The following is a 72,089-nucleotide window of genomic DNA, read 5'->3' as shown; positions in this document are numbered from 1 at the left end:
CTTGTTTTCCAACTCAATTAGATGATGAATAAACCATTAAAAAATGAAATCAATCACTATGAATAACCATAAGGCAATCTGAAATAAGACTTTGAAAAACTAAAGCTACCATCAACCAAATTTGCAATGAAATAAAACTAGTTTAACTTGGAAGTGTACTTAGCTTGGAGTGGGGGCCCTCCACCCTTGCCTTGCACACTTTTGAAGATGATATCAGAAGCTTTATATCAGTCACACATCCATGTATTGAGCAGCAAAAATGAGATTAACACAAGTCTTCAAATTAAGTCTTCAAACCAAAAATATTACAGCATAAAAGTATCATAAGTCAATGTGTTGAGCCATCAAAGTGTGGCTCTTAAATAAGGAGTTCATGAAACCAACTGATCTACATTTACTCTAACAATATTATCTACTCTAAGCCACCTATCCAAGTCGAATTCACTCCTCTCATCCCAAGAAATATGACTAATATCATGGGATCTCAAAACTGCCCTACTTAGATGGGATTTCTGGATGACTAGTCATGATTGACTAGCTCCAAATAGGCATAATAAAGCTCGTTCTGTTGGAACCAAGCATAGGTGGCTTGGTCCTAGTTCCCAAGATTTTCATTCATGTATCCCATTCGTGCTGAAGTGGCCTGCATCCATATCAACCATGAAGTGATTACGGGAATTTCTAAAATTGCCAAAATTGCACTTAAAATCAAACTTTTATAAAAACTTTAGAAATTGACAAATTAAAGCTAAATACCTGATTAGACATCAAATATTCATTAAAATGGAATGGATGAAGTGAAAATGAAGGAAAAATGGGTGGTTAGGTAAGTTTCTCAAAGCAAAATAAGATCAAAACTGAGACCCAACATCTCTCCCATGCTTATGATCAAGCATGTCCCCATGCTTGCTTGCTTCTCTTGGACCTTCTGCCCTCTGAAGTGGATGTTGTACCTGTAGCTGTTTCCCTGTTCAAACAATCAAATTCTGATTCCTGTTGTGCCTTTAACATTGTTGCTTTAACCTTTTGTTTTTCATATTTAGCTTGCTACATATTTTTGTCCTTTAACCATTGGAATGCCTGTTTGGAAAGCAATTCATTTCTCCTTTTCAACCTGCTTATTTCTTCTTGTAACTTTTCATTTGTTTTCATTAGCTTTGCATTGTCCTTTTTCTGTGCCTTATTCTCTGATTTTAATTGCTTTTCCACAATTTTGCTTATTTCTATCTGATCTGTTAAGTCTTGGATTTTGGCCAAATTAATTTCCTTTTCAAAATCCTGGGTGGTTTTCATTAATGATTCTCCCGCATCATTATCATATATGGAATCCCTTTCAAGGGTTTCTTGTGCTATATCTTGTTCTTCTGGTTTTCTAGGAGAATAAGCTTCTACTTCTTTTTCAAGATCAATAGAATTTCTATTCCTAGGAATAGACATAACAGATGTTTCAGTCTCATGCATGGCCATATTTCTAGCTCTTGTTCTTGGATATAGGGGAGAATTCATCATGCTTCTGTTTTCCTGCTCTACTTTGTCCTGTATATCAATAAGTTGTTCAGTAAAATGATTTTTATTCAAGAATTCTTTCCATTCTAGGCCCTTTGATTTCACCTGGTATTCCACTAAGATTTTAATTAACCCCTGATGATAGATCTGTGCTGACCTTGGCCTATGCTCTTGTTTCACTGTTTCAATCATTTTGACAAGACTTTTGTACAGGAAATATGGTAAGTTAATTCTATCATCCCCTTTGATATGTTGTAGTAATCTAACATGATATAAATGAGCAATGTTGTATCCACGATCACATGTCAAGAATTTTTGAATAACCAAGACCAGTTCCCCCCATGGTTCATTAAACCACTCCCTGGGTATCCCTTTAGTTCTATCAAATGTCCCCTTTCGGTTCTTTTCAAGGAAGAAAGTCCACGCTTTCTCCTTGAAATGTAAACCTTTGTGATACTTCTCCCCTATCATCGGCAACTCTAAGGCTTTGGACAAGTACTCTTGAGTTACAGGGACAATGATTTCTCCTACTTGAGTTTGGTCTTGGCTGAAATTATTGATGAAATATTTGGTTATCTGCTCAGAATGGCCATTAAACTTCTGTAGAAATCCTATCATCCCTGACTGATACAGTTTTTCTACAGTTTCCTTTCCCCAGCTTTCTATTTGAAATTTTGGTTCTACCCGGTTTGTCATGATTTCTGTGAACCAATCAATATAATCCTCTACTGTTACTAACTTCATTTTAACAAAAATTATGACTATTGTTTTTAAATGAAATTGTAGAAGCAACGAGGCTTACCTTCCTCCTCTGACTCAACTTTAATCTGTTTGACTCTGTCCTCTTTAACCTCTGTTGTCTTTCCTCTGCACAAACTCTGTTTCAATTCCCTGTTTAAGGCAAACAACACCTGAATATCTTCTATCAATACACTGTTCTCTATTTGTTTTTTGAAAATTAAATACACATGCAGCAATAACCATGTTTTCTTAGCTCAAAATAACATGCGTTACTGTGTATTTAAACAAAAAAAACTTGCAAAATTTTTGCTCTCGGCCTCTCAACAGATCTTCAAAAACATTCTCTGCCTATTCACAAAAAAATGACTGTGTAATGCACAAATTGCTCTCGGCCTCTCAAGAAATTCTCAACAAAATTGACTGTATAATGTGCAAATTACTCTCGGCCTCTCAAGAAATATTCCAAAACATTCTCGGCCTAATTTTTCTCATCATTTTTTTATAAAAATATGACTGTATAATGCACAGAGAGTTATAAGCCTAGAGGACTAATCACATGCGCTCGGCCTCATCATATTCATTGCTTATAACAAATGTCAATTTTTTTTTTTTTTTTTAACGCAGACTATAAAACTCTCGACCTCAAGGCACAAACAATGCAAATTTTGGCATTCAACTAAATTTGACAGTCAACATAGCATGTATGCAGGCAATCCTATGCGTTTCAATCCTCTGTAAATGGCACAAATATATTAAAATCTCAATACATAGGTGCGCAGTGAAGGCATAAATGCATGTCGCAATCTACAGCATTCCTCTGTTTACATTTGACAATCCCACCTCTCTCGGCATATACTAATGCGTTTCTTGGTTTGGCAGCCCATAATACATGCAACAATACGCAACAATCTAACTTAATGCGTTCAACAACACATATGACAAACACTCTGTGATTTTAATGCGTCCTCTGTTCTGGTCGAACCACATATTCACATGCATATGACAGAGACTAGCGCGCAGCAAAAATGAGGGTTAAATGCAACAATGGTTTATCAATCAGCGCTCATATATAAACAACCCTTGGCATTTCGGCATTCAAACTAACTCTCCGCGTTTGATGCATTAGATTCCTTATTTAACTCAAAATGACTATCGTGTTATGCATGCAATGTTTTAAACTTAAATGCTGGGCGATCGACCACTGTTTCCACACCATTATTTACGCATAAAAATCTGTTTAGTCTATCCATACGTGCTGCAAACTTGGAGTTATCCCGGTTTTAGTGTTACCTGACTGTCACTGGCCGCGTGGGATGCAAACAAACACTTCAAATCCCTCCTTCTTCGGTCAGTCGAAATGGTGGCAAAGCAACAAAATCTATGAGTTAATGGCGAAGACTCATTCCTATCTACAGTCGCCGAGCGAAATAAACTCGAGTCTTACCTTGTTTGCTTGCAAAACTCGGCTTCCTCCACTCATACGACTCAGATTTTGTCTTTAAAACCACCTCAATACACTCCTTTCTCCTTTTTACTATGCTGCGGCTCAAACACAATTTTCTGAGCTATGGCAATGAGGATTTGTTGTTTGAACTGCGCAGGGGAGGTTGGTTTATGACCGTTTCTTCACTGTACCCTGCGTTTCATTCGTTGGTATGCGTGGTTACATGGCCGTCCTCATTGACTCAGTCGCCCGACTGAGTCATGAGGATGGCCGTATGGTTGTTTCATATGCATATCTTCCGCCGCTCCATCATCCAATACCCATAAACTGCCATAACACCGTGTCACCACCGTACCTGTGTGTTGGCCTGCGTGGCGCTTATGGTCTATCGTTTTATTCATTGCTGCAACGTTTGTTGATTATGGCCACCGTCGTGCGCCTTCATTGCAACGACCTTTGCATATGGCATTTCATTACTTGGCCGCAGCACTGCTGTGTGATTATTATCATATGGCTGGTGCAACAATGTGCCAAATATATACCTTATGCTCCATATGATATGCGCCCAAAGCTTATGGTTTAACTTCATAACCTTTGCATTTTAAATGTTATACCATAGTTTGGTGCTTTTAAAATATATATGCCATAGCTTGTTTAAATATCATCCTCTCTCACCATCGTATTTGAATGCTTACGGCCTCCACTATGTATCATTCCATTACCCATGAACTTCATTATCATAACCCGCGGCCTTTCATCACTATGTTATATGCTTTTTGGATATGCGCGTTTGGTTATATCTATTCCTTATACCCCTATGTTATATGCGCAATACTTTATACCTTAATACATTTGATATATGCGCATACTATATTCTCTTTGCAACATATATATCTTATACCATTAGCTTATGCGCATTTGAAAAATAACTTTAGCGCTCATATAACTTATGATATATATGTTCAATGCCTTTATAATTTATAACTTTAGCGCATACCTTTTATAACATAGCTTTATAATTTTAAAATGACCATTGGGGTCATGTTTAAAATTATAATCATTCTAATGCTCTGAGTTCATGTGCAGGTGAAAAGAGTTGTCCTAGCTTGATCTTTTTGCGTTTAAGGAAAATACCTAGGGTTATAAAGAGATGTATAGGAAATGTATATGAATGAAATGGAATATGAATAGGGAATGTGGGGTATATATTAGGAATGAATATTAATGAATATTTGCAGATACTAACTTCAATTAGATCAAAACTAGAAGTTTCTAAAAAAAATTTGAATTTCAAGCACAAAATGGCTATGAATATACTCCCTTGAATGTTGTTTGTACAGGTGGAATGTTGAATGCTGTTTGTACAGGTGGAATGTTGAATGGTATTTGTACAGGTGGAATGGAATCCAAAATGTTGTGGATAGATGAAAAGTAGACTTTTATTACTGCTCCTTGTTCACTATGCTCCATTTCTTGAATTGTTCAGGTCCCTTTGAATAATGTTTTCCTTTCAGGTCCCTCTGCAATGCTTCTAGTATATTGTGTTGGTTCTGATCTGGTTCTGCTGCAACTAAGTTTGCTTCAGGTCCCACTGCAATACTATTTCATCTCAGGTCCCTCTGTAATGCTTCTGGAATGATTTGATCTGCTGCAACTAATGTTTGCTTCAGGTCCCTTCTGTAATGATATTTCAACTCAGGTCCCTTCAGGTTCTGCTGCAACAAATTTGCTTCAGGTCCAAAGTGGTCAACATAATACCTTAGTTGTGGCAGCTAAAAGCTTGCTACAAGACTCTCCCTTGTTGAATGTTTGACTTGTCCTCAAGTCAATTGTGGAAAGGTCCTGCATTGAAATTATGTGAGAATAGTAAAACAAGAATATTGAATTCATAGAGTCCAGGTTTCCCTGGTTTTCCCCTATGAATTCAAGTTTGCATGGTGCTAGTTGCCTGGTTTTCACCTGCAAACCAATTATTTTTTATGTTTTGTTTTTTTTTTTTTCATATATCTTTTTCTCTTTTTTTTTATGTTTTTTTATTTTTCATATATTTTTTTATTATTATTTTTTCGAACTGGAAGATGGCAGAGCCATAATTTCCAGTCCTAATTCTTCGACCAGTTGTTTCATGAATGTCTCTTTACTAATAGGTTGATGATAAACTTTCAGCCTATGTCCATTTACAACAAATGAGGTGGGGTCCTGGTCAATGGTCTTTATCTTCACTGCTTCATTATCAAAGATCTCCTCGATTTCATATGGCCCTAGCTAGTGTGTTGTAAACTTTGCTTTGAAATCCTTGAACTTGGAGTCAAATAATAAGGCCCAGTCTCCCTTATGAAATGTCTTTGTTTTAATGTATCTATCATGCCATTTCATTCTCTGTTGCTGTATTAATGTTGTCTGTTCAATTGCTTGTTGACGATGTTCATCCAATTGGTTAAGTTCCATGATCCTTTGTTGTTGTGCTTCAGTCAGGTCCATGCCCAATTCTGCTGCTAGTCTATAGGTTTGTATCTGAAATTTGATAGGCAGTAAGGCTTCTTTCCCATAGACCAACTGGTATGGACTAAAACCAGTTGTGTTTTTCCATGTGATTCTGTAAGCCCATAATGCATCTTTTAACTTCTCAGACCAATCTTTCCTGATGGGTCTCCCTATTCTTTGGCAACTGTCACACTGCTTGACATATGCCTTAGAATCCTTGAAGACAGATGGCCAGTAATAGCCCAATTGCAGCACTTTATATGTTGTTCGTTTGTCTGCAAAATGACCACCACATGGTTCGTCATGACATGCCCTGAGAATATCTAGTATTTCATCTTCTCGCACACACTTTCTAATCATTAGATCTGAACCAGTATAAAACAAATCACCACTCACCCAGCTATATCTATAACTTTCTCTAACAATTTTCTTTCTTTGCTTCCTAGTGAATTGAGTTGGAAATTTTCTTGATGACAAATAATTGGCAATATCTGCAAACCAAGGTGTTTTAACTGCTATGGCAAACAAATGTTCATCAGGGAAGTTGTCTATAACTGGATTTGGGTCTTCAGGTGATTGTATGCGGGACAGAAAGTCAGCCACCTGGTTTTCTTTACCTGGCCGGTCTTGGATTGTAATGTTAAATTCTTGCAATAACAGGAGCCATCTAGTAATTCGTCCATTAGTGATGGGTTTGTTCATCAAGTATTTTATTGCTGAGTGATCTGTGTGAATAAAAACTTGATATCCTGTGATGTAATGCCTGAATTTGTTTACTGCATGTATGACGGCTAACATTTCCTTTTCAGTGACTGTATAGTTTGTTTCTGCAGGTGTCAAATTCTTACTAATAAAGTATATTGCATAGTTGAACAAATTTTCTTTCTGCCCCAAAGAGGCACCTATTGCAGTATCTGATGCGTCAGTGGAAATATGAAATGGCAAAGACCAATTTGGTCCTCGAAGTATGGGTGCTACTGACAGCTTATCTTTTAAAATTTGAAAAGCATTCTGACAGCTATTCGTCCATTAGAATTCAACATCTTTTGCTAATAATTTAAACAGGGGTTGAGCTATTTTGCTGAAGTTTTCTATGAATCGTCTGTAATAGCCCGCATAGCCCAAGAAACTTCTAACCTCCTTTTGAGTTGTAGGTGGCATTAAGTTAACTAGGACTTGAATTTTGGCTGGATCCACCTTAATTCCGGAGCCGGAAATATGGTGTCCCAGAACTATTCCCTTTGTTAACATCATATAGAATTTTTCATTACTTAATGACAGATTTGTTTCGATACATTGCTTCAAGACTTTCTCAAGATTGTTCAGACAATCATCATATGTGTTTCCATACACTGTGAAGTCATCCATATAAACTTCTACACATTCATGGACTAGATCAGCAAATATCGCAAGCACTGCTCTTTGAAAAGTTGCAGGTGCATTGCATAAACCAAATGGAAAAACATTATATGCATAGGTTCTCCATGGGCAAGTAAATGTAGTTTTGTCTTGGTATTCTGTTGCTATTCTAATCTGGTTGTACCCACTAAACCCATCCAAGAAAGAGAAGTATTTATTTCCAGCCAAAGAATCTAGCACCTGGTCAATGAATGGTAAAGGAAAATGATCTTTTAAGGTAGCTTTGTTTAATTCTCGATAATCTATACATACCCTCCATTTTCCATTTTTCTTTGGTACAAAAACTAGTGGTGAAACCCATTGACTATCTGAAATAGGATAGATGAATCCAACATTTAACAGTTTTTGCAGTTCTTCTTGCACTATTTCTTTCATCATAGGATTCATTCTTCTTTGAGGTTGTCTAACAGGTTTAAGCTTATCATCTGTATAGATGTGGTGGATACATGTGGTAGGATGGATTCCTTGCATGTTAGTATAATCCCAGACAAATGCTTTTGAGTATTTCTGTAGTAATGCAATGACCTCTTGTTCTTGTTTTGATTGCAGCTGGTTTCCAATATTTAAATGTTTTCCAGGATGTACCTCGATTGTTTTGATTATTGGGTTGCTAATTGTGTTTACAGGAAAGATGTCTCCCAAAGAATTCTGCAAAGTTCGAATAGTACATGTTTCCTGAAAACATTGATTCAAAAGTTCATTTGCAGCTTCATATTGAACTTTCCTAAGCTGCTCTGAAATACTTGGTTCTGAGATAAAAAGGTCCATCAGATCTTCATTCTCCTCTTCTTCTCTAAAATCAAAGAATTGATTGATACTTAAAACTGCTTTTGTTTGTTGTTGTTCCTGGGTTTCAAGTATTGATTCTAAAGAAGTGGTTTGTGCAGGTGAATAAAGAGTGACATGCTTCCTCTCATCTCCATGTGAAATTATCATACTTCCAGATCTGCATCCTATGAAGGCATCTGCAGTGGCTAACCATGATCTGCCTAATATCAGAGGATGTCCTCCCAAGTTTGTCTTTGGTTGCAAGATCAAGAAGTCAACAGGATATTCCCATGAATCCAAGGAAACTATGATATCTTCTAACATTCCTTCAGGAACAACCTTAGATCTATCTACTAATTCCAAAACTGTTGAGGTTGATCTAATGTTGTTTAATTGCAAAGTTTTCATTGTTTCCATTGTCATTACATTTATAGCTGCTCCCAAGTCTATTAATGTGTTAGGTACAGAGAAATTATTTATTGATATGGTAACCATTGGGATTCCAGGATCAATATATTTTTCTATTACAGTTTGAGTAGACATGAGACTTGCTAGTTTACCAATGACTTGGATTGTTGCAGGATCCTTTTTCTTTCTTTCTTTCCTAATGCACAATTCCTTTATTGTCTTTGCATATATCGGTATTTCTTTAATGGCTTTTAATAAAGGAATATTAACATATGCATTTTTTAACTCATCTAAGATATCAAATTCAGGAAGGGTTATTTGATTTTGAATTTGTTGTTCTACCAACCTTTCAGGATAAGGTGGTGTTTGTGTAATATTTGCTCCTTTCTGATTTTGTACCTTAGTTTGTGCTGTTTCAGATGATTCTCCTTGTTCAGATCGTTCTTCTATAATTGGAGGAGAATCCTTCTTAAGTACTTTTCCAGACCTTAAATGGACATCATCAAGAGGAAGAATTGAATATGCAGGATAATATGCTGCTTCCTCTACTGTATATACAGATTTGTCCGCTTTATTATTCGGATTAGCCACCGGTTGGGATGGTAATTGTGTTGGTCTGGGTTGATTTGAAGGTAACTGTAATTGTTGTGGTTGTGTTAACAATGGTGGTGGATTCTGCTGTTGGAATGGATATGCAGAATTTTGTTGCGGAAATGGCATGGATGAAGGATATGGTGGGTATGAAAATGGCTGTTGGTACTGTTGCTGGTAATGTTGTTTATATTGTTGAGACTGTTGTGGTTGTTGGTTTCCATAACCATATCCTCTCCAACCTTGTGCAGGTTTTTGTGGATATTGTTGTGGAGGCCAAGCTTGCCATGGCATTGGAGGGGTCCAAGGATTATAAGATGGATAAGCATAATTTTGCTGAGGAATTTGTTGCTGATTTGGTTGAGGCATTCTAGGTGGCCATGGTCTTCTTGGTGCAACGTAATAGAAACCTTCTGCTCCTTGCATTTCTTCCATTGAATTTGTTTGCAAGTCTTTCAATGTTACACAATTTTCTGTGGAGTGATTGCCTGTACAAAGACCACACACTTGAATGCTATCTAAAGGACAGTCTCTCAAAGGATGTTTCTTTTTACATTTTGAACAAAATATTGCTAAGGCTTGCTCTTGTTCTTCCTTTTTCTTATTTGCCTTTAGCACATCTACTTGTGTCCCTAATGTACTCAAAAGATCTGTTTTGAAATTTTCCAATAGACTTCCTATTTCAGCTCTTGTTATCCCTCCTGCAGCTGACTTTGCTGCTTTAGAACTTACTTCCCTTCTTCCAGTTTTTGATCTTCCTCTAGAATATTTCTGACATAACTCGACAATTTCATCAAATGGAAGATTTGAAATATCTCCTTTGCCCATTACATTTAAAATGTCAAGGTATTCATCTCTTATACCTTTGAGGAAGATTGTGCGAACAGTTTCTTGATTTAGGGAATGTTATTTAGACTTCTGAAGATTATATGCAAACCGTTCTAAATATTCTTCTAGATTTTCATCTTCTTGCTGTGTCATCCTAAACACATCTTCCTTTGAATCTCTAGATCTACAATAAGGCTGATATTTCTTAAGGAAGACAGTTCGCATATCATCCCAGGAGGCTATTGTTTGTTCTCCTAAACCCATAAACCATTTTAAAGCTGCCGCCTTTAATGTTGCAGGAAAAAGACGGAGCTTATGGACATCATCAATATAGCCGTATGTTCTACATAAGATATCGAATTCAAACATGAATGAATCCGGATCTTCTGTAGACATCCCATAGAAGTTTGGCAACACAGAAGGTGGAATGTTTTTCATTTTTACTTCTTCTCCTAGTATTGCACTTGTATCTATTATTGGGAAACCAAAAGTTGATTCTTGGTCAAGTCCATCTTCTTGTCTTTTCCTGTCATTTTCTACCTTCCTATCATTTTCGTGTTTCCTTTCTTCCTCTCTCTTCCTCCTCCATTCTCTTTCTTGTCTTTCATTTTCAGCTCTTTGTTCTTCATCATTAAGATGAACGGATCCATGTCCTTCTGCCATTGTTTGAGTTGTTTCAATTTCAGGTGGAGGTTCAAGTTGTGGGAAGATAGGAGGATCGATGGATGGAAAAACAATTTGTTTCCCTTTCTCCTTTGGTTTTCCGGAAGTGGAGAATTTTTGTTTTGCCTCCCAAGCTGACAAAGTTTGCCTTTCAATCAAGGTTAATCTTTGGCCACTTCTTTGTTTTTCAATCAGTTCTTCAATGATTGGATTACCAGTAACAGGTGTATGTGATGATCCTATCTCTACTTGTGGGGGGTTTTTGATAAATCTACCTTGAGGATCTCTAACTCTAGGCATAAAGAAACATAATTAAAGAAATGAAATGTAACTAATGTTTTTGTGTGTTTTGGATTTTATCTCTCTATTGACTATGCCGATATTTGCCTCCCCAGCAACGGCGCCAAAATGTTGAGCTAATTTATGTTCCTAAACTAACACAATTATTTACTATCAATCCGGGTTGTTTATTCTTTGAGGAAAATTCACTATTTGTGAAGATCTAATATAACCAACCTTGAAAGATAAATGATTAAAAGCTAAAGAAAATATATCTAATAACTCTAATTCAATCAGCTCAAAAGAGAAAACATTGAAAGGGTTCTTGAACTCAAGAAGTCCACTTTCACCTTAGTTATTACTTAATGAATTAGAGATTGTAACCAAAAAATCAAGATGCATAAATCATACATGAAAGAGGCTCTTAACTTAAGAGACACTTAAAGTTTTCCATCATAACTCATTCATCTTAAGATATAAATCTAAATGGAAACAAACTATTTGCATGTAAACAAAAGAGACTAGTTCTGATTCACCATTTCATAGAGGGAATGCCCAACTTGAACACTTGTTTTCCAACTCAATTAGATGATGAATAAACCATTAAAAAATGAAATCAATCACTATGAATAACCATAAGGCAATCTGAAATAAGACTTTGAAAAACTAAAGCTACCATCAACCAGATTTGCAATGAAATAAAACTAGTTTAACTTGGAAGTGTAGTTAGCTTGGAGTGGGGGCCCTCCACCCTTGCCTTGCACACTTTTGAAGATGATATCAGAAGCTTTATATCAGTCACACATCCATGTATTGAGCAGAAAAAATGAGAGTAACACAAGTCTTCAAATTAAGTCTTCAAACCAAAAATATTACAGCATAAAAGTATCATAAGTCAATGTGTTGAGCCATCAAAGTGTGGCTCTTAAATAAGGAGTTCATGAAACCAACTGATCTACATTTACTCTAACAATATTATCTACTCTAAGCCACCTATCCAAGTCGAATCCACTCCTCTCATCCCAAGAAATATGACTAATATCATGGGATCTCAAAACTGCCCTACTTAGATGGGATTTCTGGATGACTAGTCATGATTGACTAGCTCCAAATAGGCATAATAAAGCTCGTTCTGTTGGAACCAAGCATAGGTGGCTTGGTCCTAGTTCCCAAGCTTTTCATTCATGTATCCCATTCGTGCTGAAGTGGCCTGCATCCATATCAACCATGAAGTGATTACGGGAATTTCTGAAATTGCCAAAATTGCACTTAAAATCAAACTTTTATAAAAACTTTAGAAATTGACAAATTAAAGCTAAATACCTGATTAGATATCAAATATTCATTAAAATGGAATGGATGAAGTGAAAATGAAGGAAAAATGGGTGGTTAGGTAATTTTATCAAAGCAAAATAAGATCAAAACTGAGACCCAACAATATCCTATAAAGGTTCCTGAAAGATTCATTCTTCTTGGTGTTCATCACTTTCCACTTGTTGTCCTTCCTGCTCTTGAATTTGCTATCCATTTTCTTGCATTGGTGGGATGTTTTGCTACTCCTCTTCAAAATTGTCACTAAATTTCTTCACCTCCACCTCACCTACAAATCTCTTAAACATTTCTGACTCATTAAATATAACATCCCTGCTTCTAATAATTTTATGTTTGACTGGATCCCATAGACGATAACCAAATTATTCATCCACATATCCCAAAAAAATGCATTTCATAGATTTATCATCTAGCTTAGTTTTATTTTATTTCGAAATATGTACGAAAGCTTCACATCTAAATATTTTCAAATAAAAATAATTCAACTTCTTACCAGCCCAAACTTCTTCAAGGATGTCGCCATCCAAGGGTCTACTTGGGGATCGATTTATAAGATAGTAAGTTGTCCTTACATCTTCTGCCCAAAACTTCTTATCCAAACCAGAATTGGACAACATACTTCTCACCTTTTCCATAATGGCGTGATTCATCCTTTCTGCGACACCATTATGTTGAGGAGTACCACACACAGTCTTCTCATGCTTTATGCCAAACTTGTTACAATATTTCTTGAATTCATTTGAGAAATATTATCCACCATTATCTGTTCTCAAGCACTTGAGAAATTTGTCAGTCCCTCTTTCACCAACAACATGGAATTTTTGAAATATTTCAAAAACTTCATTTTTACTTTTCATAGGGTAGGCCCAAACCTTCCTGCATGCATCATCTATAAATGTTACAACATGAGATGATCCTCCTAATGACTTGATGTTAACAGGCCCAAACACATATGAGTGTATCAATTGTAACACATTTTTCTTTTCTGCCATGGCTGGCTACCTATAGGGAATGAAACCCTTCTTTGTCTACCATATATACAATTCTCACAAAGATCAAGATTATAGGATTTCAAATCTACAAATAATTTTTTACCAACAAGGATTTTTATGCCCTTCTCGCACATGTGACGCAAGCGGTTTTGCCACAGATTTTTTGAATTTCCTTGTTTATGACAAAAACCAAATTTGATTTTCCTATCATTGCCTTAAATGTATATAATGTTCCCGCCTTAGGTCCTTTGACCATGACCAATGCTCCTTTGTTAATTTTCCAGCCTCCTTTTCCAAAGCTTGTGGAATAGCCCTTATCATTCAGTTGTCCTATAGAGATCAAACTCATGCGCATTTCTGGTACATGCCTGACCTGTTTCAACAATATATCTTGTCCATCCTTCATATTTGATCTAGACATCTCCCACTCCAAGAATATTGTAAAGATGATTATTTCCCAAACGCATTCTACCATAATCACTAGGATTATATGCAACAAAACTATCTTTGCATGGGGTTACATGGTGAGATGCCCTAGAGTCAAGGATCCAATCAAAACTACTACTAGATGTATATAAACATGCATACTCTACTGAAATAGTAAACAACACATCACCATCTATGACTACAAAAGTAGTCTCACCTTCATTTGTGCTAGATGACTTGTGATTTGTACTAGCTAGCTTATGATCCTTTAGTCATTTCTTCTAGATTCGACATTCTTTATTCATGTGCCCAATTTTGCCACAATGAAAGCAGATGATCCTGCCCCTCCTTGACTTTGATTGGTCTCTTGATCTTGATCACCCTTGTCGGCCTCAATCAATTATTCTACCATGATGAGCTAGAGATAGAGCTTCTCCTCCTTGGTTTTCCACAATTGACTTGCATTGTAGCTCCTCATCCATTAAATGGTTACTGACATCATCAAACTTCAGTGAAGTGCTCATAGCTACAATTAAATTTTCCCAACTGTCTGGCATAGAACACATTAACAAAATGGCTCTAATTCCATCATTTAGAATGATTTTAACAGAGGCAAACTGACTAGTAATAATATTAAATTCATTCAAGTGCTCAACGACTGAAGCACCCTCCTTCATCTTGAGATAATAAATATTCTTCATCAAGAAAACTTTGTTTGATGTCGTGTTCTTCTGATGTAGATCATGGAGCTTCTTCAGTAATCTTTCTACGTCTTTTCTCCAGACACATTGAAATATACATTATTGGCTAGATATTGGCGAATTTTTGTAATCGTCTTTCTATTTAGCTTATTCCACTCTTCATCTGTCATCGATGGGGGTTTACTTTTTGTTCCATAAATCGACAAACATTGATCCTTAAAATCAATATATCCTCCATCTGTGATTTCCATAGAGAAAAATTAGCCCCACTCAACTTCTCCATATTTGTAACTATTGTCTCCATTGTCAATAAAATTCACGCCCCTAAAGATCAAAGCTCCACTTATAATATACAAATTTAGTTATCACACTTTACCAACTTTTAAATTGAAAAGCCAAGATCAATCTCCTTAAAAATAAATATCATCAATGATGACCTTTCCCTTTTTCCTTTTAAAGTGTCCAAACTTCACAAAAAATTAACTCCCTTTTTCCTTTTTAAAATATCCAAACTTCACAAAATTAATCATAATTATAAAACATATATGATTATATATGTTTCAAAATGAATATAAAACATACATAATATAGGATTATAAAACATATAATCTGCTTCACGCTTCACTTCTTAATAAAAGGTTTAAAATACAAAACCTAAGGCAAAAATATGAGAGGCATTAAGGCTCATTGCCTGCCAAAATAAATACCGTAACATTGCAACAGATAAATTGATCAGCGCTCGATTTTTCTGCAAAGGCTACGGGTCTGTTTAGAAGATGAAGGAATCACTACCTCCAATGGACTCTTGGCATCCACGGCTTCCAAACAGCGTCAAAGTCACACAAAACAATTTCTCAGCGTCCTCAACATTCACACCAGTAGTCTACGCCTTCGAGCAAGAAACAATATCACTCACAACTCAGTCATTGTCTCCTCTGACCAGCAACTCCATGTTTACCGCAAGCAAAAAAAAAATCCACGACAGTCTCCACACTCACAACCCTTAACTCTGATACTAGTTGATAAAAGAAAAACATAGCATAGAGACAAATTATAGCAGAAATGGAGAACACAAGAAACAAGAAGCCTTCATTTCAGCTTAACGTTTCACATTCTCCTAGTTGAAGCTGAATGAATAATCTTGAATCAAGTCACACCAAGTCTTACCATGCCTCTACATAACTCATGTTTATTTTTGGTAGCATCTCAGTGAGCATATCAACATGGTTTTTATCTGTATGGATCTTTTCCAAGGATAATTATCCTTCCTCCAATACATGCCGGATCCACAATGTGCTTGGTTTTTGAGTGAAATGTTGGGTTTTTTGCCAAGTGAATGGCACTCTGACTATCACAATATAACACATAATTTTCATGCTTTATTCCTATCTCTCCTAAGAATCACTGCATCCACAACATATCTTTACAAGCTTATGTTGTAGCTATGTACTCTGCCTTAGTTATGGAGAGAGCTAATATTCTTTGTAGCCTTGACACCCAAGATACAATTGCACCTGCAAATGTAAACAAATAACCTGTATTGGACTTTCTAGTGTCCATATCTCCAACCATATATGCATCTGTAAATCCTTCAAGCACAGTCTCATTATGACCAAAACATAAACAATAATTACAAGTACCCTTGAGATACCTCAAAATCCATTTTATTGCTTGCAAATGTTTTTTGCCTAGATTGGCAAGGAACCTGCTCACTACTCCCACTGAATATGCAATGTATGTTCGTGTAGATACGATGGCATACATCAAGATGCCAACTACTAAAGCATAAGGAATCCTATTCATCTCTTCCTTCTCCTTGTCATCACTAGGACATAATTCAATACTTAGCTTGAAGTGGGATGCAAGGGGTGTACAATTGGATTCGCATGCTTCATATTAAACTTGTCAAGCACCTTCTTCATATATTTTTCTTGTGACAACTACGACCTTTTGTTTTTCCTGTCATGCATGATCCTCGTGCCCAATATCTGTTGTGTTGGACCCAAATCCTTCATTGCAAATTTTTTGGACAAATACTTCTTCAACCTATTGATCATATTCTTATCATGCCCAACAATCAACATGCCGTCCACATATAACAATAATATGAGATACTTTCCTTGATCATATCTCTTGATATAGACACAATGGCCATCTTCCAACCTGTGAAAACCATGTTCTAACATGAATGAATCAAATTTCTTGTACCATTGTCAAGGTGCTTGTTTCAACCCATAAAGACTCTTCTTCAACCTACAAACAAGGTCTTCTTTTCCTTTTTCTATGAAGCTTTCTAGCTGCTTCATATAAATTTCATCCTCCAATTCACCATAAAGGAAAGTTGTTTTTACATCTAACTGTTCACATTCTAAGTCTAAAGCAGCAACAAGCCCAAGAATAACTCTAATGGGTGAAATTTTGACAACAGGTGAGAAATTTTCAGTGAATTCAATACCTTTCTTTCGGGAAAATCTCTTCACCACCACCCTTGCTTTATATCTCTCCTTCTTTTCGTCAACTTCATGCTTAATCCCATAAACCCATTTTTTTTGTAGAGACTTTCTACCTTTTGGGAGATTTACCAACCCCCAAGTTTTATTTTCCAGCAAAGAGTTCATTTCTTCCTCTATCCCTTTCTTCCATTATTTACAATGCTCAACTTTACAAGACTCTTGAAAACAATTAGGGTCACATTCATGAGTCAATCAAATCTAGTTTGAAGGAGGATACTTTTGTGAAGGCTTATGAGTCCTAGAAGGCCTGAAAACCAACTATGGTGGTGCATTATCAGGTTGAATCTCCTGTAAAGGTTCCTATATGATTCCTTCCTCTTAGTGTTCATCATTTTCCACTTGATGTCCTTCCTGCTCCTAAATTTGTTGTCTATTTTCTTGCATTGGTGGGATGTCTTCATGTTTCTCTTCAAACCTGTCAATAACTTTCTCGACTTCCATCTCACCTACAGTCCTATTAAACATTTATGACTCATTAAATATAACATCCCTTCTTCCAATAATTTTATGTTTGATTGGATCCCATAGACGATAACCAAATTCTTCATCCACATATCCCAGAAAAATGCATTCCATAGATTTATAATCTAGCTTAGTTCTATTTTCTTTGGTAATATGTACAAATGATTCACATCCAAATATTTTCAAATGAGAATAATTCAACTTCTTACCAGTCCAAAATTCTTCAGGGATACCGTGATCCAACGTCATACTTGGGGATCAATTTATAAGATAGCAAGCTATCCTTACAGCTTCTGCCCAAAAATGCTTCTCCAAACTAGAATTGGACAACATACTCCTCACTTTCTCCATAATGGTGTGATTCATCCTTTCTGCGACACCATTCTGTTGAGGAGTACCAGGCACAATGTTCTCATGCTTTATGTCAAATCAGTTACAATATTCCTTGAATGATTTTGAGCAATATTAAATTCATTCAAGTGTTCAACAACTGAAGTACCCTCCTTCATCTTGAATAATAGAGATCTGTGGTTTTTTATGGTCTCCAACGGTTATTGTTGTTTTACCTATTCTATTGTCTCTGTCTATAATTGATCATGTTCTTTGAACCTATCAACTAGTATCAGAGCTCCAAGTTGAACTACTTGGAGTTTAATAACTGGTGTGAAATTTGATTTGCTTGGAAAGCTTTGTGTAGTTGCTAAGCGTTGGTAGTGGAGTATGAAGCTGTTGGACGAAAATTGCGTATAGCGTGGACCAGAATCATGTCTGTAGAATGTGGAGCATCTTTCCACAAGGAGTCGTGATACGCGTGTTGGCTTTTGTGTGAGTATGAGGAGCCAGAGCGTTGTAGAGTCTGTGGAGGAATGATGTTGTGTGGGATATCTCTGTGAGTAGCAGAGCGTGTATCAGAGTCATGGAGAGAAGCACTGCGCCAAGCCATTGATTAATCCACGTTGACCAACTTTGTGAGTGCTTGTTTTCCATGTTGATTAATCCATTGTTTTGGCATAACTTGTGGTATAAATTTTATTTTAAGAAAGTTTTTTCTTTCGGCGTGAAGTTCATTATTACGAGATTTAAGGTTGGAAAGTAAATTTCACATGGAGAGATAAGCAGAGAGATAAAGATAAAGGAGGTGTTACTAAAAAAATTATGGTGCGGTGAAATATTAAGATTTTTTACTTTACAATTGTTAGCAAAAAAAAAAAAAAGATTATTATTTGTGGTGAAATTTTTAGAAGGATATTAATTTTTGGCCAGGGTAAAATTAATTTTTTTATTTTGTAAGTAGCAACTTGATTTTTGTGGGTAAGAATTTTATTGAGAATGGAGACAGTAGTAACTAACATGGATAAGTTGAGTATGGCTAATTTTGCCCTATGGAAATCACAGATGGAGGATATACTGATTTTGAAGGATGAGTATTTGTTGATTGAGGGTGTAAAAAAGAAACCCTCATCAATGATAGATGAAGAATTGAATAAGCTACATAGAAAGGTGATTGCAATAATCCGCCAATATCTAACAAAGAATGTGTATTTTAATTTGTTTGGAGAAAAGCCGACAACAATATTATGGAAGAAGCTCCATGATTTATATGAGAAGAACACGACATCAAACAAAGTGTTCTCGATGAAGAAGCTTTACAATCTCAAGATGGAGGGTGCTTCAGTTGTAGAGCACTTGAATGAATTCAATATTATTACTAGTCAGCTTGTGTCCGTTAAAATAAAACTAGATGATGAAATTAGAGCCATTTTGTTAATGTGTTCTATGCCAAACAACTGGGAAAATTTAATTGTAGCTATGAGTACTTCAGCACCTGCAGGGACCTTGAAGTTTAATGATGTCATCAACTATATAATGAATGAGGATTTGTGATGCAAGTCAATTGCGGAAAACCAGGGAGGAGAAGATCTAGTTGTAATTGATCATGGTAGGAGAATTGATCGAGGCTGACAAGGGCAATCAAGATCGAGAGGCTGATAGAAATCAAGGAGGGGAAAGATAATCTACTTTCATTGTGGCAAACCTGGGCACATGAAGAAAGAATGTTGAGTCTGGAAGAAAGGAAAAAAGGATCAGAGACCGGCCAGTACAAATCACAAGTCATCCAACACAAATGAAGGTGAGACTACTGTTGTAGTCACAAATGGTGATGTGTTGTTTACTATTTGAGTAGAAGATGCATGTTTATATACATCTAGCAGTAGCATTGATTGGATCTGTTAAACACACATGGACAACAAACAATGTGAAAGATAAATCATGTGAGTTCATTTTTTTATTAACAGGAGATGTACATTTACAATACAATGTTGTGACTCATGGGTTTCAGATCCCAAGGTCTCTTGGACTGCTTAGTCTTTTCGGCTTCCACACTAACCCTTTAGGATTAGGTGTCCAACATTCCCCCCCCCCTTAATCCGAAGGGTTATGTATGAGTCCAAGAAGAGAGCTGTAATACAAAATGTGCAAAAATGCATGGCAGCACTAGGTTGAATGTGCTCTATGAAATGTTGGTATAAAGGGCGGTGGTTTAAGGATGACCACCAACACTGGAACGCTTAGTGCAGTTCCCGGAACTCTTCCAAAACTGGCAAGAAGCTGGAGTCTTCTGCTAGAGGAAGTGTTCTCAATCTGTGATGTTTTAAGGATGACCAACAACTCTGGAATGCTTAATGCAATTCCTGGAACTCTTCCAAAACTGGCAAGAAGCTGGTGTCTTCTGCTAGAGGAAGTGTTCTCAATCTGTTCACGTGCATCTTTGTCTCTGGCTACAACTCTGAAACTGGTGTGGCAGGTTGTGGCTCAGGCTCGCTTGATGTGACTTTGAAGCTTGTAGATGACCATCATTTCCCCCCCTGTCAGATACAAGGTGAGAAGATGGAGAAAACTCAACTGCAAGACTGTTCAATATTCTGGAATAAGTTCTGACATGTGTTTGGAATATCTTCTTGGTTGTTGATGCCCATTGCCAAGAAGTGATCCATCCAAGATGAATCTTTGTTCTTGCAGGACGTTTGTTTTTTAAGCATCTGTTTGAAGAATGGTTGGTTTTATGACAGTGCTTACATGGATGAAGATCAAAACAGTGATCTTTCAGATGGCCAACTCGGTCACAGTGTGGCATTTCACGATCTGTTGTTGTTGTTGTTGTTGTTGGTGTTGCTGTGGAAGAGAGGCAGAGTCTGGAACAGCTGAAGCTGAACTGTCATGAGGAGCAGGTGAACTATCATAAATGAATCCAACACTTTGAAACTGAATGGGCTTGGCATAGTCTGGAATATGAAAGGACAAGTCCTTGTCATATCCAAGACCAGTTCTGTGCTTGTTGTGGACAAGCTGGTCCCAAGGTCTGATGATGGGCTTGGGAAGTGCAGACTGAGTTTCTGCATCTGCATATACAACTACTGCTTTATTTGAATGAACTGTACCATTATTAACATGTTGCTGATGGGTGGTTGTCTCAATGTTCTGAACAAAAACAGGTTCAGAATGGTGTCTATTTTGATGTAGCTCTTCTTGCTGTAGCTGTGATTCAAGCTGCAAAAAATCGATCTTTTCCTGTGCATTTTGTAGACATGTCTGAATTTCTGAGAGAGATCCTTTGTTGATTTGTAATGTGTCATCAACAGTAGATAATATCAGAGTTTTAAGGAACTGTAATACTTCACTGGTTCTGGCCATTTTTTCTTCAATGTCTGATTTACACCTTAAAAAAACTGATCACAACTACTACTCAATATCTACTCACAGTACACAGCAATATCCTTTATAAATGTCAGCAAATGATCAGTGAGCAACAAGAAGCAACAGGTAGAATTCGAAGATGCTGAAACCGGAATACCAGAAAGCAACTATAATTCTTTCTTTCTCAAAATTTGCAAGGAGTCAACAAACTAGATAATGCAGATTTGTTCTTATTGAAAACTTTTATATCTCAACACTTGATATAGACATATAATCTCAGTAATAGCTTATCAACACTGTCTCTTGAATATAAGTTTTATAGAGTATCAAAAAAAACTGCAGCAATGTCTCTCAACTCCTCAAGCCAAAATGGATGGATCCGACAATGCTCCAGCAGCCCCCATTGATTTGACACAAGAAGGCCAGACAAATGTCTCTTTGTTTGGGAAGCCCAAAAAATATTGCACTAAAAACTTTCCACGATGAGATAAAGAGAATAGACTCGATTGTTGATCTTTGGACTCTCACGGATGAAACGACCTCGGAATAATCACATCCTGCATACTTCTAGCAGACCATACAACAACTCTTTGATTAATCACATCAACTACATGCGTTATTCTCGAATATGTGCCTGCAACCCAACTACCACTTCAACTCAAGTGAAAATAGCAAATGAGAACATGTATTCTTTAGCCCGTCTTTGCAAGAGAGAAACAGCATGTCAAACACATAAATACAAGAACAAAATAGCTGCTCTGCTACCCAGGATGGAAATTCATGGGCAAATTGTTCTTCACAGAGTGGTTTGTCTGACTTTCAAGATTGCGGCGAATGCCTCTGAAAATTACATAGCCATTAAAATAAAATAGTACGAGATCTCTTAAAACTGGTTGCCCTCTTCAATATTATCTGAATGAGCAGAAATTACATCATAGACGAAAAGATGCCAAATACTTACAAGGGGGCTTCCTTAGCTACTTCCTCAACTCCTCTCCGGCCAAAACGAATGGATATGAGGACTTTGAGACAAGAAGGCGAGACAAAGGGTCTATCTGTTTTAAGAAGCCCATAAAATATTGCACGAAATAAGAACACCTCGGATAAGCAAAGCAATATCGTCCACACCCTTAAATAGGCCTCAGATTGGACTCACTGCTACAATTGATACCTTTTTTTTTATATAACAAGGAGTTACAAATCGCACCCAGTCAATAGAAATCACAAGGGGCGGAACAGGAACATTGGTAGCCATCCTCGGCTTTATTATGAAATAACAATAGAACCACCATTAATGACTTGATTATATATACACAGAAATATGCATAACGATGAAGCTCACAGAGCGTCACAGCGGGCAGGGATGAACGAGAGCTTATTCATACCAAGATCATACAGAATATGAAAATTTTGCTGCTGAATGTTCCCAAATATTGACGGTCCAGACGACCCGCCCATTGCAAGGCATAGCAATCCGCTTTCTTCGTCTGCAATAAAAAGAACAAGAGACAGATACTAAATTTTTGTTATTTTCTGGCTATCATTGACATTCAGACAAGAGAGCCAGAGGCTTTTGAATAGTGCATAGGGAAATTCGAGGACGACGAGACCGATGGCCACAAAATTGATACTGAAAATACCAATATTTTAAAGAAAATATTAGGACGCTACTAGGTCGAATATTGATTTCATCTGACACCAGTTCGCCTTGTAGCATTGCACCAACTCATTCAAATGAGGCCACTGCTCTAGATTTTCTCTTAGTGGACATGAGTAGTCAGTGGAAGGGCAGCATATCCAACAATAACCGGCTTTGGAGCTTCAAGCTTTGTTTGAAGATCAATCTGATAAAATGTAAAGAGCAGATGATGTTGGGCAGTAAGAATAGCTGGAAGGCAAAGCTTAATCTCATCATGGTAGCATGCTGTTCGAGCAGAAACAACAACCTGTGTGTGAGCCCACTTTTGAAATGACACACCTCTATCTTTTGGATATATAACCTCTAGTGCATGTTTACGGATATCCGCATCGTCCTTCCGCAACTCAACCCTCATAAACAGATTGCGCTTTCTACTCAGGTTAACTATTAAAGGATACACAAATAGACAGTGAAGCAGCTGAGAAAAAGGGCTCGTTCTTTGTCAATGCTCGAAAATCCAAAGCCCGAAAGTAGTCATTGCCATTTTCCAGCACTGCTCCTTGAAGCATATTTGAACGGCTACCACCAACCTCCCTTGCTTCATGGTTATTCCATTTTGAACCACCATTGGATGTTCGTTACAATCGGCTGCATGCAACCAATCTCTGGCCGCGCTTCATATGGCAGAGAGGAGCGTTTCGAATCAGGTCAGCAGCGTGAGAGAGGGCAGCGTTTAATACCATTCACTGTCACCATGTCAGGCACCAGTATTCATGCGTAGAGAGGCAGTAAAAAACGCACCAGTAACAACGCTTCTATGCATTCATCAACGCTCAGGTAAAAAACGCATCAACGCTCAGGTGTATAGCACATTCAGCAGGGCAGAGGGCGCAGTGTCAGGGCAGAGAATGAAACGCATGACAGAGGCAGCGCTCAGGTATGAGCAGCTCAGACACAGAATTATGGGCAGAGGTGCAGGACTGACGTGCACATAATAGGCCACAGAAAAACAAGCAGCTCTGATACCATGTTAAACATACATGGACAACAAACAATGTGAAAGATAAATCATGTGAGTTCATTTTTTTATTAACAAGAGATGTACATTTGTAATACAATGTTGTGACTCTTGGGTTTCAGATCCCAAGGTCTCTTGGACTGCTTAGTCTTTTCGGCTTCCACACCAACCCTTTAGGATTAGGTGTCCAACAGGATCCTTGACTCTGGGGCATCTAACCATGCAACCCCATGCAAAGATAGTTTTTTTGCATATAATCCTTGTGATTATGGTAGAGTGCATTTGGGGAATATTCATTTTTGCAGTATTGTTGGAGTGGGAGATGTTCAGATCAAGATGAAGGATGGATAAGATATATTGTTGAAACATGTCATATATATACCAAAAATTCACATGAGTTTGATCTCTATGGTTCGGCTAGATGATAAAGGCTCTTCCACAAAATTTGGAAAAGGAGGCTGGAAAATTAGCAAAGGCGCATTAGTTGTGGCTAGAGGACCCAAGACAGGAACATTATATACATTGAAGGTAATGATAGGAAAATAATATTTGGCTATTGTCACAAAAGAAGGAAATTCAGTAGATCTATGGCATAAGCGCTTGGGTTACATGAGCAAGAAGGGCTTAGAAATCCTTGTTGGTAAAAAATTATTGCCAAGTTTGAAATCCTACAATATTGATCTTTGCGAGCATTGTATATATGGTAGATAAAGAAGGGTTTCATTCATTAGAAGTGACCTTGACAAAAAGAAAAAATTGTTAGAATTGATACACTCAGATGTGTTTGGTCCTGTTAACATCAAGTCATTAGGAGGAGCATCATATTTTGTAACATTTATAGATGATGCATCCAAGAAGGTTTGGGCCTACCCTATGAAAATTAAAAATGAAATGTTTGAAATATTTCAAAAATTCCATGTTGTTGTTGAAAGAGAGACTAACAAATTTCTCAAGTGTTTGAGCGTAGATAATGGTAGAGAATATTGCTCAAATCCATTCAAATAATATTGTAACAGGTTTGGCATAAAGCATGAGAAGATTGTGCTTGGTACTCCTCAACATAATGGTGTCGCAGAAATGATGAATCACACCATTATGGAAAAGGTGAGAAGTATGTTGTCCAATTCTGGTTTGGAGAAGCATTTTTGGGCAAAAGCTGTAAGGACAGTCTTCTATCTTATAAGTCGATCTCCAAGTACATCCTTGGATGGCGGCATCCCTGAAGAAGTTGGATTGGTAAGAAGTTGAATTATTCTCATTTAAAATATTTGGATGTGAAGCATTTGTACATTTTCGAAAAAAAATAGAACTAAGCTAGATGACAAATCTATGAAATGCATTTTTCTGGGATATACAGATGAATAATTTCGTTATCATTTGTGGGATCTAGTCAAACATAAAATTATTAGAAGCAAGGATGTTACATTTAATGAGTCAAAAATGTTTAAGAGGACTGTAGGTGAGCTAGAGGTCAAGAAAGTTATTGACAGGTTTGAAGAGCATCATGAAGACATCCCACCAATGCAAGAAAATGGACAGCAAATTCAGAAGTAAGAAGGACAACAAATGGACAATGATGAACACCAAGAAGAAGGAACATTGTTGGAACCTTTACAGGAGATTCAACCTGATAGTGAACCACCATAGTTGGTTCATAGATCTTGTAGGCCTCATAAGTCTTCACAAATGTATCCTCCTTCAAACTATATTTTATTGACTGATGAAGGTGAGCCTAATTTGTTTCAAGAGGCTTGTAAAGTTGAGCACAGTAAAGAATGGAAAAAAGAGACGGAGGAAGAAATGAACTCTTTGCTCGAAAATAAAACTTTGGAGTTGGTGAATCTCCTGAAATGTAGAAAGATCTACAATACAAATGGGTTTACATGATTAAGCATGAAGGTGACGAAAAAAGAGAGGGGTATAAAGCAAGGTTGGTGGTGAAAGGATTTGCCCAAAAGGAATGTATTGACGTCACTGAAATTTTCTCACATGTTGTTAAGGTGTCATCCATTAGAGTCATTCTTAGTCTTGTTGCTGCTTTAGACTTAGAATGTGAACAGTTAGATGTAAAAATTTCTTTCCTTCACGGTGAATTGGAGGAAGAAATTTATATGGAGCACGGAGAAGGCTTCATAGAAAAAGGCAAAGAAGACCTTGTTTGCATGTTGAAAAAGAGCCTCTATGGGTTGAAACATGCACCTTGACAATGGTACAATAAATTTGATTCATTCATGTTAGAACATGGTTTTCACAGGTTGGAAGTTGACCATTGAGTCTATATCAAGAGGTATGATCAAGGAAAATATATCATATTATTGTTATATGTGGATGACATGTTGATTGTTGGTCAGAATATGATCAATAGATTGAAGAAAAATTTGGACAACAAATTTGCAATGAAAGATTTGAGTCCAACACAACAAATATTGGACTATTGCACATGAAGATCATGGGGGACAATAAAAACGAAAAACAAATTCACCTTAAGAAGAGTACAGACAACACAAGATTCAAAAATTCAGAGACACGCAGCAGATCACAAACAAGAATGGAAAACCGAAAACACAAGCTTTTCATCATTGGAGGGCCTTACCGTTGAAGCAGTTGTGCTGAAGATCATTTCCCTACAATGATGAAGCGACGCTACAGATGGTGCAGAGCTGTCGTAGCATAGTACAAGGAGCAGCTCTGGTGATTGACTTAAGGGCGAGAGACAAAGGGCGTTGTGGTTTCCTGTGTTCGTAACGTGATCAAAATGCAACAGGTTTACCATTGTTGTTGTTGCACTGAACCCATCAGTTATGGCTATCCGGATTATCACAGCAGCTTGGCCTAAACTTACTGTTTCTATTTCCTCTTCCAATTTGGATCCTGAGACAGGCATCTTTGGCCTGTAAATTTTATGACACAGTATCGATTCTATTGGGTTATTGTTTAAATTTATTTGTTGTAAAGTTATTAAAATTTGCTCTGCCCTTGTCTGCTAACCTCTCGGTTATGGCTTCTTATGGTTTCGCTCTCCCCCCGAGCTATTATGTTAAAATTTCCTTTCTTGCAATTTTGTTTATCTTTGTTCACCGTTTCTCTGTGTCGTGGGGCTCACTAAGGAGTTGTTTATTTTCTTTGTTGAAGCATCAAACTTAAGATTTCAACTATTAGAACGGTTATACTTTAACGACTACCATGTTTATGTTTATGTATGGTTGTGCACATTCTTGGAATGGTATATTGTCCTAATATTTTTGGTGCACCGCTCCATTATTGAAATTGTTTCTACAAATTGTTTGTTTTACATTTCGATGTTAAGTCTATCTGATTTTTTTTTAATGGTGATAATTCTTGGTCGGGGAAAAGTTTTAGGACTTCTTATAGAGGTAATTTAAAAAAAAAAATAACTAATTATCATTTCAAAACTATTCCAAGGTCCATCATTTCTTTTACTTAGGAAATTACTTAGTTCATAACAATAAAAAGTAACTAATAAATTTTTACAACATCTGGGGTGTCAAATTGACCAAACATGATAAAAAGTAACTAATAAATATTTACAACATTTGGGGTGTCACATTGACCAAACAGGACAAGACAACATCTCTGGCATAATAAGAAATAATTAACGCTAAGTCACTTTAATTTACAATTTCCATCACAAATTTCACTTATTTAGAAAACACCTATTGTCATCTTTAAATCATCATCACACTTAATTTTTTATTAACTCCAAGAGGGATCAAATCTTTCAAGATACAAACTTTTTTTTTTAGTGAAAATATTGAGGAAAGGTTTGCACCTAGAGAGATTTAACCCTTAGTTAAGATGAATCTATGTTGGTTCTTAATAATAATATTTATATTATATAAAATTCATATATATAAGCAATCTCATTTTTTATTTTATTAAAATTTTGATTCAATCTCTATATCCACAAAATATTTTCAATCTTAGTGAAGATAGAGGGTTTAAATATATCTCAAGGGTAATTATAACCATTTTTCTTTAAGATTTACTTTAAAAAGTGTTATAAATTAAATTAAAATAAAATATTTATAAAATATTGTGATGTGAAATGAGTTATTGTTTTTTGGGCATGTAGTATTCATAAATCATGGTCATAGGCCCATGGTATTTTAACCATCTTATTCATAAGTTAATAACATCCATGGTAAAGTGGAGCTGAATATTCATAGTTAAGAATCATGTTATATTGTAAGTATTAAATTTTTATGTGCTTATTAATTAAATTTAAATTTGTTTCATATTTCCAAACTTGTAAATACTACCTAAACTAATGTTGGCATTAGTCGAGGGCATTAAATGTTCAGGAACATGCTTGTATATACAAGACCAAGACCATCAGGACATAGCAGATCAGGTAGCTGGCTACACCACATGGCGGTTGCACAGCAATATTCAGTGCATGTTTGTGGCATGGCGTGGCCAGACAAGGCAGGTTACGGTGGGCTGGACATGCTTCCATTGCCAGTATTTCCATTACTACGGTAGGTTGACAGGATCTGCATCACCTGATGATCTATTTCCATTACTACGGCAGGTTGACAGGATCTGCGTCACCTGATGAGCCTCCAGGATCTACGTCTGAGCCTCCAATTCCTGCAAAACGATCTCAATATTCTGAGCCAACTGCTCAGCCTGAGTTCTGCTGAAGTCCTCCCTCTGCTCCTTTCCATTAATCTTGCACAAGCTTCCCTTATTTTCTAGATGAAAAATCTCTGAGGGGGCGCCATCTATAGCATCTGCAATTTCCAGTCCGAAAACAGTCTCTTCAAGGATTTCTGTCAGGTATTTTGCATTTCTTTTAACTTGAATTAAACATGGGTTCAATATTCAATGGGAAAATGTTGTAACTTTGGGAAAAAAATTAAGCACTCACCGTATCTTGCCCCAACACCTTGACAACGCGCTGAGAAATCCAATGTTTCCCTTACTGTCATTTCACCGAGGTGCAAGTCATGCTGGCTAATATAAGTAGATGTTCTTTGAGGCACAAATTCATTTAATGAGTGCCCATTGTAGGTTACAGCTCCAGTGACCTGTAAAAGGAAAAATATATAATTTTTCTGTAAGAAGTAGAGTCACATATGAAAACTTGTTAAATGTTGATGTACTAAAATATAGACAGCGAAAAAATTGGGCACATTTGAGAGTAAAAAACAATGTTGAATTTCTTAAGCCATATATTTAAAACTTGGATGGCATTTCTTACAATATTATTTTACTAGAATAGATCCTAAGCTTACTGTGAGATCACGATCAGGCTTCCCAGCCAGAGTTGCTAGCAATGTAGTTTTTCCAGCACCAGGTGGACCAAGAAGAAGTGCCATTCTGAACGGTTCAATGACGTTTCATGAGAATGGAGATTGTCTCTGAAACGGCTGACCTATCTAGGAACAAAGGGCATATGAAAAACTTACCTAGAAGGCTTGATGATGCCACTAATATCATGGAGGATTGTTAGAGTCATCCTCTTTGACGACAAGATCTTCATGTAGTTAAGAAATCCCTGCACAATAACACCATATTTTATGCTGTCAAATGTCAAGTTGTCAATATCAATCTTACCTCATGTCAATAGGATGTTTAATCTTAAATGGTTGCCATTAGAGAGTCCCAGATCTCTCTACTCTTCTCTGAAGGCATAGAATTTGTTGTCCTGGATCTCGTTGATCTTCTTTGAAAGCATTATGTACACCTGCTTAGGCTTGAGCCTGCACTCTTTGCACGGTGACACTCTATCACAACCACTAAGCCAGGGTCCAACAGCAATGTAATCAGATGATGCCCAAGTGATTTTTTACTTGGCCTTGACTGAACCTATTTCTTGAAGGTATCAGAAAACAGAGGAATCGGAAGGGTGGAAACGATTGGTTTTCCTTTTGTACTAACTATAAAAGATAAAGAAATAGATTCAACACTTTGTTAGAAAACCATACCACACTTTGATATCAAAAGGAGCATGTAGCTCAGTGGGAGAGTAGTCAGGCTTGCTGAGCGGAGGTTCTTGGTTTGATTTCCACCCTGTAGAGCTTCTACGAAAGCCAGGTGTTGAGAGTGACTTGTAATAGCAGAAAGGCTTCAACCAAAGTGTGGTTTGAAGAAGAGGATTGGAAATCAAACAACTTTCCTCACACAGACAGGGTTCTACTCCTGCCAACCTTTGATTTTAGGCTTTTTACAAGGCAATTCCCCATCGCAACCACTAAACCACAACCACACTATAGTATAATTCAACTAACCCAAAAGGGGATATATCCAGCAAGTATTCCATTCAACTAAACCAAAAGATGATTTTTTCTTCCAGACAAATTATACGGACTTGCATGAACTTATTTGTTGAAGCTGGCCGACAACAGAGGAAACTCAAGGTGGGAAACCACTGGTGCGCGGTTGCATGAACTTATTTCTTAAAGGTGGCAGAAAACAGAGGAACCTTAAGGGTGGAAACCGCTGGTATTTTTTGTATATTAGTAAAGATAAATAAACATATTCAACACTTTGTTGGAAAAGCAATCCACACCCTGATATCAGAGGGGCATATTGGAAATATGAATTCATGCCTGGATATCACACATGTCCTGGTTTTGATAGTCCTGGCTTTCATTTCTAACATGTCCAGTTGTAAACATGATATCAGAGTTGGGTATTGAGGTGTTTTTCTAGAAAAGGATAGCCAAGTGTTGGTGCTGAATGTCTGAGAAAAGACATCTGTCGTGAAAGAGGCATGTAGCTCAGTGGTAGTGCAATTTGGAAACAAATTGCAATGGAGTAGGTACTATTCCCTAGGTGGATTTGACGAGCAAGATTACCTTTACTAGCACTCCAAACTAAAATTAATTCAAAAGCAAGGACAAGAATAATGAATTCACAAATATATCGTCTGGTGCCTCACCTCGATTATGTTGACAGTAAAATTCAAAAGAGTAGGAAGGGCTCTGCCTCCGACGCGGGCATCTGCCTCAATGTTCAGGTGCTCAAACTGAACTTCTATTGTTGGCATCGCAATCCCAACTTTGTGCAACCGAAAAATTGCCTCCATCCTTGCAATTCCATGAAATTAGTATAATTTCGTCATTGCAAAAAGCTCAAACTCGACGCCAGATATTCTGCTTTACCTGTCAATCCTCTGTTTGAGCTTCGTCAAGAACCGCTCGTTGTCCACTTCGGCCACCTGCAGCACTCTCTCAATGAACCTCTTGCGAGTGTCATTGGAAAGCGTGGTGACATCCACATCGTGATATTTGAAACTCCCGGTCTCTGCAACTTCGCTTAGAACATAATTCCTCAGCCGATCATAAGTTGGGAGCTTCTCAAGAGCAGCCCATTTGAGGGCCTCTTCATCGTCCTCTGCGTGGATGCTCCTTCTACTGAAAGACCCAGATAATGCAGTGTCTTCGCCATTCCATGCATTGCTCCCAGTTCGCCACAACCCCCCTGATTCCAAACGCACAGGCACGGCCATGACCTTGCAAGCCTCCAATCCCTTCAACAACCTCTGCAAGGAAACCTAAGAAAAGAGCATTGAATTCACTAGCATGGACAGATATTTGAACGTCCTCATCTAGCTAGAGGTGGACAGAATGAGACAAGCAAACAGATGCTTCATGCCTAACATTATCTGTACAAAATGTATGTCATGCTTAGCTTAATCTGTGCAAAATGTGTGTCATGCTTAATTAATCTGTGCAAAGTATATGTACCAGGGTTTTAGAACGACATCCACTATGGTTTTAGAGCGACATCCACTAAGCTTGTCACTAATAGTGTGCCTTTCCAGAGGATTGTGTGCGAAGGCACAGGAGAGCTGGTAATTATACAGATTACCTCATTGTCATGCCATTACCTCCCTTACGGACTGCGTCATTAAATGGCCCGCTATTAGTATTGAAAGGCCGGGTGGCAAAGAAAATGGAGAATGTGTGGGAGGAAAAGGACAGAGCTAGTACCTTATATTTCAGCATATTGATAAATGTCAACTACCTTGGGGTACCATTGCTTTTGCAAAGGGATATTTTGATTTCGTATCTCACAATAAATTTTGCTGGTTGTTCAGTTGTTGCAGACTTAACGTCATTGAAATTAGCATGGCAATTAATTTCGTATCTAACAATAAAATAAAATTTGATGGTTGTTCAGTTGGGTGAGAAGTTCTCAAGAAATTATTTGAATAATAACCTAATAAGCATGACGACAGAGATTGTACTGAATTCGTGAATCACGAGATTATCAACAATAACATATTAAATTCGATAGCTAATCAGATCAATAAAAAATTAGTTAAATTATTTTTAAAAAAATAATAAATTTGGAGTTTTAATGTTGAACTTTAAATTATTTTTGGTCAAATCCAAGAACATTGGTTTGTTCCACGTGACATTAAGATGTAGGGCATGCTCACTTTAAGATGTTATGTCATGTGATCAATTAATAACAACACAATATTTGTTTTAATTCGAATGTTTATCAATGTTTTACAGGAGATGCAGCGCTGGAAAAATGCAGATGACTGGGAAACCAGAGATATTAATCCAAGATTATTCTACTCTTGTTATCTTGTTGCTAGATTCAAGAACATGTCAAGTCAAGAACAATCCAGAAAAACATTGGTTTGTTGAACATGACATTAAGATCCATTTGGCTCTCAAAACAGACTAATTTATGAAGTGTATCTATATAAATTGTTGCAGTGTTCTTAGACTGTTGATGCTTCCCATACTCCCTACTCAACACAGGGACTAGCTGCCATGCAACCTGTCTTGTTAAGATATGAACTAATTCTAATTAAGTCTATAGACATTCTCCCTATCTTATTGTAATTAAGTTGATAAACATTTGGGCACTACACTTGGGCTTATGATATATTGGGAGGTATTGCGGATGAATTACAATAATAAGTTTGAAATGTCAGTCAGATTTATCCAAAAATTAGTTACAAAAATCAATATAAATCACAAAAATAATCTGATCAAATAATAAAACTTATTAATAAAAACATATATATTATAAAAGTGTAATTGTTAGTAAAAATAATAATTTAATAAATTTATTATATTAATATTAGATTATTATTTTAGTATTAGTATTAACTTATAGTATTGATAACAATTGTTTATTAATATCATCATTCATAACATCAATGGTGTTACGTTAATAAGATTGATATATATTTTTTTTTTCTAACAGAAAATTTTACGAAAACGAAATTAGTAACTTCAAAATATCGGTTATGATTATTACATTATACATAAATATTTTATAAATGCCACAAATGGGCCAGTTACAACATGTTTCCAATGACAGACTAGAACCCATGTAGTTGGGGAAATAAATTGTTCACCAAACCACTCAAGCTAAGATCCATTGACTTCAATCTTTAAAAGAAGGACATGGGTGTGGGTTTTGATCCACTTAAGTGTGCTTGGGTCATGTTGTGGTCACCAACAACCCCCCTCTTTGTTTGATATTAGTAATAACATCAAGCAAAGGGGGACCCTTACCCAAAAATCCAAAAAATAATTTTGTTTGAAAAATATTTTGTATTAACTTCCTAAGAGCTATATCGCGTCGCAAAGGAAAAAGAGGCGCTCTCCCAAAGCGCATAAATACACTGGAAGGGAGCGACGTGAGAACTCATCGCACCGCGTGCATTAAAAGCGCTCAAAAAAGGGAAAACCTAAAGAACCGCCGACGGCCGATATGCGACGTCGCACGTCGCAATGTCGCATAAGAAGCACAAAGTGACAAAGCGAAAACCTTGCGACCTTGCGATCTTGCGATATGCGATTTGCGACCATGCAAAGCTGCGACCTGCGATATATGGTTTGCGACGAATGAGACCATCAATTGCTGTGATACCACTTATTTACATTGCAATCTTCGACGCTGCGATGCAAATCGTAGAAGCCATTCGTCGCAGGCATTCCTCGGCATGATCTGTGAGCCCAAAATTAGGCGCGCACCTTACGGGAAATTAATGATTGTACGCCTGTGTATCCAAAGATGATTATGTTGCGTTTTTCGAAGAGTCAAGTCATAATGGGTGACATGATTATGCATTCATTAGAACTTAATTGCTTTCATGTCAATCTTTTCCTCTGTCTCTTTCCATTTACGTGAACTATAAGTCAGCAACTGATATAAATCTATATGCAGGAAACATCTAAGGAAAAGCGCCAGAGCTAGGAGAATAGACAGGAGATGACTTCGCAGATGGATACCGCATACAACAGGGCCACGGATTCCAGAGTATCACTCAACAAATGCTGATGGGAATAGGCTATCTAGGACTCAGAGTCAAAGACGCACAAAAGCAAAGCGTTTATGAAAGATCCTGAGTCCCAAATTGGGTAAAGAAAAAAGAAAAACGCTTAAGGGGAAAGACGTCTCAGAAAAGCTTGGAACAAAGAATGGAAACAAGTTTCAATTGAGAAAATCGTTCAGGCAACAAAATCCCCATCTCATTGAGTCATTCGCACGGCCGGAAACCGAAATAGAAACAACACAATCAGTTTGAAAGAAATCTGAGTTGTACTAAGTATACACGCCATGAAGACACTCCTCCAGAAGAACACTTTCAAAAATATCTTCTAGTTTGTCAGAAAGAGGTGCCAACTCTTGTTATTTCTAATTTTCAAGCTTGAACAAAAGGAAAGGACAAGCAGCCGACTCTTTCACGGCGAACAGCGCATCGCTTACAGCACTAAGGAGCAGATACAGAAATGGTTAGAAATTAGATTGAGTTTTTAGAAATAAATTTGTTTTAGTAAAAGGGCGGTCATTTGAAGTCGTTCCCTAAATTTGTGTAATTAAAATTAGCCGGTTAGTAGTATTTAACCCTTCTCGTTGCATTGGAGAAGGGTCCAGAAATTTGTCAAAAAACTTGTCCTTAGAACATGCACTTTTGCACCCTCGGAGGGGGTTTTTTGATGAATGGACGGATCGAGATTTATTTATGTTTGCATTTTAATACCTGCTACTGATGTTGCACTTCTGTACTCTTAGTAGGCATTAGAAGTAAGTAGAAATAGATCGTTATTGCTTAAGGTCTGTGAGTATAAAATCAGTCATAAATGGTACTTTTATCTCTTGACGAATTTCTGCTTGCATTCTTAGAGTAATATACAGCTGATGTTGTTTATATGTTAATGTATGAATGAGTGGACTACCATTTGGCACTTTTGTACGGTGGATTCATTGATTTGTGCTTAATACATGAATAACTGATTATGCGATATGCTGTTCACAACCGTTTTGCTTAAATTTTTATGCAGGATGGTTCATCTTAATTGATTTATATTCTCATAATAGTTGAATAATCTTCATTACCAGTTATTCTGTGAAATCTTTCTAGATCGCATAATGGAAAAAGTTCTATCCCGGGTTAGCGTAGATTAGATGTGTTGTTCTTGATAGATTAAAGTAGTATAAAATTCAGTCTCAGAGTTTAGAATTAAATTAGCTTAGAAATAATTCCAGATTTTCATTATCATATTCTACACACACACACACATGACCAAACTCTACACACACACACCCGCTTTGATCGGGAAGCTGGTCCCATTATCCCCAGTCGGACCCGCTACACCAAACAGGCACGGAGCCGCCAACCAGGTTCCCGACCGGGTGGGTATCCCCCTTGTTGTTGACCCGATTTCAGGGCCCTCAACATATTTGGCACTAGAAGGAGGGCACGAACTATGAATGGCACCTAAAGCAATATCTAAATACCATTCTGAGAGTAATACACCCTCATCAACTCCCTCGACTTCTCCAACACGGTTAAACCCGGAATTTGAAGTCGCTCGAGTATCTACCACTGCTACATATTCGAATATATCAGAGCAATCTATCATTGAACCCCCTGAAATTCAAACTTTGATTCGTAAACTCCAGGGATTCTCTATTTTTAACCAGAAGTCTGATAAATATAAAATCAGCGTGACTTCGCAGTACAATCCTACTCATCCCCTTACCAGATTAAAGAGTGAAAAATTTGGCATACAACCAAGTGAACTCCCTCTTCCTACCAGGAAAAGAGCAAGGAAAACACCACCAGAGTCTGACAGTAAGACTCCTTCATCCACTTCGTCCATATCAACTCCCTCATCGCGAAGTCAACCACCCACTCTTTCATTCCAACTCACTCACCCATCTTCTACAAACCTTCCTCTTCAAACATCAAAAGTCTTAATATCTTCATCTTCTCAGCATCAGGGATCATCTTCTGCACTTCCATTAACTAGCAGCTCAACGATGGCCCAGTCTCCATGGAACAATCCTGGGGTAGTTTTAATGCCTCCACCCCTGAGCCCTATACCGGTCCATCCTGAGAAATGGCTGCCTAAATTCAATCCGGAAGCAAGCATGCTAGCCGAGGAACATATCAATAATTTCATGCTTTCTGTTAATCTCAACGGAGTCACTAACGAAGACGTTGTTGTCCGGCTTTTCCCTTATACAATGCAAGGAACGGCCGGGTCATGGTACTTTTCATTACCTTCCGGATCCATCACAAGCTGGGACATTTTTCAAAGTCAGTTCCTCACCAAGTTTGGTGATGACAGATCCACGGCGACATTGATTAATGACCTATCTAATCTTAAGGCTGAGGCTAGAGAACCCATTAAAGATTTTAACTTACAGTTCAATAAAATCCTCAACAAAATCCCCGCTGCTTCACAACCCAGCGAGGAAGTAAGATGTGAATGGTACATCACGGCTTTACCTCCAAACTTGGCTATCTTTGTAGATAGGGCAAACAAGACCACCTTAGTCGACAACTTGACAGAAGCGTTAGCAGTGGAAAAAAGCGTGGTAGCCCTATAAAAGAGATCTACTATAGAAGAATGCAAATCTAAGAAGATCTCTTTCAAAGAAGACACCAAGAAGAAGCAAACGAAAGACCCTTTCGATTTGGAAGGATTACAAAAAGTGTTGAAAGCCATGTCCAATGAGATGATTGACATTAAGAAACAAGTAGCAGAGACTTCTTCGAAAAAGCCCTTTAGCACTTTTAAAAGAAATCCTCCCATGGAGGTAAAACCACCTAGTGTTGTCTCAAACGTTGAATCTGAAGAAGACGAAGAAGAAGAGAATACCACTGAAGGGCAGACCGACGAGGAAGAGGTCGTAGAACTACAAGAAATGTGGGACTTCATCCTCCCACAAGAAGAGGATCAAGAAGCATTTCCTGTTAGCACGAGAAGCAAAAATCAACTTGATCCTCCCCTAACTACCCCAAAACAAAAGGGCGCAAACCCTGCAACAAAAGAAAAGGTCGCAACAAAAAGACAACTGCTAAAGCGACCCAGCTTAGCCCAGTCCAATCTGATCAAACGCCTCCATCAAGAACACTAATAGTGTCGGATGAAATGGAATATAACATCATTGATGACATGAAGAAGACTAGGGCTAATATCACTCTGTATGAATTGAGTAAATTGAAACACCAGCAGAAAATAATGATGAAAGAATTACATGTTGTGCCTACTACATCTTTACCTACAGCTGTAGCTTCCCACAATCTGGGAAGGCCTCCAACCAACACGATCAATAAAATTGATCCAAACGAAATCGCCTTGATTGGAGGAAGATCAAGATCTCATACTCCTCCTTTTCTTCTCACATATGAAATATTCAACAAAAACGTGCACAATTGCTTGGTCGATTCTGGTGCTTCAACGAATATTTTACCCAGGTCAATATGTGCCAAATTGAATGTGCAACCTCAAAAATCCGCAGTACGTATAGTTCAACTTGATCGATCCCAAGTCGAAGTGATTGGTGAACTTAATCAGGTGACCATAAGATTGTCGTCTAACCCAAAAGTGTGTCAGGTTATCGACATTCTAGTAGCTGATATCCCCGAGTTCTATGGTTTGATTCTTAGCAGGGATTGGTCGGAGAAACTCCACGGATATTTTTCAACCGATTGGTCGCACATGTGGTTACCATACAATGGTAAACCAAATCAGATAAAGGTTGAACGAGAGTTGCACCAAAAATACATAGTGACAGAAATGGAAGGAGAAAATGAAGCCATAACATACAATAGCAGCATTGTAGGCAATTACGCAATAGATTCTTTCCTAGGTAATTTCAATGCTCATATTTCACCATACTTAGAGAATTCAGTTTTATCCCAAGTTGAAAATTTCTCCCAATCTGATGACTCAAAATGTTTTAGTTTTTTAGATAATTCTGTAAATACATCTTTATTTTGGAAATTATATTTTGACGGATCTAAATCCAATGAGGGAGCAGGAGCAGGATGCATTCTGATTAACCCAGACGGGAACAAGATTATGCTCACATGTAGACTTGAGTTCGATTGCACGAACAACACAGTGGAGTACGAAGCCTTGGTTCAAGGCCTATACAAAGCAATCGGATTAAACGTTAAGTATCTTCAAGTCTTTGGAGATTCGGAGATCGTCGTAAAACAGGTACGTAACACCATACATTGCCCGTCAAGTCATTTAAAGCATTATCAATCATTAGTTCAAGATCTCACTGCACATTTCGTAGCATTCAACATCTCGTCAATTCCAAGAATTCAAAACACGAGCGCAGACCTGTTAGCTAACGTAGCCTCTAGACTTATCCCTTCCGAAGATTTTAGTCCTGATAGGTTTTCAATAGAATTAATCTTTAGACCATCCATCCCTGACAATATCACCAATTGGAGAGTGTTCAACGACGATCCTGACATCATAAATTTCCTTACTTCTGAAGGATCCTACTCAAATCAGATAATCGACGAAGACCATCATGATCACCAAATACAACAAAATGGCTCTGACAATGCTATACCGAAATCAGTGGTCAAGTTAGAAGATCTATATGATTTGAAAAGTCGGTTTAAAAGGTCCGCCAATGCTAAACTTTGCAGTTCTACCCTGAACTATGAATTAGTAACCCTAGGGACCGATCAGAAGCCACAAAACGTTAACCTAGGTCACGGCCTAGCCCCTGAAGAGAAATCAGCATATATTCGTCTTCTGAGACAATACAAAAACGTTTTTGCCTGGAATTACGATGAGCTAAAGACATACAACACTTATATCATTCAACATGTTATCCCTATGATTGACAATGAAAAACCTGTCCAGCAGAAGCTCAAAAAAATACACCCTAACCTAGAAAATTAGATAAAAACTGAGCTTAATAAGTTGTTGAGAGCCAGAATAATCTTCCCCGTAAGGCATTCTAAATGGGTATCCAATATGGTGCCCGTTAGGAAGAAAAACGGAGACATTAGAATCTGTATCGATTTCCGAAATCTCAACAAAGCCTGTCAGAAAGATAACTTTCCCCTCCCACCTATGGAGCAAATATTACAGGCAGTAGCAGGCTCAGAATTAATGTCATTCCTGGATGGATTTTCAGGATACAATCAAGTACTGGTGCATCCCGATGATCAGTTAAAGACTACGTTCCGAACCAAATGGGGCACTTATGCATATCGGAAGATGCCATTTGGTCTAATCAATGCTGGAGCTACCTTTCAGAGAGCCATGGACATCGCGTTTAAAGAGTTAGTTAATAAATCAGTAGTGATTTACCTGGATGATATAACAGTGTACTCCAAAAAACGAAACAACCATATCAAAGATTTGAAGCAAATCTTTCAAAGATGCTTGAGGTATGGGATTTCACTCAACCCAAAGAAATCTTTCTTTGCATTAAGCGAAGGGAAATTGCTCGGATTCATAGTGTCGAAATCTGGTATTCACATAGAACCCGACAGAATCAAGGAAATTTCTGAAATATCCATACCCCATAACAAGAAAGCCATGCAATCCTTCCTTGGACATATCAATTTTGTCAAAAGATTTGTCCCGGATTTTTCACGTATTATTTCTCCCTTACAAAATATGATAAAAAAGAATTCAAAATTCAAATGGGGTCTAGACGAGCACGAAGCATTCAACTTAATCAAACAAGCTATCATCAATGCTCCATCTTTGGCCACCCCAAATTTTTCGGAATCTTTTATCTTGTACACTTTTGCCTCAGAGAAATCCTATGCCGCGATTTTGACCCAAGCAAATCAAGAGAAAGCGGAAGCTCCAATCGCATTCTTTAGCCCGAACTTACAAGGTGCTGAAATTAATTACTCAGACGTAGAGAAACAAGCATATGTTGTTTTCAAAGCGATAAAATATTTCAGACCTTTCTTGCTTAAAGCCCACACTAAAGTAGTAGTACCGTTTCCGGCGGTAAGAAACCTTTTGGTGCAGAAAGACGTGGGCGAAAAGAGAGCTAATTGGATTACCGTTTTACAAGAATATGATCTTGAGATCAAACCAGCAAACATCGTAAGAGGTCAAGGCTTCTGCAAGATGTTAGCCGGAGCATCGCAAATCCCGGAGAACTCATCTGAAGAGGTACAAGCGTATGAGGTAAGCCTAAACGATGCAGAATCATCATATGCTGACACCATTTATTTTCTTAAGAACAGGTATGCTCCATCACGTCTGGATCATACCAAGAAAAGAGCTCTGAGATTAAAAGCTAAACAATACCAGCTCATAAATGATGTCTTGTTTAAAAGGAATTACGATTCTGTGCTTCTTAGGTGTCTTGAGAAAACTGAAGCTGAAAAGGTTTTGCAGGAACTCCACGATGGACCAGCGGGTGGACACTATGCTGGAGATGCGACTGCACATAAAATATTGCGTGCAGGATATTATTGGCCCACGCTGTTCAAAGACTCATACAATCACGTAAGGAAATGCCAAGTCTGCCAGACTGCTGCAGGAAAACAAAGGAAATCGTCCATGCCGCTACAACCAGTCAACATCGACCAACCATTTAGTCAATGGGGCTTGGACATAATAGGTGAGATCGTTCCTCACTCTTCTAAGCAGCATAAGTATATCCTTATGGCAACTGATTATTTTACCAAATGGGTAGAAGCATTTCCTCTCAAGACAGTTCATTCTGAAAATATTATTGAATTCATAGATCAATTTATCATCACTAGGTTTGGATTGCCAACAGCATTAATGTTTGATAACGCTTCATATTTTTCTGGAAATACTATGACTGAGTTTGCGCTTAAAAGAGGGTTCAAACTGAAATATTCTGCCAACTACTATCCGCAAGGTAATGGATTGGCTGAGTCAACAAACAAGAACCTAATCAGAATTATCAAAAGAAAAGTCAACCAAAACCAAAAGAATTGGCACAAAGCGCTGGTAAATGCTTTATGGGCTGATAGAATCACAAATAAAGCTTCAATCGGCACTTCTCCCTTTTATTTAATTTATGGGAGAGAAGTGGTTCTTCCGACTCACCTAGTCATTCCCTCTTTGACTTTAGTGCAATATATCGATGAAGTATATACTTCCCCTTTACAATTAAGACAAATGGAAATAATCAAACTAGAAGAACAAAGAGAACAAGCTAGGAAAACCCATGCTCATCACCAAGCGCTAATAAAATCTTCTTTTGACTCAAGCATCATAACCAGAAAAAAATTTCAGATGGGTGATTTAGTTTTGAAATGGGATAAGGCTCATGAAGAAAAGGGCAAACATACGAAATTTCAAAAGTTGTGGCTTGGCCCTTTTCAGATTGTAGAAGTCGTAGGCCCGTCTACATTCGTGTTGCAGGATCTGGCAGGTAGGAGAGATTCTTTACCTGTCAATGGACTGATTCTTAAATTATACTTTCCATAGAAGAGAATTCTTCTAATTTTTGTAGGATAGATTTAGTTTTTGGTTTTTATTTTGTTTTGTTTTTCTCTTTTTATGAATAAAACCCGTTGTAAATGATAATTTAAAAAGGATTCATGAAAGAGCACGCCAATTCTCTATCAGATTTTGATTTCGCTTGTACAAATAGCAAATTTTTTTGAAAATCTGAATTTTATTATTGACAAATAGAGTTAACTTCACTTTGATTACGATACTCGTTTCAACCTCTAAAAAACTTTGACAAAAGCAACCTTTGGTAAAAGAATTGTTTTGTATCAGCATCATGAAAGGTATCATCAATAATAAAATAAGCATTCTCTGCAAAACTGTTGTTTTCAAAAACTCTATTATTGTCGTCCAGAGCTTTCTTAAGGAAAAACAATGACTTCCTCCCTGCTAAAAGGAAATTACAGCATTCAGAGAAACAATCCAAGGAAAACACTATATCTCAAAGAATAAGAGGTCTCATCACGAGCCGGCTTATCATGATCATAGATATTATAACTTGCTGACTTTGCCAATACTGTCTATCAAAACAGGGCAACGACTTAAGATTGTTGCAATCAAAAGACAAGAGGTCTCATCACGGGCCGGCTTGTTCAGCAAAAGTGTAAATCAAGTGAATGACTGTGTCATAATTTGGACACCAAACCAAGACATTGTTCTTTAGAGAATTAAAAAAAAAAAAAAAAAAAGTGTGTCAAAAAAGATTTTTCTCTGGAATGTTGCGAGTAACCTCAAACAGGAAAAAGGATCATTGTTGGATAACATGGTAACCCCGTCGAGGTTATGGACGCTTGCGGGCAGCAGAGGCTCTACCTACGACAAATGAGCATACTTTTAAGCCAGTACGCAGAGAAGACCTTATTTTATCTTTAATCAAGACCAAGTAATGTCTGATGCGAATGCAAGAAAAAACCTGAGGAAGCAAGCAATTGGGATATAAAAAGGGTTGAGACAAAATATCGTTGACAAGGTGAGGGGTAATCTACTCTATCTGTCCATAACAAAATTTAGACATATAAAAATTTTGCTATTTCGGAAGTGAACGGTCAATAGAAATGCAGAGATAACTGGTTCTTCACAGTGAATCGCCATTGTTGTGGTCGCCAACAACCCCCCTCTTTGTTTGATATTAGTAATAACATCAAGCAAAGGGGGACCCTTAACCAAAAATCCAAAAAATATTTTTGTTTGAAAAATCTTTTGTATTAACTTCCTAAGAGCTATATCGTGTCGCAAAGGAAAAAGAGGCGCTCTCCCAAAGCACATAAATACACTAGAAGGGAGCGACGCGAGAACTCATCGCACCACGTGCATTAAAAGCGCTCAAAAAAGGGAAAACCTAAAGAACCTCCGACGGCTGATATGCGACATCGCACGTCGCAATGTCGCATAAGCAGCACAAAGTGACAAAGCGAAAATCTTGCGACCTTGCGATCTTGCGATATGCGATATGCGATTTGCGACGATGCAAAGCTGCGACCTGCGATCTATGGTTTGCGACAAATGAGACCATCAATTGCTGCGATACCACTTATTTACATCGCAATCTTCGACGCTGCGATGCAAATTGCAGAAGCCATTCGTCGCAGGCATTCCTCGGCATGATCTGTGAGCCCAAAATTAGGCGCGCACCTTACGGAAAATTAATGATTGTACGCCTGTGTATCCAAAGATGATTATGTTGTGTTTTTCGAAGAGTCAAGTCATAATGGGTGACATGATTATGCATTCATTAGAACTTAATTGCTTTCATGTCAATCTTTTCCTCTGTCTCTTTTCATTTACGTGAACTATAAGTCAGCAACTGATATAAATCTATATGCAGGAAACATCTAAGGAAAAGCGCCAAAGCTAGGAGAACAGAGAGGAGATGACTTCGCAGATGGATACCGCATACAGCAGGGCCGCGGATTCCAGAGTATCACTCAACAAATGCTGATGGGAATAGGCTATCTAGGACTCAGAGTCAAAGACGCACAAAAGCAAAGCGTTTATGAAAGATCCTGAGTCCCAAATTGGGTAAAGCAAAAAGAAAAACGCTTAAGGGGAAAGACGTCTCAGAAAAGCCTGGAACAAAGAATGGAAACAAGTTTCAATTGAGAAAATCGTTCAGGCAACAAAATCCCCAGCTCATTGAGTCATTCGCACGGCCGGAAACCGAAATAGCAACAGCACAATCAGTTTGAAAGAAATCTGAGTTGTACTAAGTATACACGCCGTGAAGACACTCCTCCAGAAGAACATTTCAAAAATATCTTCTAGTTTGTTAGAAAGAGGTGCCAGCTCTTGTTATTTGTAATTTTCAAGCTTGAACAAAAGGAAAGGACAAGCAGCCGACTCTTTCACGGCGAACAGCGCATCGCTTACAGCACTAAGGAGCAGATACAGAAATGGTTAGAAATTAGATTGAGTTTTTAGAAATAAATTTGTTTTAGTAAAAGGGCGGTCATTTGAAGCCGTTCCCTAAATTTGTGTAATTAAAATTAGCCGGTTAGTAGTATTTAACCCTTCTCGTTGCATTGGAGAAGGGTCCGGAAATTTGTCAAAAAACTTGTCCTTAGAACATGCACTTTTGCACCCTCGGAGGGGGTTTTTGATGAATGGACGGATCGAGATTTATTTATGTTTGCATTTTAATACCTGCTACTGATGTTGCACTTCTGTACTCTTAGTAGGCATTAGAAGCAAGTAGAAATAGATCGTTATTGCTTAAGGTCTGTGAGTATAAAATCAGTCATAAATGGTACTTTTATCTCTTGACGAATTTCTGCTTGCATTCTTAGAGTAATATACAGCTGATGTTGTTTATATGTTAATGTATGAATGAGTGGACTACCATTTGGCACTTTTGTACGGTGGAGTCATTGATTTGTGCTTAATACATGAATAACTGATTATGCAATATGTTGTTCACAACCGTTTTGCTTAACTTTTTATGCATGATGGTTCATCTTAATTGATTTATATTCTCATAATAGCTGAATAATCTTCATTAACAGTTATTGTGTGAAATCTTTCTAGATCGCATAATGGAAAAAGTTCTATCCCGGGTTAGCATAGATTAGATGTGTTGTTCTTGATAGATTAAAGTAGTATAAAATTCAGTCTCAGAGTTTAGAATTAAATTAGCTTAGAAATAATTCCAGATTTTCATTATCATATTCTACACACACACACACATCACCAAACTCTACACACACACACCCCCTTTGATCGGGAAGCTGGTCCCGTTATCCCCAATCGGACCCGCTACACCAAATGAGCACGGAGCCGCCAACCAGGTTCCCGACCGGGTGGGTATCCCCCTTGTTTTTGACCCGATTTCAGGGCCCTCAACAGGTCATGAAACTATTTAATATAACCTCTCTAGGAGCAACAACATGTTTGACCACTACCACAAGGTGCCCCCATGGCTCTAGGAAAGCCCTCATAGGAATTAAACCTTGCCAATGGTGAAAAGCCCATTGCTTTGCACCATTGGATCCATCCCCTTTGGGCATATTGATACATTATTAGTAACTATATTACTATTAATAATATTAATGTAAAAATGAGATATAATAGCATTATTATATGTAATAATTCAGCTTATCCTAATATAATGATGCTCTTTTCTTTTCTTCTTCTTTATTTCTTTTTTTTTGGAGGAAAATCAAAGTTTTTATTAAGACAATAAAAAGTTACATCTGTAGATCCCTTAAGAATTGTTGTATCTGTGTATCCACAAGAAAAAAATAGAGAGACTGAGTAGACTATGACAAAACCAAAAGGAGTTATGGTACTCAGGATATGCAAAAATCAAAAAATCGGGTCTCTCTATATACTTGAGAAAACAACCCACATGTAATATAGTTCAAATGTTTAAAAATTGTAGCAAGTAATAACCAAATAAAAACTAGTTGTATCAGTAGAAACATTACACCTATAAAGATAGAACTTATAACACTACATCAAAAATAGCTGAAACAAAGAGAAAACGTTGTCGGTATAGTGAAAAAAACATGAAAGTAAAAAACATCAGTTGATATACGGTTGTTGATCAAAATATTGAATCCTCCCCTCTTCTGTCTCTCTTATATGCCATCTACCCATATCCTATTGTAGACCCTCCTTAGAAAGGATATCTACCTATGAGTTCCATTCCCTGTATATGTGGCAAACATAGATGAAATCAAAACCCTGTTTTATATGTAAAATTTCTTTAATGAGTGGAAGAAAAGTGTGATTTTGACATCTTTGTACTTCATTAAACCAATTTATGACATTTAAATAATCACCAAAAAATTTCACCGCATCAATTTCTTGAATCCAACATAATAATAATTTCAGAGAGAGGAGTTCTACAAGGTTGTTTGTTCTAGTTCTAAGGCCAACTGAAGCTTTTAAGTTTCCTTTTCTATTGATGTGTATCTATTTTGTGAATGAGATATTCCATCAAAATATGCCAACGATATGTGTGGGTTTATTTGTTCCTCTCTAATAATTCAAGGAGACAGGGTTGTTCATGAAGTTGGAAGTAAAGAGAAAATTGCATCACACTCAATAGAAATAAGGGAGGGAGATGAAGGAATGTCACGAAAAATGCCTTTGTTTCTTGCCAACCATATACCCCATGTGATTATTGGTGGAACGTTTCTCAAATTTTCATCTTTCACTAAATTCCACCAATTTTGTCAGGCCTTAACAATGTTTGAAACTCTCCAATTTAGTTTAAGTCCTAGAAGTATCAGAGTGCCCTTCCATATTTTTAAGGTGAATGGGAAACTTAAGAACAAATGGTTTATTGATTCTTATGAGTTTTTGCATAGCATGTACCAACCAAGGCCATGTTTTTTCCTTTTTTAAAGGTTATCCCATGTTGGAACCTTGTTTATGAGGAGACACCAGAAAAATAGTCTTGACTTTGCAGGGCATTTCAATTTCCATAGCGGTTTCCACCACCATGCCTGCACCCCCTGTACTCTCTTGTCCATTTGATAAATGTAACCATATTTTGGAGAGTAATGACCTGAAGACGCATGGACCCATCTGAGATCATCTGACCGATACCTTATCCTAACATGAGTGTGTTGCAATTCTCTAGTATAGATCTCCCACTCAGCTCCCTAGTGAGGGTCTAATTGAAGATCTTCAGTTGATTTCCAACACTGATGCCAAATCATTGAAACTTCGGCATCTACTACCTGATCCAAAAAAATAATTCCTTGATTGCTGAGAGATGTTTTTAATTTCCTTGGAAGCTCGTATCCTTCATTGCATCACACCCGCAAATCAATTCATATTCTGACCTCCTCCCCATTCCCTATATGCCATGCAAGTTCGTCTTCTATAACCCTGAAGGATTCCACAGTGGCTTTCCAAATAACAAATGCATTTTGAGATTTTTTGTCTAGACTATGCACCCATTCCTCAATGGGAATAGGATCAATATATTTTCTTTTGACTACAATAGTCCAGAGGTTATCTGATGATAATATACGCCATCCTGATTTTTTTGCAAGAGTTGTTGCAAATAGGGGAAGGTCCTTTATTCCCCATCCTCCCCATGCCTTTGGGAGAGTTATCTTATCCCATGCCACCCAAGGGAGTACTGCTTCCTCCTTTTCTCCAGCCCATAAAAATTGACCACACAGTTTCCTAATCTGGGATAGAATTCCTTTGGGAACCGAGTTGAGGAAATCCAATAAACTGATATTGTAATTAGAATTGATTTTATCAGTACCAATATTCCATCCCTCGCGATCCATTTATAACTCTAGTGTTTTATGCGCTTTTCAATTTTGTCCAACAGCCACATCCAATCTTATTTTTTGTATGAATCTGGCTTGAGGTGGAATCCCAAGTATTTAAAATTGTTCTTCATAGGCTTTGCTTCAAAGGGGAGGAGAGTATGAAATCTATTGATTTATGCCAAGGAGAAACCTTCATGAACTAAAGAGGAATTTTGTTCATTTATACACATACATGTAGCTTTAAGGAATAGGTCAAGGGAGACTTTAAGCTGTTGAAGATCACCTCTAGATCCATCACTAAAGAGGAGAATGTCATCTACAAACAGAAAGTGTGTTACAAAAATATTTGTGGCTACTTCAATCCCTTTTACATCTCCTCTATGCTTAGCTGAGAGAATCATCTGGCTCAACCCTTTAGCTTCCAATAAGAAGAGTAGAGGTGACAAAGGGAACCCCTCTCTGAGTCCTCTCTGGCTGTGAAAAAAAGGGGATGCTGCTCCATTAATTAAAACTGCAAAACTCACATTTTTTATGCATCCCATAACCTAATTGATAAAACCAATACCAAATCTCAGATGAGTAAGAAAGAGACATAGATATATCTAGCTGATTCTGTCATATGACTTTGATAGGTCTATTTTTACTATCAACCTTTTACTTTTTCTCTTTTTGATATTGTGCATAGATTCTTGAGTGACACCTATGGCTCCATGAATTTGTCTTCCATCTAGGAATCAAAATTGTTCCCTGGAAATGCTTTGAGAAAGAACTAGTTTTAACTGTACGACTAGGATCTTTGCAATTATTTTATAGAGGCAATTACAAAGAGAGATTGATCTGAATTCCTCAAAAGTTTTAGGATCATCATTTTTAGGAATTAGAGCAAAAAAAGTAGGGTTTAAAGGCTCATAAACATGACCTTTTATTCTAGATTCCTCAACCACCTAGGTAAGCTCATCCCTTATAAGCTCAAAGAAATGTTGGAAAAAATGAACCATCCAGCCATCCGGCCCTAGACTCATGTCTTTCTGCATTGATTTAATAAATCCTTTGACTTCTCCTCCTGCGACTGGATTCATAAGAAAATCATTTTCTTCCTCCTCTACGTAACTAGGGAATAGTTAGGCAACCTGAATTACTTCTACTATAGACAGTTTCTTGTTCTGGGGCTCTAAAAGGTTCTTTGAGGTGGTCTCTCATCAAAAGTTTTATTTGTGCTTCTGTGTTCTTTTTTCATTTCCCAAATAATAATGTTTATGTTCATCTGTGTCTTGCATAATTTTGAAAAAACTTTGAGTTTTCGTCCCTGTGGCTAGCCAAATGGCTCTAATTTTGAGTCTCCATTGTTCTTCTTTGTCTTTTAGGATCTTCCTTTTTGAAATTTCCAATTGTTTTATCCTCTCCTTGGTTTCTTTTGTCTCATATCCATCTCCCTCCATACTTTCTAGTTTTTCTAGGGATTCTTCAACGATTTTTAATTAGCCTCTTCCATTATCCTTTTTCCTTTTGTCCAAATAATAGTTTATTGTTTCATTCTTTTTGGGTTTTCCATAAACTAATGTGTTATGGAATGGTCTTGATCAAGGTCCAAAGGAATTCTTGTGGTCTTTACCAAATCATTAAAACTATTTTCTTTGAGCCATGTTGTATTGAATTTAAAAGGGGATGTGGGCTTCCTACTGATCCCTTTCAACTCCAGGATAATAGGAAAGTGGTCCAATTCTCCTCCCATCCCCACCCATTTACTAAAAAGAGAGATTTTGTTAATTAGGTATTTGTTCATCAGGAAGCGATCCAACCTCTTTGCCACCCTAGCCGCACCTGAGCATTTATTCCTCCAGGTAGGTTTGTTTTTAATTACGCTAATATCAATAAGCTTACATTCCATCAACGTGTTCACAAAGAAATCTGTCATAGGATAAACTTGAACCTGCGTCCCCAGGTTTTAGACATACCCAAAGAGAAATTGAAGTTGCCTCCCACCACCAAATTGGGAACTTTCATAAAGGATTTGGATAAAAGAGAATTCCATAAAGAGACCCTGTCATGACATGGGCCATAAATGTTGATGAAGGAAAGGTTCATACAAGGTGTTGAGGAATATACCTCAATGCCCAAAACCACTTCTGAGGCCCAAGAGTTTAAGAGCTAAGGTTGTTGTCTTTAAATCCCGTAGCTAAACCTTCAGATATTTCCTTCGCATCCGAGGCCACATATGACCAACCCACCATCATTTTACTGAGAGATGTCAAATAAACTTCTCCAATACCCAAGGTTTCTTTAAGCATAATTACATGAGGGCACATAATTTTGAAAATATCTTTTAGTGTTAGCTTCTTACGGGTGTTAGCATAACATATAAAATTGAAGGATAATGCAATCATTTAGAAACCACCACAGGGGAGTATACCGCTCTAAGAACCCGTTTCAGAGAGAGTTGTTTCCCATCTGCTATAGCTAGTTTTTCTTTAATTTGGGCCTTTCATAAATTAGATTTCCTACCTTTAGTCTTCCTTGATTTTGGAGGCTCACAAATTACATATAGAAATCTTATGGATGATAAGGGGAGGTCCTTCTTGTCCCAAGGATATAGATTGTAATGGGGGGGAAAAGAGGATGAAAAAGGGGAGGAAATCAGCTCAGGGACGATCGGGAAAGACACAAAGATGTTGAGAGAAGGGACAGATCTGATGATAATGTCCAAACCAAAAGATGAACTATAAATTGGAGGTAAATATGAAGATAACGACATGGAGGAACCAACCCTTAGTAAAACATCAAGTAAATAGTCCAAATATGAGGATAAAGAGGCGGGGGGGTAAGGAAATACCATCAGAATGGGGAGGAAGGTCGTTGATTTCAATATCTTCATGAGCTTCTAGGCGTCGATCATCCTCCTATTCATCTTGGCGTCCAAGCAATAGGTTTTGAACTTCTTCAACCTCCATCGAATCAAGACCAACATCATGCAGCTCCCTTGCTTCTTAATTTTTATTGATTTCTTCCTCCTTTGCATTTATTGCTTCATCTCTTGGGGCTCCACTTTGCCTTCTTCTTCTACGAAATCCTAGGGGAAAATCTCATGCCAGATGGCCATTTTTGTGACATTGATGGCATCGAAAGGGAAAATCCTCATAACCAATTATCTGAGTGTGTGAGTACCCCTTTAGGTGTAATTCAATTTTTTCTGCCAATCCCTCCCTTGGCTCTAGACTTACCAAGATTCAGGCAATAATCCTGCTCTTGGTCTCCCTAAAGGACATGTCTACTTCAAGAAAAATCCCCAATTTGTTCCCAATGACCTTAAAAACGTCTTTTGTCCATAACTGAGGAGGAAATGCTGGTAGCCAGACCTAGACTGGTATCTCCTCAAGTTTTTCTCTTTGTGCATCAAATAGCGACGTCGATTTCTTGAAAATAATTGGTAAAATCCTGAAGCACCAATTTCACTCAAGAGCCCATTTGATTGCTTCATGTTTATTAAATTTGACCATAAACCACCCCCTCACCAAGATGAACACCTCTGGATTATTTTCCAGTGCCCCCCTCTCGGCCTTTGATATCCAATTTGCAATGTAATTGGCCGAGTAATGTCTTCCATTTTCTCTCCCCACAATGATTAGTTCAGAAGCTTCCATTGCCTTATCAATTTGTATGTCAATCCCAAGGAAAAGATGATAGTTCTCCTCTTTTTTTCTTATGCATTTTCCTTTCTTCCTTTTCGAACCTAAAGACTAGCCATTTCCCTTCTCAACAACCTTTGGCTAGATCTTCCCTCCCAGTGCTAGAGCATGGTCTTCGATTATCTTCCATATGTAATATTCTATCAAAACATTTTGTTTGATAACCTCCCCAATTTATATAGTCTTCCCCTCCTTTTCTGGTCGAAAAATGGAAACCCCAGCCAAAGCTCCCAAAAGACCAAACTCCAATCCTTCACCATTCTCAAATCCCAAATTTTCTTAGATAATAATTCGGCCTCAAGCATTCTCTACCTCTGCAGAAAAATCATGGATTTCACCTGCCTTCTGCACCAAATTGCCAAATAATTTTTCCTTCCCTTTCAGGATTTTTTTAGCTCCTAGACTGTTGGGGATCTCTTATCGCGTCCTCTCTTTGCTTATAATAAATTTTAATGGCAAGGTTTTTGTCAAAGCTTTGGGTTGAGCCCTTGTCTTTTACATGCAGATCTTTGACCAAACATGATTTAAGCCGCTCATTCCCCCATAGCCCATAGCTCTTAACTATATCCTCAAGCCCTCTCGTAAGACCTACAAACTCAAGAATATCTAAAGAGATTATGGGGATTACCAGGAGATACACTGACGCCCTTGTATAATGATGTGTTGTTCTTGCTAGAGTTGTCTGACCACCTTGAAACCCTTTATCAGAATCCCAGAGTACTATTATGGTAGAGATGGATTTACCTTCCTCCACAGTCCTGAAATTGATTTCATAATTTCGCTCCAGCCCCGATAGACCCATTTTCTTGTTGGGGATCTATTATAGACATATTTGGGCACTTCAACCCCAATCTTATATGTTGATAAACTAGGGCTTTTCAACCCCGAAAAGAGTTGGTCCATACCGGCTAAAAGATCATGGTCATCTGATTACATCATTCCCCAAAAGTTCCATCTGAAAAACCACCCAAAAATGGACCAAACTAAACCATACTGATTGCTACACTGGCTAGGTGTGATGCATACTGAGTGGTACACTGCTCAGGTGCGATGCATACTGATTAGGCCTTCTGTAGGGTGCGATGGGCGAGGATGGACAAATGTCCGAGACATTTTGCTAAGTGGATACTCATGGAATCTTCTAGAAACTTCTCTTATGACACTTGCCTCTCTGAATTCGCCCAGGGATGAGTAAGAGATCCAAGAAATCTCCAAGTGGAACCAATTGTAACAAGTGGAATAACACTAATCAAAACCCCAGAGATGACTCACACCCTTGCACACATCTATAAATGGATCCCTCATCTAAGTGATCCAGGGGCTGGAATGTTGTGAATTGCAAGGAAGTGCTAATAGTTTTTATTTGAGGTAAGAGCATTGTATTGTTGGTGTGATCTTGCTATTTCATGAGGCGAAGTGGGATTGATGCTGGGAGAATGACGCTAGATCAGACAGCTAGGTTGTAATTCTCCCTTCTATTTAATAAAGTTCTTCAAGTTTTCTTCCATATAATTGTGCACTTGTGAATGTTATTATTTGTGAATGCCATTACATGTTCATTATACATCTGATTCTGTAATGCTTATGATACAATAGATCAAGATGCTTTGATGGTTCTTTGCTACTATGTTTCTACAGGTACTCTTCAAGCGGGATAAGTACGGAGAGGAGTTGTGAGCTCTGTCAAGGGAGAGAAAGATCAAGCAAAGGATTAAGCGGAAGTTCCATGTTGGTCCTCTCATCTTTCTCTTATCTATTGTGCATAGAAGAAATCGTTGAATTAATTTGAACTATTGTTTTTAGGGTAGCTGCCAAACCTAAAGGACTAGTCGATCGAAAAGACACTAGTTTTCCCAGAAACAAAATGGCGACTCCGCTGGGGATCGAATAGATGTTTGTTTGTTGTTGTTGTTCATTTTATAAACTATAGACAGAGCCTGAAGTCAACCAGGTAGCCTTCGAACTGCTCTTGCTCTACAATTGCATAGTAGATGAATGCTGCTTCAGTCAATCTATGGTTTATTTTGTCAATTAAACATTTGAATTACAAGAATTCTAGATCCCCTTTTGGTAGCCCAGTAACCTCTCAAGACTTTTCTATATACTTTTCTCTTTACTGTCCATTATAGCTCAGCTTAACTCACTGAAAACAGCTGCAAATGTGTGCCAATACCCACTTCAGTTGCGCTCCCTAGCCCATCACACTGTCTGTCACTGTGAACCAATATGAATCGCACTTCCCGAGTGTAGTAGGTGTGATGCATCCCTGTTTCTGTGAAGCCCAGGTGCAATGACTAACTGAACCTATTTCCATTCTAGAAATTTGGGGTTTTTGTCCTTGTTTTTAGTCTTGTTTAGTTGATTTGCTGCTTATGAACAGTGCCTCATTACTGAAGCATGCTTGCATCACACAGATCATCCTCGATTGATTAGGATTAGTAAATGTTTTTATGTATTTTTCCATCATTTACAGTCCTTTGTCGAAAAGTTGCTTAAATCGATCCGTCGTTTTGGTACAAAAAGTGTCGTAATTATCGTTTTCTGTCAAAAAGAGAAGTGTCATGGATTCTTCCTTCCCTGGATAGTTGATTGAACTTTTTGTCATGTATTTGATTTGATTAGTTGATTTTCGAAGCGTCGAAAGCATTTTCTATTCGAAATTTAAAAGTGTCGTTTAGTCTTCCTTTCTATTTTGAAAAAGAAATTGTCGAAAATGTCGCTTTGAGTAAAATATTTCAGATCTTTGCTACACTTAGTTTTCCTTTTTGGAATTTTTCACATTAAGGGGAACGAAAAAGAAATACATGCATTTGTATTTTCATTTAGTTTGTGTGCAAAAAATGATTTAGGAAAGTGCATTAGTGTGTGCTCTTTGTTTGAAAGAATTGTAATCTTCTTTCCCTAGTAGCTAGGATTTTCATTGCTCAAAATAAACAACGATTGTTTATCATTGTAGATTGCATTTTAGGAATTTTAAATCAACATCACGCGGTGAACCATTAAAAGGAAAAATTTAAACAAGATCAACTCTAAAATAAATCTCAATGAACCTAACAACACTTTGGAACCTAACGCAACACATCTAGAGGTCTAGGCTAGAGACGTGTTCCGGCGCTGTAAAAACTAGTAACTATTGTTTTCATTGAAGGTTGGGTGATTCCTCCTCCTTGATACGACAAGTGCTAGTACGTACTTGTGCTCCCCGTACCGTTGAGTATATATTGGGAGACCACAATAGGCTTATATCCTTTATCCAGAGGAATCCGAGTCTACCGCCCTATCGATCACAATGCACTGAACACAACATCCGGGATGATTGACTGCCGTACATAAGTCCTTGGTAACTTCTCTTTAATTTATCACCAAGGTGTATATTGCAGTTTTGCAATTGGTTTTGTAATCCCTCTATCTAGATTTTCCAAAGTAGTCACTTTTGTTCCTTTTCGACTCTTTAAAAGAAAAGTTCCATCTGAGCACTTGTCACTTTAGGCTCATTAAAAATCGAAGGGGACTACAGTCATCTTTATCTTTTTTCTCGACTCTTAAAAATTGAAAAAGTAAAGTTGTGTCAAAGAATCATTAAAATTAATTGAATTCAGAATAACATCCGTGTTCCTTAGTTGATCTTAGGTTGAGATATATGGAGACAAATCTGGGATCCACCAATCAAGGAATACCTTTTGAGGGGAACCCTAGCCCTTTTTCTTCTTGGGGAAATATTGGTGCTCCGTATATGGCCACATTTTCCCTTCTGGGAATTACAATTGGACTGTCGGTATGGCTGTTCTCAACCTCTATGGCTCAAAATCCTGCGCTTTTTGCCGCAATCGAATCAGCATCCAGTTGATACTGAAGTTGACCCTTCGCCTTCTTCTTCATTTGTTTCTCCCTCCCTTTCTTCCTCTTCGCTTGGTGAAAGTAGCGATGCTAATAACCAGGTGACTGAGAAGAAGAAGAAAGGGAAGGAGAAGAAGAAGAAGCCAATTTAGCAAGGGGGCAACCATGCATCATCTGGAGAAAATCCGAACACTAGACTTTCCAAAGCCAAATATCCATGCATGATTTGTGCGGGCGACCATTTTTCTCGAGACTGTCCTTGCTTTCCTCGGATCTTGAGAGAATGGTCTCCCCATTCACACCATCTTGTGTCATCAACTACTGGAGATCATGTTGATAACACACCTTCAACTAGTGATAGTAAAGTTCATGAACAGACGAGAAAGGTTAGATTTCCATGTAAGTTATGTGAAGGGAACCATCACCTTCACCTTTGTCCCTTTTTGGATGAAGCCAAAAGAGTATTGGATAACCGTCCTGCATCACCGTAGTGACTTCCATCTGGCTACAGGAAACTCTCCCCAAGTCCTTTACTAGTTGAAGAACCGACTGACTTAAATCAACCGTCGGTCGAAATGCCTCTCACTGAAAGTGAATCTTCTGAGTCTATACCCGACCAAAGTCAACAGGTCAAGGTGACAGTTGACCTAGTTTTACCTTCAAGAGATCATAACCCTCCCGAAAAGAGTGAGAATGATACCGTTCAAATTCTTTTTGTTACTTCAGAGTCCGATGAACTTGGGGGCAATCCGCCCGTTCCTTCCCAACAGGAGGAAAATCCCCCAGTTCTCGTAAATCAAGGGGTTATTTCTTCCATTTATTCGGTACCCCCTCCAAGCAGTCTAGTCACTTCCTTTGATTGGAATCGACTAGCAAGATCCCGCCTTCCCTCTTATGTACCTTTCTAAATCATAGCGCAAGTTTACAAAATGATCGTGTCTAGCAGCTATCATAGATGAGGGGGCATCAGTGAGTATCCTTTCCTCAACTGCTTGGAAAGCGCTTGGTTCGCCATCGCTTATGCCTGTTACATAGAATCTGTCAGGCTTTAACAAAGGAACCAGCCGACCATTAGGGATCCTTCCTAAGTTACCGATAACTTTGAGAAGGAAAACCATTCACTTGAACGTGATGGTAGTCCCAGGACCATTAGATTACAATCTACTCCTTGGACATGACTATGTTTATAACATGGAAGCGATTGTTTCAACACTCTTCCGAGTGATGTGCTTCCCACATGAAGGCAAAATTGTCACCATTGACCAGCTTTCATTTCCCAGTTCAAGCACAGCTCCAAGTCAAACATCATCCCTAAATGGTCCTTTTGCATCGAGAGTGTCTCTTCAACCTTCATTCCATCCACCTGATTGCCAGGAGTAGTCTGGTGAATGTAACGAAGTTTAGGGGGCATGCACCCTTGTCTATTCTACGAACGAACCCAGCTGAAAAGATAAGTTTCCCTATAGTTTATTTGAATGGTCTAACACACCATTCACCTTTGTCTATTCTATGGACGAAGCTAAGGAAGTGTTTTGTCTATTCTACGGATGAAACCATCCTGCCTAACATGGTTTCCCTGAAGGTTATGTGATTGGTCTGACACACCATTCACCTTTGTCTATTCTGCGGACGAAGCCAAGGAAGTGTTTTGTCTATTATGCGGACGAAACCATCCTACCTAACCTCAGAAGTTTCCATACGGCTACTGGAGACTCTCCTTTTCACCATGCTGGGGGCATGCAAACCTTTTTCAATTTCATTTTTTAGCTTTTTAGCTTTTTAGCTTTTTAGTTTTGTCGTTTTGAGGCTTTTTAGTTTTGTCATTTCGAGCTTGCATAAAAAAATAAAAAACTAAAACCGAGCACAGTTCCCCCATGGTTTAAGCTTGTTTAAAAATAAACCCACTACCGAGCATAGTTCCCCCATGGTTCAAGCTCGTTAAAAAATGAACCCACCTGGAGTAATTAACCTTTGTGATTGCCGTTCTATCAGCCTTTTGAACCTTGGTTGTGTACCTCCCATCACCTCCATTCTTTTGGCCGATCATACGCTTCCACTTGGTTGTTTACCCTTTTTTGAGGAACAACGACGACGAGTGGTCTTGTTAGCCAGCCTCTTTACAGAAATCACCATGTTTTGAGAAGTTCCAAGCTTACTTGGAACCTGTTGCTACCCTAGACACCACTCGTTCCTCAAAATCAAGTCCCCTTTAAACTCTTTTTAGACTCGTTAAATATGAAAATATTGTCGAGAAATTGGCCTTTCCTGCTCGTTAAAGTGATTGGAAGTTCCATCCCTCCTGTACATTTTAATCTTTTTCGGACCTGAGGATTTATCTCACGAAAAAGTTCGAGCGCTTTTCTTTTTCGGCTCATTCAAGTGATCGGAAAAGTCATCCCGTTTGTATTATTTTATCCTTTTTCGAACTTAAGGGATTATTCTATGAAAAAGAACTATTGGAGTTTCCTTTTCGTCCCTTTTCAAACTCTTTAAACATGAAAAGGACCAAATTATCCTTGTCGTTAAACTTGTTAAAAAAATAGCGGAAAACTTGTCCATTCTAGACAAGAGCGAGTTTCACTGTCGCTAGACTCGTTAAAACATAGCGATAGGTTTGCCCGCAGGGAAAATTATAGAACAAGCATATGTTATCCTCCTCAGGCTTTCCAAAAATAAAGAGGTACTGGTCAGCAATGACTAGGGAAAAAGGGAAGAAAACTTGAAGAAATTTATGGTAGCAGGTTGCTCTTGAACATGACACTTTCACTCCATCACCACGATTGAGTCAGGTTGGGTTATTCCATTTACTGGTCATCTCACCATTGGTCTTTCACACCATCCATCTTTTGGGGTTAATGCTACCAATCCATCTTAGTGTCGCTGACATGTTCAAGAGAAGTCATTCAGTTGAGAAACCACAAACCCAGTTAATGCCTCATCCACTGCAATACCTTCAACCTTCATTTTTCATGACCGCCATTCCTGAACCTTGTGTCGTCAAATCATTTTCACCTCCAGAAATCATTTGCTTCGTTTCATGTCGTAGATGTGGGATACATTAAGGCCCTCCTACAACGGGTCACTTCTTGTCGACATCAACACATTATCCGAGAAGTTGACTTAGAAACAACCCTTTCAATACTTTGAAGCTTTAATGCCTCAATGGCAAGTTTCTCACTTCCAACGACAGGTTGACATCAATGGCCTTCGACCGAAAGATTTTTCGTGGTGTTCGACATCGGATCATATATTCACACCACGTGAATTGTACTGTAGTACCTTGAGGGTCATTATCATTATCAGTGATTCCTTTAGCGTCTGTTAACAACTCACATTATTGGCTAGTAATCAGGAGTTGTCATTCCATGTTCGACTTCAGAACATCTTTTCACATGGATCGACTTGTACATCAGGTGAAGATTGAACGAGTTTTGAAGACCTCGGATCTAGTTTCATCCATCCAGGCTGCGATATATTCAGGGATATAAAGACATCAAATGTACACAGAAGCTGCACAGATGGTCATCCAGACCAAGAATGATGACTCTACAACTGAAGAATCACCAGTCTGCATATGCAGACGAATATCTATTCTATGTACATGAAATGAATTTATAAAGCTAAGCATGGGAATGCCCACCTCAGCTAGATCATGAAAATTATATTATGATGATGTATTGTATTGTATCTTATACAGGTCACCTTCCAGTTCGAAACCTCAGATCCTCATGATAAAGCATTTCACCCGACATCAAGATTTACGACTTCATGCTTTAGGGGGAAACTGTTATAGACATATTTGGGCACTTCAAACCCAATCTTATATGTCGATAAACTAGGGCTTTTCAACCCCTAAAAGAGTTGTTCCATACCCTAAAAGATCATGGTCATCTGATTACATCATTCCCCAAAAGTTCCACCTGAAAAACCATCCAGAAATGGCCCAAACTGAACCATACTAACTGCTACACTGGCCAAGTGCGATGCATACTGAGTGGTACACTGCTCAGGTGCGATGCATACTAATTAAGCCTTTTGTAGGGTGCGATGGGCGAGGATGGACAAATGTTCGAGACAGTTTGCTAAGTGGATACTCATGGAATCTTCTAGAAACTTCTCTTATGACACTTGCCTCTCTGAATTCGCCCAGGGATGAGTAAGAGATCCAAGAAATATCCAAGTGGAACCAATTGTAACAAGTGGAATCAATTGTAACAAGTGGAATGACACTAATCAAAACCCCAGAGATGACTCACACCCTTGCACACATCTATAAATGGATCCCTCATCTAAGAGATCCAGGGGCTGGAATGTTGTGAATTGCAAGGAAGTGCTGATAGTTTGTATTTGAGATAAGAGCATTGTATTGTTGGTGTGATCTTGCTATTTCATGAGGTGAAGAGGGATTGATGCTAGATCAGACAACTGGGTTGTAATTCTCCCTTCTATTTAATAAAGTTCTTCAAGTTTTCTTCCATATAATTGTGCACTTGTGAATGTTATTATTTGTGAATGCCATTGTATGTTCATTATACATCTAATTCTGTAATGCTTATGATACAATAGATCAAGATGCTTTGATGGTTCTTTGCTACTGTGTTTCTACAGGTACTCTTCAAGCAGGATAAGTACGGAGAGGAGTTGCGAGCTCTGTCAAGGGAGAGAAAGATCAAGCAAAGGATTAAGCGGAAGTTCCAAGTTGGTCCTCTCATCTTTCTCTTATCTATTGTGCATAGAAGAAATCGTTGAATTACTTTGAACTATTGTTTCTAGGGTAGCTGCCAAACCTAGAGGGCTAGTCGATCGAAAAGACACTAGTTTTCCCAGAAATAGGATCTAGTTGCTAACCTTGCCTTTTCCAAGTTCTACTAAGTTGGCTCTAGACCCCAAACTGATAGGATGTATTTCGTCTCAAGCTCCACGTCGACATAGTCTCTCGGGCTAACCATTTCCCCTGCCTGAGTGAGTAATAAAAGAAATAACTTTGTTGACTCTTTCTTTCCCCTAGTAAAATCCCTATGCATATGGGCACTAAGAAAATGAGATAACAAAAATGTTTTACCCTCCTTGCAGTTACACGAGAATGCTTCCAATAAATCCCTAAGTGTACGAATCCCCAAATGAGTTTGTCTACTGTCGTGTGTGAGCGAAATGTTGATAAAGGCCTGCCTACAGACGTCATCCATGCAGCTAGGGTTGCCTTCTTGCGTCAAACCCTAGGCACCCAAAGCCTAAAACCCTAACCTTTTCCATCTGAACTCTCAAAGGGAAAAGTTGGTATATTGCTATAACCCTTTACTTTTCAACAAAGTCTCCATATCTGACACCAAAATAGCATAATTCTATTGATGTTATTATATATACAAAAATTTGTATTAATGTTATTAATAATATTTATCTAATAACATAAATATTAAAAATATAACAATATTACTAATACTAACAATAATAATAATAATAATATTATTATTATTATTATTATTATTATTATTATTATTAGTAACATTAATATTAATAATGATATTAGTAGTCATGTCATTAATAACATTAACAATGTTACATTGACAGTAATAAATTAATTATGACATAAATACATAAATGACATCATTATATAATAATAGTATTATATGTTTTATCCAAAGAAAAATACTTATATATTCATTGTGAGAATATATACATTGTTGGCTAATTTAAAATTATGCAGAAAATAGAGAACAACGAAACGAAGCTCACACAGACATTTTACATAAGATATGACTTGGGAAACCCCCCAACATGAAGGTGAGGTCGTTTTGCTTTCTTTCTTTGAATGTAAATATGGTTGCAAGTACAAACAGGTATGGCTTGTGGCTTATGGGCTACTACAGTGCAAAAATAATCTTTGTGTGCTCTATCTCCTATCCCTCTCAGCTATTTTTTCTCAACTATGGAACAAATGCACTCGAAAGAATGAAACCCCTTTTCCTCCTAGTGGCCCAGCTATGACACAACTTGATAGCCTACTAGTTGCTAGGTTCGACTACCTCAACCCTTAACCAAAGGTAAAATATAGACTCTTATATAGTCTTCTTCATCATAATCATGTGGCTAGCCCCTTTTCCATGAATAATGGGGGTTTACATGACATCCTCCCGAATTATGGTGATGAAAACAAAATGGTAACCTTCTAAGTGGCATAATTATTGCATATAGACTCATAATGATGTGATTATTGCACTGTTGGAAAGGCCTCTATGTGTAGAATAGGAAAAAAAACATGTGGCACTATAGTGGAAAATTTTTACCCCCAAAAAACATCCACTACAACAAAACCCTGTGATTAGCATCCCTTTTTGCTTCCTTTTTTGTGTCTAGAGCCCATTTTTGGTGCTATTTGCATCCATTTATCAAATATGGTGCAAAACTTGATGCAAAATTTGCACCAAGTTTAGCATGAGGTTTTACCCCAATTTTTGTGCCACCCTTTGCACCAAGTTTTGTGCCAGGTTTTGCATCAAGTTTGGCACCTAATTTTGTTTCACCTACTTTTGCATTCTCTATTGCATCTACTTTTTTGCACCTACACTTGCATCGACTTTTTGCATATTTTTCCCCTTTTTTATTCTTCTTCACCTCCCTAAAAGTGTCATGTTGCTCCTTCCACTTCAATCCACTTGATTGTGCTTTGTCTAGATCTATGCTCTCTAGGTACTATGCTTGTACACAAGCGTCGTCCACTGATTTGGGCTTGAACAACATCACTTGCTCTCACAGATGGTGGTGTAGACCCAACCTCCAAATACTTGAGGAACACATTTGGGTTCTTTGGGGAGATACCCAATATTATCTCCATCTCTCTAAACTTTGTGGTGTACTCCTACACACTTTTCCATGACTTTTTCCTGAAGTAGTACCATCAGATCCACGGATCCTCTACATACCGAATAGGGTAAAACTGTGACTTAATGAGCGTTTTGAAGTCCTCTCACTTAGTCACTAGAGGCTCTCCCTCCAAACTCAGGGTCTCTGTGTGGATTTCACACCAATTTAGGGCACGGTCCTCTTATTTCAATTATGCAAATGAAATCTTCCATTCTTCCTCAATTTGATGAACACTGAAATAAACTTTCAGTTGTTGCAGCTAGTGATTTAGCTTCAGAGCATCGATCTCATTGTGATACGACTTAATATTGACATTCACTTCCATTTTGAATAGGGGTTGTTATTGATTCATGGCACTCGAATTGGGTTTATCTTTTTCAAGTCCTTTTTTTGGTTGGTTCTTCGTATCTTCCCGATCTCATGATCCCCCTTTTTTATTTTTCCTCTACATTAGAACCCACATCTTCTTTGAATATCCCAAGCTTATTGGTCAGGGCCGCAATGGGGAGTCTTACATTATTATTTATATCTATGACTTGTTGTTCTAGCTGCAAAAACCTCTACTGTATAGGATCACGAGGGTTATTCACAAATTTTTCAGTCATGATTAGGGTTTTACGACTTTTGGCCCAGCTAATCTAGATCCCCTGCAAATCTCCATAATATAGCAAATGGAACCTACTCTAACACCAATATGATCTATAAATTGTCATGGATATTCCATAGGACAGCTCATCAGAACAGATTTGATAAAATTATATTTAAAATATGAAATTGTACACTATTATAGTTTTATTAGTTTTTGGGTTTGTAGATTTACTGCAAATAGTGAATGCATATGAATTTAAAATTATACAGAACATAGAAAATAATGAAATAAATCTCACACACACATTTGACACATGACATGACCTAGGAATCCCTTTCAAGAGAAAACCCCAACTAGAAGGTGAGGTCGCTTTACTCTCTTTCTCTAAATGCAAATATGGCTGCAAGTATAAGTATGGCCTATGGCATGTGGGCTACTACAATGCACAAATACTCTCCTTTTTTTTGTCTCTTATCCCTCTCAACTATTTTTGCTCAGTTATGAAACAAATTCACTCAAAAGAATGGAACCCCTTTTCCTCTTAGTGGCCCAGTTATGACACATCCCAATAGCCTACTAATGGTTAGGTTTTACTACCTCAACCCTTAACCAGAGTTACAATATAGACTCTTCTAGAGTATTCTTCATCATAATCGCATGGCTAACCCCTTTTCCATCAATAATGGGGGTTGGCATGGCATCCTCTAGAATTATGGTGGTAAAAACAAGAAGTTCAACCTATGAGTGGCATAACTTTCACATACAGACTCTATTTGATGCAATTATTGTGTCGTCGGAAAGATCTATGTGTGTAAAATAAGGAAAGAAGGTGTGACTCTAAAGCAAAAAAGTTTCACCCCCTCGCCACCCTCCCCCAAAAACAATCGTTTGATGCATCAAAATTCCCCCTAAAGTTTTGAGACCCCAATTTTCCAAACTGGGTCACACTGGTAAAAATGGTCCTAGGAGCTTATTCCTCCACTTTTTCCACTCTAAAAGCATCAATATGGATGAAAACAATATAATGATCTAATCCATATCAACAAAGGAATAAATTACATACGGAATTCCATAGAGTTTGTTTCACACCCATCACTAAACTCATATATTCTTGAGTGTTAATGGGGTGTTGTGTTATAGCTCAAAAGGCCACCCCCTGGGGTCTAGAAGAAAAACAAATCCTTTTCTAAGAGGATCAAATTGTGATTGGTGAAACATCGAAGAAAATGGTGCTTTGAGGGATCAATGATCTTTCCTATTGGTGAGGACCAAACCAGCAAGCCTAACAATGCTCCTTCCTAGTTATGGGGACCAAACTAGTAGCCCATAAACGCCCTCTTTGCACTAGACTTAAGAAATAGTGTGAAACTTCAACTGGATAAGCTTGGATTCAATCCAATTTAACAACTTTGATTAAAATAATGATTGATTTGGTCTAACTTGAACATGACCTATGATATAATAAAAAAAGTGTCTAGGTTTAATTAAAGACAATCATGAGGAAAATCTATATAAACAAAGCTCTTTGCTAGTCATAGGGAGAAGAAATGAACTAATGCCGGAATGTTGCTAGAATTGTGACCGCAATAAACTTATGCATGCAAATGCACACCAGTGAGCATGGAGGTTAGGAAGAAAACCAAGGGCAGAGGCTGGATAACTCAACAATGTACTCTTGTTCAATTCAAGGGCTATAGTAATAAAGGATCCTCCCCATATTCATCTCTCATATTCTCTAGTATTTTAAGTGATTGTTGTTTTGTGTTTTTCACTAAAACTATTTTGCAGGATGGAAGGATTGGTATCCTTCTTTTTGTTCAAGTCACTTGGGATATCTAAGAGAAAATATATTGAGGAGATCTTCCTAGAGTTGGCATCACCAACTAGAGATAGAATTCTAGCATTGAGAGGTATCTTCTCTACTTTCTTCTTGTAATCTAAAGTTCCTGGGACTTTCTGATTTTCTTAACTTTACTTCTTCATTCACACACATTGTCAGGGTAGGCCCTGGGAAAATCTTAAAGGAAAAATTCTCCCTCATATAGAATTGGAGACTCCACTAGGGATGCTCCTAGTAAGTGTATTTTTTTAGCCTATTGTGATTCATTTTTCCTGCGGATTTTCTAGTTCCATGATTTTTTACAATGGTTTATAAACTTCTTAAAATATTGGATATGAAACCTTGATCCAAAAATCTCCTCGATCTTTTTCTTCCCTCTTTTTAGCACAAGTAGTTCATAATAGGGCATTTATGGCCTATTGTTTTGGTTTGTACATCGCCTAAGAGTGTTGATAGCCTCTCTGGTTCGGTAAATCCTTCCACAATAGAGCATTGAAGGCAATTTTCCTTAGAAATTAAGGGGTTAAGCTTATATCTCTTAGAAGATTTTTGCATCTCAATAAGCCTATAGGGGTCTATATCCAGATCTATAGTTTTAGACTTGGCTCATTGTTATTTTTGTTTAGTTTGCACGCAATCTTGTGAACTTAGTTATTTAATTAGGGTTTAAAATTTCTTCTTAGGTTTTGATTCTTGTCAGGCACATTGGTGTTTAGATACCTATTTGGCATCATTGTAACGACATCCCTGAACTGGTTCTCTGTTGTGAGCTTGTTACTTGATTGAAAACTTTTTTTCACATCATAGTGCATTCTTGTTGGTAGACTCAGGGCTTTTGGTTTTTAGTGGTTTTTTATTGTTTCCTTTTTTTTGTTGCACAAGTGTAGCTGGTTTTTCTGATTTGACTAATAGATCAAAATCTCGAATGAGAGAGAAGTGAGGACTATGTGCATTGTTGCATGTTAAAAGAAAAAAGATCTCTTCCTTGCTTCAATTAGGATTCATTGAAATCAAAATTTTGCATTTGCATCTACTTGCATGCTTTCTTTGGATTAGTTGAATCATAACATCATCAAAGTTACATCCATCACCCAAGTTGAATTTAAAAATAGCCCTTAAAATTAATGCACTTAATGGAATTAATTCATCATTTTTTCTGTTTCCATGGTAGCACACCAACATTAAATAGGCTAGGGTATTTGGATAGGTGAGAAAGGTTAACTTCCACAAGACCGGGAAACAAGCATAGAATCTTGAGATAGAGTGTGTAAAACCACTTTCAGTGGCATGGTCTGGGAAGCCCTTGTAACACAAGAGTTAAACACTAGGCATACTTAAAAGATTGTGGTTGAGAGGAAGAACATGCACACCATCCTTTTGGCTCATCCATCCAGTCTTGATACTAAGAGGATTAAGGCATCCTTGGTTATACCATAATCTTTGAGCAAAATACCTTCCTAAAGCTACCTACCCCCATGTGGGAGATGCATTAAGATGAAAGGGATTCATGTTCAATCTTGGATTTTGGCTATGAATGTAGAGACAAAGTCGGCGATGTACACCTATAGACAGAGGGTATCCCCCGAGAGTGACCTAATGAAGATTTAAAATCTCGAGTGATATGAAGCGATGAAATTACCTTTTAAGGATAGAAAAACCTTGTTGCAAAAACCATTCCTCACAGTTTAACAGGTCTGTAGCAATGGTGACACAATGAGAGAGCTTCGGATAAAGGAAGGAATCCTAAAGCTAAAAATACCCCAAATACAGGGGGCAACCAAAGACTTTAGGGTTTCCATTACAATCTTATGATTAATGTATATAAGTGTTGCAAAAAATCACTTATATTTTTCAATTATTAACATGCATTTAAAGATTTTTATATTCAAAATTATTTAATAAAAAAAACTAAGTGAAACATTGTTTTATGCAAAACACAATTATTTATACTAGAATAAATACAAAATTGAATACGACATAATATCTCATTAATTATGGGCTATTAACATTGTAATGATCTTTCTGTGAGTTTGAAATATCTCATAATTGGACTAACAAGAGTGAAGTCAAAAAATTTACCTTATTTCTATTCAACTCATTTCAAAATATTCCTAGAATCAACAATCGAGTTAAGTTCAACATTATCATTAATTCTTGATAACACTTCCCTCTCCTTTATTTAAACTCTAACATCACAACTTCCTCTTATTTTTTTATTACTCCACATTAGCCATGGATCTAGCAAGCCTGTAGAGGGATCAAATCTTTTGAGGTGAAAACTTTTTTACAGTGCAAAATTTGAAAAAAGGTTTGGACACTTTGATCTCTCTTGGCATTTGATAGATTCATGGTTAACATACACACACATATATATAAGGGATAAAATCCTTTGAGGGGAAAACTTTTTTATAGTGCAAAACTTGAAAAAGGTTTGCACACTTTGATCTCTCTTGGCATTTGATAGATTCATGGTTAACACACACACACACGCACACACACAAATCACTCTTTAAATTGCATTTGTGAATACATAAATGGATACAATGCCTTGAAAATCCCCTTGCACTAGAATTGTATATACTATAGATCTTGAAGTTGCAATTTCAACAAATCTTTACTACATTTAGAACAAAATTGATAAAAAATATATATCTTAAAAATAGTGAAAAGGTATCATAATAAGAGTACTAGAAATGTTTTAACCATAGTTTTTTTTTCATTTGATTCATATAATATATACAATATTTTTTTAACCATATATAATATATACATGGTTGATATTTATATACAGAACTAACCATAATAATATTCGACATAATATAAATATTAAAATATTTTATTTATGAATCACTTTATCTACATTCAAATGTTGTTTTGTTATTAATATATTTTTAAATATACATAAATATTACTTAACCCAAATATTTTATTTATGACTTAAATTAATTTATTATTATTATTATTATTATTTAAATGTTACAAATAAATGTTATATTTAGAAATAAAAGAATCACACGTATTTCTTATTATTCTTAATACAAAGTAATTAAAAATTTTGCTTTTAGTTATATATCTCCTTCCCATTCAAAGTGAAAATATAAAATGTTTTTTTACTATTAATTGTTTCTTTCTCTTTAAAGTTGGTATAAACTATGATACTTTATATGGACATTGAGATATTTTATTTATGCCTAAGAGTGAAAGTGAAATATCTTTTCTACATCTCCTTTATACTGGATTTTAATGTCAACTAGTCTAGATTCATATTAAATTTGGATCTATCGTGCCAAGAGGGATCAAATCTCTAAGGTGTAAACAAAACTTAAGGAAAGGTTTGCACCTCAAGAGATTTGAACGTTGAATAGATCCAAATTTAATATGGATATAGTTTAATAATTAAAACTTATAATTATTAATTTTTATTTTGTTTTATTTTATTTTTATGTAATTTAGAGAGTCAAAATATTTTAATCAATAATTAATATTAATATATTTTTCTAATTTTACTTTTTATTTTTATGTAATACGACTGAGTCAAAATGTTTAAATAACATAGCATAACATGACATTGCAACACCTCTTCCATATTTGGCTTGGAAAGTGTCTGTAGGCCAAAAAATGTAATAAAACTAAATTGAAAAAAAAAATTATAAAATATTTTGGTTGTGAAATGAAAGATGGTTTTTTGACATGTAGTATTAATGAGCTATGCCATTGTAACAAAGTCAATTTAGAGTAAAATGAAGGTGAATATCCATGGTTACAAAATTATTATTGTAATTTATATGGTAAAATGGATCTTAATTTATAGCTACTATTTATATATCTTATATATTTTATTGCAATAGAGGGTTTAATTATATTTGAAAAGTAATTATAATTTTTTATTTAATTAAAAAATGTTATAAAATTAAATTCAAATAAATTGTTTATAAAATATTTTGATTGTGAAATGAGAGATGGTTTTTGAGCATGTGGTATTGATAAGTCACGGTATTAGCCCATAATATTGTAAAAAAACCTATTTACAAGTTAATTATATTTATGGTAAAGTGAGTGTGAATATACATAGCTAAAAATATTATTTTTTTGTAAGTACTAAAGTTTTTATATGTTCTTATTAATTAAATTTAATTATGGTTACATAATCACTATTTTAATTTATAAGGTAAAATGCATCTTAAATTATAGCTATTACTTATATGTTATACATTTTAAAGTAATATGTATATTATGATTTTTTTATCTAAAGAGATATGCCTAATTTTATTAATAAAAACAAAATTACCATATAAAAAATTGAATTTTATAATTTTTATTCATTTTAACTTTATCTTTATATATATATATATATATATATATATATATATTGCTTGTTAAGACTAACCTACGTACCCACCGGGATTTGAACCGGTGACCTATCGCAAGGAGTGCCTTAACAGCATACCCATTCACCGTCAATCCAAAGCCCCGTGGGCTATTTTAACTTTCTATATTACTTTTCATCTTTCATTATAATTTAATTGAGCCAACATAAATGTTTACAAATCTTTAAGTCTTATAACTTGAACGCATTAATATAAGTTGAACATATTGAGCCCACTCATTGTTCATCTTTTCTGTAAAAATATTTGTCTCTGCAACAACAAACTAAGCAGTTACCAATGAACTAAGCAATTATAATAAGAGTGAGATTATTGATGTTTTATAATATTTTTAATTAAAGATAATCAAACATATACATTCATTTTTATTTATTATTATAGTGAACATTTCTTTTAAGATAATTTTTTATTTTTATTTTAAAAACAAACAAATATCAACTTAAGTTGAACATAATAAAAATTATTTCTCTTCCTAATAAGATATAAAAGACACGTCTCCCTTTGAGTAAGAAATAAAATATGCCTCATAATAATATGAAATTTAAATAATCACAAGTTCTTAGATCTTAACCCATAAAAAGACAACTAAATTCTACACATTCACTACCATTATAACTCCTCGTTTCTTTTCTATTACACCCATATTGTTTTATTATAATAAGCGTATGATATTGAATTTAGACTATTACACCCATCTTGTTTTATTAGGTCGATAGGCCTTCTTTTGATTGAGTTCGTCTTATTTTATTAGGTCGATAGGTCTTCTTTCGATTGAGTTGGTCTTCTACACTTTTCTTGTCCATTTGACATCTATACACAGATTTTTAGGCCACTTTTCTGGTCTCCACTTGATATCTGTGCGCACTATTTTCTGGATTTTCAAGAAAGCCCATTTGAATTTTCAGTGGAATTTATATAACTGAACATGGAGGATACCAGAATGAGAGAATTGCTACGAGAATTTTTGCGAGAAGAGCTCAGAAATCTAACATACCTGGACCTCTCTGACAATGAATTCACAGGCCCAATTCCTGGTTCCATTGCTGATTTATCCGTCATACAAGACCTATCCCATTGTTGATTTATCTGCCTTACAAGACGTATCTCTAGCTCGAAATCGACTAACAGGGAAGATTCCATACTCTCTGGGTTAGATGAATTCTCTCACTACCCTTTCTCTCAGTGAAAATACGCTTGTAGGAGTTATTCCTGAATCTATCAGTAATCTCAATCTTTCAAAAAACCATTTGTCTAATCCCCTTCCCTCTGGCCTAGCCAAAGCCTCTGCTCTACTGTGTCTTGATTTGTCTTACAATAATCTGCATCTGGGTAGGATTCCAGACTGGATAACCAGAAAAGAGATGACAAATATTCACCTTGCAGGTTGTGGGGTCAAACAATGTCTGAGCACATGGAAGCCTATTGCCATGAATTCCTTGTTGAGTTCCATTGATCTTTCTAACAACAATATTACAGGAGATATAAGTCACCTTCTGAAGAACATGACAAGCCTGGAAAAAGTTTATCTCTCCAACAACAGTCTCACCTCCAATCTCTCTGAGGTTTCCCTGCCTGATTCCATCTCAGTTCTTGATCTTCATTCAAATAAATTGTATGGGTCTATAGAGAAACTCTTTAGTGACAATATCTTAGAATCTTGCCCATCCCCAGGGGGATGCCTGGAGTTCATCAATCTGACAACAACGAGATCACAGGCAGGATCCCGAAGATCAATGGCGAGCGCAGCATCAAGTGGCTGGACTTATCAGGTAATCGTTTGAAGGGCAATGTTCCAACTTCGATCTCCATGTTAAAGAAAATTGAGCGCCTGTATTTCTCAAGAAATCAGATGGTGGGTAAGATACCGGGGCCCATGGGCGAGCTGAAGGAGCTGAGATGGTTGGATCTGTCATGGAACGGTTTCAAAGGGAAAATTCCAGGGCAGATGTTGGGTTTGAAGCATTTGAAGCATATGAATCTGAGAAACAATCGTCTTTGTGGCCAGATTCCTCAAGCGAAACCCTTAACTATTTTCCCGACTTCTGCTTATGCTCACAATGATTTCCTCTGTGGGTCTCCTCTTCCTCCCTGCAAGAACCAAAAGCTTTGATCATGGTGGCCTTCAAGCAGAAATTAATTAGTGGGTCTCGTACAACGTCTCGTTGCAATTGATATTCATTCTTTTAGAGAAAATTTAAATGATGAATAGTCATTGCTGCTTGCTAGTGAGAGGGTCGAAGCTTTCGCTTTAAGTAGATATGTAGGTCTGGTAAATGTTGGTAGCATTTCATACCAAAGCCCTTTCCTCAAAATTGGAACTACATTTAATAAAAATTAAATTTATATTTCATTTTGTATGCCTCTCCATCAGAGGCGAGAATGTTTTCTAAAAAATGAACTGAATTTTACTATAATGACAATAGTACTTAGTCCTGAGATAACATCGATAAGGATGAAAATAATTTTGTATGAAAGTGAAGTGAATCTTGCAATGCACATATATAGAGGGACTGACATCTTCTATACACGAGCTCCCTGGATTTTAGCAAAGAGGATCACAGTAAAATAAATTCATGTTAGGCACATCGTCCAAAATTGCAAAGCTTTTGGTTTGCCAATGATACTTTATAAATTATATTTAAAGTCTACACATAATTGGAAGGAGAAAAATGTCACTGAATGAAATTGCAACCTAGAGAATACGAGTGCATATTTGCTCTTTTCATTATTCATTATCCTAGTGCATATTTGCTCTTTTCATTATTCATTAATGAGGATAAGGATAATTTTAATTTTAATTGTTTTAAATTTAGTTATTTACATCCATTACCAATAATTTATTCAAAATGTATTATATAAATTAATTTATTATTTTTAAAATATTTGTAAAAGTTTTTTATTTTCTAAAATATTTGTTAATAATGTTTATTAAAATTTAGCCCATGGGGCTTTGGATTGACGGTGAATGGGTAGATTGTTAAGACACTTCGTGTGATAGGTCACTAGTTCAAATCCCCTATGAGTCTTACCTAAAAAAAAATTAAAAAAAATTATTAAAATTTTAACAAATATTAAAATAAAATATATTTAACATTTCTCATAAAATATTTTATTTGTAAAATTACAAATAAAAATAATATAATAAATAATTTGTAAAATATTTAGGATTATAATAAAATTATTAATTTGATTGAAATGTTTTGATATATATATATATATATATATAAACTTAATTAAAATCTAAACAAACATTTTAAATATAATATAGCTAATATAAGATGATTTATAATTAACAATTTACTTTCTCTTTCCACTCTATGATCACGACTTCAAAATGTACATAATATTTTAAATAATGAATGTAGTTTTGATTATAAATTTTAACTATTGCAACTAAAGGTACTAAATCTGTTAAGGTGTCACCCCTCTCTTTTAGCAGGCTCATTTTTTTAATTGCATTTTTGTCACGGGTGACTTACTAATGCAACTGCCTGTTATTGCAACTGAAGGTACTCAATCTGTTACAGTC

The 72,089-nt window shown here is 36.9% G+C and overlaps 1 protein-coding gene and 1 pseudogene across 1 annotated transcript; one reads left to right on the top strand and one right to left on the bottom strand.

The window, feature by feature from the left end:
* Nucleotides 1-28,500: 28,500 nt before the first annotated feature.
* Nucleotides 28,501-31,387, bottom strand: LOC149241511 (pleiotropic drug resistance protein 1-like). Its single transcript, XM_089370573.1, has 6 exons — nt 31,041-31,387; nt 30,818-30,965; nt 29,343-29,431; nt 29,169-29,253; nt 28,802-28,961; nt 28,501-28,703 (listed from the first exon to the last, which is right to left on the bottom strand). Exons 1-6 carry the CDS (start codon nt 31,385-31,387, stop codon nt 28,501-28,503), a joined length of 1,032 nt encoding a protein of 343 aa, XP_089226699.1.
* Nucleotides 31,388-69,485: 38,098 nt separating this feature from the next.
* On the top strand, nt 69,486-70,910 carry LOC149241510 (uncharacterized; annotated as a pseudogene).
* The last annotated feature ends 1,179 nt before the right edge of the window (nt 70,911-72,089 follow it).

Source organism: Pinus tabuliformis, chromosome 8 (assembly GCF_031772625.1).
Source record: "Pinus tabuliformis cultivar Carrire ecotype Pingquan chromosome 8, CPIR1, whole genome shotgun sequence".
NCBI classification, from domain to species: Eukaryota; Viridiplantae; Streptophyta; class Pinopsida; order Pinales; family Pinaceae; genus Pinus; species Pinus tabuliformis.
The sequence above is the reverse complement of the archived record's forward strand: the minus strand, read 5'-3'. Positions and strand labels throughout refer to the sequence as shown.

Coding starts and splice junctions, on each gene's coding strand:
- LOC149241511 (XM_089370573.1), bottom strand. CDS start 31,387: ATGGCCGTGCCTGTGCGTTTGGAATCAGGGGGGTTGTGGCGAACTGGG. Junction 30,966..31,040: donor CTCAAACAGAGGATTGACAG/GTAAAGCAGAAT, acceptor TGGAATTGCAAG/GATGGAGGCAATTTTTCGGT. Junction 29,254..29,342: donor GGCATCATCAAGCCTTCTAG/GTAAGTTTTTCA, acceptor TGAACCGTTCAG/AATGGCACTTCTTCTTGGTC.